The 72,089-nt window shown below is 34.4% G+C and overlaps 2 protein-coding genes across 4 annotated transcripts; both read left to right on the forward strand.

The window, feature by feature from the left end:
• The first annotated feature begins 2,577 nt into the window (after positions 1 to 2,577).
• LOC114312472 (SecY protein transport family protein) lies at positions 2,578 to 6,926 on the forward strand. Its single transcript, XM_028258707.2, has 7 exons — positions 2,578 to 2,872; positions 4,398 to 4,771; positions 4,926 to 5,153; positions 5,256 to 5,610; positions 5,800 to 5,924; positions 6,055 to 6,190; positions 6,383 to 6,926. Exons 2-7 carry the CDS (start codon positions 4,428 to 4,430, stop codon positions 6,620 to 6,622), a joined length of 1,428 nt encoding a protein of 475 aa, XP_028114508.2. The 5' UTR covers positions 2,578 to 2,872; positions 4,398 to 4,427; the 3' UTR covers positions 6,623 to 6,926.
• Positions 6,927 to 31,059: 24,133 nt separating this feature from the next.
• Positions 31,060 to 39,873, forward strand: LOC114312473 (protein GRAVITROPIC IN THE LIGHT 1). Of its 3 annotated transcripts, XM_028258710.2 has the most exons (4): positions 31,124 to 31,366; positions 31,524 to 31,583; positions 31,761 to 31,870; positions 38,102 to 39,873. In XM_028258710.2, the coding sequence occupies exon 4, from the start codon at positions 38,102 to 38,104 to the stop codon at positions 39,482 to 39,484; it is 1,383 nt and encodes a 460-aa protein (XP_028114511.2). In that variant the 5' UTR covers positions 31,124 to 31,366; positions 31,524 to 31,583; positions 31,761 to 31,870; the 3' UTR covers positions 39,485 to 39,873. The 3 variants fall into 3 exon arrangements, with proteins under 3 accessions (XP_028114510.2, XP_028114511.2, XP_082740297.1); XM_028258709.2 differs by lacking the exon at positions 31,524 to 31,583 and having other exon boundaries at positions 31,060 to 31,366; XM_082884171.1 differs by lacking the exons at positions 31,124 to 31,366; positions 31,524 to 31,583; positions 31,761 to 31,870 and adding an exon at positions 32,833 to 36,777 and having other exon boundaries at positions 36,818 to 39,873.
• The last annotated feature ends 32,216 nt before the right edge of the window (positions 39,874 to 72,089 follow it).

Here is a 72,089-nt window from a genome sequence, read left to right on the forward strand (position 1 = left end):
TAATTCCTTAAGTATCATGTACTCTCTCAAAAATTATAGAATAATCTATAATGGTTGTGAAATTGAAAACAAAACTATAAAATATTCAGTTAAATGGAGAGTGACTCAATAAGAATGGTTAACTTAGTAAAAATAAAAAGAAAATTCTTCCAAAATTTTAAAAATTAGAAAAAAACAAGAAAAAAAAGGCATTTATCAATGTGGGTTGATTCATCAATTGTAGATGTTATTGATTATTAATCTTTTTAGCATTGAACAAGACACATCATCTTGTTTTTAACTTTTTAGCCTTATTGTTTTATGGGAAAATGATTATTCTTATATTGTTTTGGTTCGAAAATGACATTAATTAATATGTGCCCCTAATAATTTGCATGAGAGCATCTTCAACGGTAAACTTTTTGTTTCACCAAATTTGAATAAAAAATACTCATTTCATCAAATTTGATATCACTACCTCCAACAGTATGCATCAAATCCTGTATCAAATCCCGTGGGTCAACCGGAACGCTATGTTTCTGAAATTATTTGAATTGATGGAAACCAACCAATTATATCAATTGATGAAAACTCACCAATTGTTTGGTTGCTGTCAATATCTTTGGCGTGAAAACCCACCAATTGAAATTGCCTTTCATTTTCATTGATTCATCCACCCGTTGCAGCTTTCATTCTCATAGATGCATCAATTGAAACAGTTTGGCGGTGGGTCGACCGGCCGGTCAACCGGTAAGGCAATTTTTTTTTTTTTTTGCCTGTTTGAATCTTTTTTGACCGGTTTGAACCTATCTATTTCAAAGGAATTCGGTCGACCGGTTGGTCAACCGGCCAGACAACCGGTTGGTCGACCAGGTCCTCCCTCCAACAGTCACTAACAGTGTTTTGGTGAAATCAGTATCTTGTCGTCGATTTGATGGATTATTTGATGAAATCTCAATCTGATATTGATTTGGTGCAACCGTTGGAGCTGTGAACAGTGACTTTTTCATCAAAATTTAAATTTGATATCAACTCTGATGAACAGTTGGAGAGGGTCTGACAAAGACAATAATTGAAAGGGATCCATCACACTTTTGTCCTTTGGCTCCTAAAACTCAAGTATAGAAGCAAAGTCACAATAGTTTTGGCCTATTTTGGGAATAATATTAAAAGTCAGTTTATTGATTTTTTGTAAATTTTTAAATCATATTGTTTGGTTTGTATTTGAGAAATATGTTTTGAGATAAAAAGTACGAAAATTTGTTTGGTTTAGTTTTTTTTCAAAAGATGTTTTGAAAAATTATTTTGAGAGAGAGTTTTGAAAAAAAATGATTGATTTGATGTGTATGACAGAGAGATTTGTTTGGAAAACTTGTAAACCAAACAAGTTTTAGAAAAAAATTTGGAAAAAATTTGTTTAGTTTGATTACTTTTGAAAACTTATTTGTAGAGAATTTTTTTCAAAATTTTTTGAAAAACACAAACCAAACAAGGCCATTATTATTTTATTTTTATTTTTATTTTTATTTTTTTGCACGGTTTTTTCTTATAAAAAAAGTCAGAAAAAATCAAAAAATTAATTTTTAATTACTTTCTAAAATAAGCTTTTATAACTAAACTCGTCATTCTTCAAAGTTCCAATTTTTTGGGACTGACTATTTTAATATTGGTAGGATTAGTACCGCTTCATTAATTTTGACTGTAATTTATATAAAATTATAATAAAAATGTTGTGACAATAATATTTTTATAATTAAGTATATTTGTGCATGTTTGTTTTAAATTGAAAGACTCTAAGTCATTCATATTATTTGGTACATAAATTTTATGTATTTTTTCAGTTTTAAATAACATTATTTTATGCACTAATATATGTTTTTAGTATTTTTTATTTATGATGCTCTTTTGTTTTTTTTGTTTTTCTTTTTTATAGCCTCTGAATGTTAGAAATATAAATTTGAACGTACCAATAAAAATTTAAATTTATAAATTAATTTAAAATCAAATAATTATCAAGCAATTATGTTAAAATTTCTTTTATTTAAATGAACAAGACTTAAAATATTACATGTTAAGCAATAACCAATCTCAAAGAGAAACATTCAAGGTAAAGGATAATAAAAAATAAAGAGAAAATAATTGATCGATTGAACAATTCATCAATTACTAATATAAAAGTATATTGTCTTATCTTAACACTACTCCTTACAAGTAAAATTTTGCTAAAAAGAGACAAATAAAAAAAATTATAAAATAAATAGTATAAATTATTAAAAGTGGAATGCACCAATAAATCTCAAATTAATAACTTATACACTGTTTAGTCTTAAAAGTTTTCTTATAAACTGAAAGGTCCCATTACAATGTTTCAAACATCAGATTAATGTTTCGAACATTAGATTTCGAACATCAGATTAATGTTTCAAACATTAGATTGATGTGCAAATGGGACTAAATGGAACATAAGAAAATTTTTAAGACTAAATAGTTCAACTTTTCAAAAACTAAGACTTATAGGTAAATTTTCCTTATTAAAATAAGATTTACGATGGATCACACGCCTCTCAAATTTAAATGAGCCCAATCCAAATTTGAATAAATGAAGACAGACCTATGATTGGGTACATAAACCCAACAGCACCAGTGGACTTGGTCCCAACCGGGGAGAGAGTCCGTAGTAATATAATAATAACCTGATCCAAGCGGACTATTCAAAGAATCAAAAGTCTTGGTCAAATTTGACGGCAATTTTTGTTAGCGCGTGACAAGTAATACCATCGAGATCCCTTTTTTTTAATGCCAATCATATCTTCGTAGTTCTCAGATCGAAGTCTCTGAACCCCCGTTTCGCAAATTCACAAGCATCAGAAGAATCAATCTTCGAACTCCAAGGGTTAGCATCCGATTGCTCTCTTCCTAGTTCTCGTTTGATTCGATAATTTTTACAGATCTGTAATTCTGCAATCTGTTTTGTACATAGATGCGTATTTAATTGTTGATGATTATGGTCTTAATGTTTTTGTATTTGATCAATTCACGTTTTTGTACAATCTGATTGGAGTGTATGATTATTTGATTTGAGAATCTGAAAATGGAAAATTCAGATCACTATTTGCGTCTCCTTGAAACGGAATTTTGAATTTAGGTTTCTATTTATTCAACGATATCCATTGAATCGTAGATATGTTTATGTGAAGCTGCGGTCTTAAATCTGAATTCTCCGTTTTTGTTGGAGGTGTATGTTTGTTTGTGCATGTATTTCATGATGTTTTCGATTTATTCAGTATCTACATGATGTCTTCCAACAATAGTTAGGGCCATCTGGAATCCTGCCTATGAATTTGTTGCAAACTAACTAAGATTGTTCAAGCTTAAGCTCGTCCTGATATGATGTCAGCCTTTATTAGTCAGAATTTGAAATGAAAAAACATGACCCCAAAGAGCTGGAATTAATGCTCTATTTGGTTCATTGGAATGAAATGAAATGGAATGGTCATTCCTTGGACTCACTTGGGGAATGTGAATGATGATTCGATTTGCAATGTATTTTTCATTGTTTTGTTAGTCAACCAAACTTGGGAATGGATACTTTCATGGAATGACCGCTCTATTTCACTTCTTCCAATCAACCAAACACTACCTAAGTTTTCATGATGTTGCTTAAATTTTTTTTTTTCTTTTCCCTTTTACCTATTTGAACCATAGACTGTTATATAGGTATATGTTGTATTTTTTGTTTCATTTTCTGGGGGGGTGGGGATGGGGGTAGGGGAAACAAGCCTACCATTTTACTATTACTTCCCTGTTATAAGTTTTTTTTTCCTCCTATTATAAGTGGCATTGCCCTCTGTGACGGTTGACTATTAAGACAGAAACCACTGCTAATTACTAATTGGAAAGGTTAATGATTATATATTTGGATAGGGGGATCAAAACCTTAGAACACAAAGAAATTTTTTTTTTCTCCTGCCATTGGAATGGGTTCTGATTGATGACACCCTTTGCATTTATGTTTTCTTTATAATTCAATTTGACTTAATCTTTTAGTGCATGAGCGCACTGGTGTACATGGCTATTACTTTGTGTTGATATAGGTGTTTTCCTCTTTAATCATAGCCATTCTGAGGATTTGTTTCTTTAATGTAACATTGATTATATTATTTGCTGGGTTTTGTGGATTCAGTCACAATTGTTAAGTATTGAGATTCGTGGTTTGAAATTTGTCTGGTTATAAAAAGTATTAAAAGATTGATTTTTTTACTTATCAAAATTTAAAAGAAAAATTAATATTTCACACTATTCCCTTATCAAAAGCTTTTTAAAAACATTTGAAGAATTGAGTTCAATCAATTGATGCAATTGTTCATGGGATGTACTTAGTTGTTGATACCTAGTATTACTATGAATTCTTGATGCAGGTTGGATTGGTTTAGTTCGTACAAAACAAGATGGGAGGTGGGTTTAGGGTGCTTCATCTTGTCCGACCATTCCTTTCATTTCTACCTGAAGTTCAGAGTGCCGACAGGAAGATTCCATTTAGAGAGAAGGTTATATACACTGTGATCTCTCTTTTCATTTTCCTGGTGTGCAGTCAACTCCCTCTGTATGGCATACACTCTACAACTGGTGCAGATCCATTCTATTGGATGCGTGTTATTCTTGCCTCAAGCCGTGGGACTGTCATGGAGCTTGGGATCACTCCCATTGTGACATCTGGACTAGTGATGCAACTCTTGGCTGGATCCAAGATCATTGAAGTCGACAACAATGTACGCGAGGATCGTGCCCTCTTGTAAGTATTTTATGATTCTCATCTGTCTTTAGCTTTATGATCAGATATGACTAATTCCTGTTATAATTTTTCCATGAACATGAGTTAGTCATTCCTGTTATAACAGGATAGCATTCCCTGTTATAATTTTATGATGATTCCTTTTCTCTCTCAGAAATGGTGCACAGAAGTTGTTGGGCATTCTGATAGCTGTTGGTGAGGCAGTTGCATATGTTCTCTCAGGGATGTATGGAAGTGTTGGCCAACTTGGAGTTGGAAATGCCATTCTTATTATCGTTCAGCTATGCTTTGCTGGTATCATTGTGATATGTTTGGATGAACTTCTCCAGAAAGGATATGGTCTGGGCTCGGGAATATCCCTTTTCATAGCAACCAACATCTGGTGAGCTACCTTCCTTATTTATTTATTATACTAGGAATTTCAGTTTGGAACATTTATAATTTATAATTGTTTTGCTGAAGACTTTTGTGATTTCTCTTGTAGCGAGAACATTATTTGGAAAGCATTTAGTCCGACCACAATAAATAGTGGGCGTGGAGCTGAATTTGAAGGTGCCGTTATTGCTTTGTTCCATTTGCTGATAACTCGAACAGACAAGGTTCGTGCACTCCGTGAGGCATTCTATCGGCAGAACCTTCCAAACGTAACAAACTTGCTTGCCACCGTCTTGATCTTCCTTATTGTTATCTACTTCCAAGGGTTCCGCGTGGTCTTGCCTGTGAGGTCAAAGAATGCCCGTGGACAACAGGGTTCATATCCAATCAAACTGTTCTACACCTCCAATATGCCCATCATACTACAGTCTGCCCTTGTCACCAATCTTTACTTCATTTCCCAGGTAAATGGAACTTTTTTGCTGGTGTATGCAAAAGATTCATTTTTGTTCTGTTCAAACCCACCTTGTAGTGCAAATATAGGATAATTTCTTTAAGTACAAAGCTTTAAATCCACCCCTCGGCACATAGAACAATTAATATCTTTCTAAGAAGTAGATTCTGATGTGATCTGACTTTAATTCTCTCTGCAGTTGCTCCACAGGAAGTACAGTGGAAATTTCCTCGTAAACCTGTTGGGCAAGTGGAAGGAATCTGAATATTCTGGTCAATCGATCCCTGTTGGTGGCATTGCATATTATATAACTGCTCCATCAAGGTCGATACAGAATCTCTCTCTCTCTCTCTCTGTTATCTGTTGCTATATGATAGCTTGCTTATATGTCAATGTAATTATTAGTTACATTAGTTCATGTTACCTACTACTAATGCTAATCACTGATTTGCAGCTTGGCAGACATGGCAGCCAATCCTTTCCACGCACTATTTTATCTTGTGTTTATGTTGTCGGCATGTGCTCTGTTCTCAAAAACTTGGATTGAAGTGTCTGGATCATCTGCTAAGGACGTGGCTAAGCAGCTCAAGGTATGGCTTATATGTGATTAATGTTTTCGTGTTTATCTAATTGGAGTAATCGCAGAAATCATTATGAATTTATATCTTATTCAAACTGTTTTCACAAATTCCGGTGTGGTAATCTTCGACTATATGTTACTCGATATGATCACCTAAAAAGTTTAGTTAAATTATTTACTTACGAACACTGCTGATTCTCAGGAACAACAAATGGTGATGCCTGGCCATAGGGAATCAAATTTACAGAAGGAACTGAACCGCTACATACCCACGGCAGCAGCTTTCGGGGGCATGTGTATTGGTGCACTGACAGTTTTGGCCGATTTCATGGGAGCAATTGGTTCTGGGACGGGGATTCTGCTTGCAGTCACCATCATATATCAGTACTTTGAGACATTCGAGAAGGAGAGGGCCAGTGAGCTTGGTTTCTTTGGTTTCTAAGCGCGTTTGCCCATGAACTACCCTTCAATTTTGGTGAGCTTAGGGATGTAAGTAGATCCTTACTTCAAAACTTGAGGATTCAAATTTGAGATTGTAGGGTAGTTTGTCATTAATCTAATATGCACTTCTTCTTGGGAAAGTGATACACCATGGAACAGTAGTGACGGAACTGCTTCACGTTAAGGACCAATGTTTGTTTTGTAGTAATTTTTCTTCTAAGATTTTTTTGTAACGATTCCAATTCATCCTAAAAATATAGAGCTTATATTCTTGGCAGAAAAAAACAAAAAACAAAAAATAAAAAGAAGCTATGATGAAGTTCGTGTAATCACGTCAGTCATCTCCAACTTCAATCAAATTCCCAAAAAGCGGGATTAGCATGAATGCCATATCTTGTCTTGTCTGTTGAGATAGTGAGGTGGTGTCGTCGATTCATCCCTGAACCTGTCACGTGGTCACGGAGTGAAATTGGGGGATGCTGCTGTGAGCAGCTTTCTGTGGTGCTCGAGGTCTTTCCAGAGTTTTTTTTTTTTTAATTTATATATAATTTGAACGGATTACTTGATTAAATTATTTAGGTTGAAAATTAAATTAATTGGATATTTATAACTCTGTAATAAGAGTACATTTATTTTTTACAAAATAAATGATTAACTTTGTCTTTATAATTTTTTTTAAAATAATTAGTATTTGATCATGGGGTTATAAATTTTTTATTAATTTATTTTTTTACATAAATAATATACACAATAAATTTTACAATATATATAGTTCAAATTATTAAAAAAAAAAAAAAGACTCCTCGTTTGGGAACAAGATATTTTAGTAATTTTTTGATTATTTATGAAAAGATGTGCAGAAAAATAAAGAGGGTAATGTGATTTATAGTGACTTTTTGACTAAAATAGTTACTCTCCAAACAAGGCCTTAACAAAAACTTTTACCGGAGCACTACTGAAGCCTGCTATAATTTGCTCATAATAGCATCCCAAGTCTGGTATCTGGTAAAATTATAATTTTATTTTTTTTTACCAATCACAGTCCGTGTGGATAGGGTGTGTTTGATTGGGGGATTATTCATTATTTAGATTGTTTATCCGAAGGAGTAAGTAGTCTATCGTTTGTTTTTTTTTTAGTCCGGCTGGACTCCTTATCCTCCATATGGGGGATTATATTATCTTGGGGGGTGTGGGACAATTTTGGAGGGGCTATTTATTGTTGGGATTAGATGGTAAAATGACAATTTTGATCCTCTACTATTTAATTATTTATTATATTTAATAAAATTTAAATGTTTCAATTTAAAAATAAAATAATTTTATTTAAATTTTTATTGATGTTATATTTATTTAATTTTTTTAAAAATAATTTTTTATAGATATTTTATTGATGTTTTATTTTAAATTTTTTTATATTTTATTTAAATTTTAATAGATGTTTTATTTAATTTCATTGTTTAATTATTATTATTTTTAAAAACAAATTTATTTAAAATTTTAATTAAAAAAATAATATATATTTTTATTGATATTTATTTATTTTATTTTAAAAAAATAAATTTATTTAACGGCGATGATTCGTAGCTCGAATTCGAGGCTCGAATTTGGCTCGAATTCGTCGGAGGAGGAGGAGGAGGAGGAGGAGGGAGGAGGAGGAGGAGGAAGGGGGAGGGAGGGGAGGGGGCCATAAAAATGGCTGGAGGAGGAGTCGGGACCGGAGGCGGGCTGCGCGGAGCTGCGGCGTGCTGCGACCATCGGAGCTTCTGCGACGATCGGCGGGGTGCTGCGACGGGGACGGCGGGCGGAGGCGGCGGAGGCGACGAGCTCCTCGCGACGAGGACGGCGGGCGGAGGCGGGGGAGCTCCCTCTCTCCTCTTCCCCTCTGTTCCTGGTTTCAACGAAGAAGACGAAGAAGAAAAGAAGAAAAGAAAGAAAGAAAAGGAAGAAAAAGAAAGGGAAAAAAAAAAAAAAAAAAAAAATGTAAAACGACGTCGTTTTACAGATTCGAGCCAAAAGTCGAGCCATTTACTCGAGCTACCAGGAATTATCCTTTATTTAATTGTGTAAAAAATAAAATAAAATAAATTTTTATTTAATCTAGCTAAAATTAATTAAAATATTAAAGATATGTTTAATATTGCTATTACTTAATAAACTATTAAAAAATTGTAAAATAGTCTTTTGTTCATTTATCATATTCAGTTCATCCAACCAAACATTGGATTCACTGAAAATATTCATTTTTAAATATCTAATCTCGTGAGAAAACAAACACATGGTACATATTCAATCCAACCAAATAGTCAAGGGGATTCACAGTCTCATGATTCAAGTCCGATGTATTCACACCCTAAGGGTGTATTTGTTTAGGCGGACTGAATAAAGAGATATTGGAATTTATCGAACTGTTAATCCTAGATTATATTATCTTTGAATTATTTGGTTGTACTGGATTTGGTTGGCTTAAATCAGTTAACTTCTCAATTCTTTCAACAATGATTCATACCACTAAAAAAAAGACCACTAATAGTACTAATGCATTAGGAATGCCAAAAAAAAAAAACATGGCATAACCCACTACTACATCATTCGTAGTGTTATTAGAGCATCACTTTTAGTGCTCTCAATCATTTTTTCAATTCTTTTGCCTGCTTAAATCAGTTAAAAAAAAAGGCGTACGTGGCAGAAGTTTATTGGTCACACCATTAAGTGAAGAATAGGGGTGTCTACGGTTCGGTTTGGGACTGTTTGTAGTTCGGTTTGGACCCGCCCGCATCTATGCAGTTTGGGAAAAAGTCAACCCGCAACCGCCCTCAATGCGGTTTGCGGTTTGTGCAGATAGGGTTCGCGGATGTAGGGGCGGTTGCGGGCGGTTTTCGGATTGAATTTTTTTTTTTTAAGTTTATTTTTAAACCTTTTTTTTTTTCTCTCATTTTGTCAATCTTTATTTTGGACATTTTTTCTCATATTTTCTAAAATGCTCCAACATTAATAATTAATGAATTAAAACTTATAAAAAAAAAACACAACAAATTCAATTCGTAACCTAAACAAATCATTTAAAAGTTACATTCATCATTAACTTGCATTCATACTACATTCATCATTCATAACCCAAATAAAAAAAATCCTTCATTGAAAATTCTACATTCATCATTCCTAACCCAAATACAAAAAAAAAAAAAAAAAAAAGGATTCGTTTGAGAATTAGAGGATTCTGGAGGTACAAGATTGATTGCGAGAGATTGAACACTATCCTCCATTTAAACTGGATTACAAAAATTACAAATTCAATTTCAATAACATAACAGATTACCAAGAAACACACAGATTCAATTTCTTTCCTCTTCTCACAGATTCAACAACAGATGAGATTGCATAAAATAAACAGAGACCGAGACCAGAGAGTGAGACTAATGAGATGAGAGATCAGGGAGAGACAGAGAGAGAGACAGAAAGAGGCTTACCTGTGAGTCGATCGGTGCAGATGCAAAACCAGAGAGTAAGACTGATGAGATGAGAGAGTGAGGGAGACAGATCAAAGAGATATCTGATATATATATATATATATATGTTGTAAAAAAAATCAAATATTGAGGCGAGAGAGACTGAGACTGAGACTGAGAGAGAGAGAGAGAGAGGCTTACCTGTGAGTCGATCAGTGCGATGAGAGAGTAAGTCGATCGGTGCGATGAGAGAGTAAGTCGATCGGTGCGAAGAGAGAGTGAGACGATCGGTGCAGAAGATGAACAACGAGAGTGAGAGAGACAGTGATGAGATGAGATGAGATGAGAGAATAAGGGAGACAGATTCGTGTTTTTGAGTTAGAGAGTTAGATAGATCATTAGGGTTTTTTTTTGTTTTGTTTGTTATAGATGAGGTGCGTAAGATGGTGAGATGAACGGTTCGATTTGAAAGATGGGGGGAAAAAAAATGTATTAATGCGGGCGGATTGGGCGGGTGCGGTTCAAACCCGCAACCCAAAATTTATATAAAATCCAAACCGCTCCCTATCCTAATGTGTTTGTGAAACCACTCACATACGTGCGGTTCGAATCGAGTAGGACGGTTTGGGCAGATCAGATAACTCTACGCCCAGCCTTAGTGAAGAACCAAGTCATGATCTCTTTTTGTGTTTTGACTGAACTAATGGACAATTATTTAATAATTTTTGAGAACCACATTATATCAATGTGTGTTGTGATTTGTGATAGAAAGTATCACATACAGTATTACATAATATTTTGAGAAAATTAAATTCTTTTATAAAAATATATACCAAAAAAAATTATAGAGTGATGATTTGTGTTTTTTTTGGAATACATTGTTAATAGGTCTTACTTTTGGAATTATTATTTATTAAGTCATATTTATTGGTTTTTTTTTGTTTTTATGAATAAATTTACAGTAATAAATTTATCAATGGGGACTTAAAAGTAAATAATTCTAATTAATAAAACTAATTAATAAGTTTTTTATTATTTTATTGACTAATTTAGTGTGGGATTAACTATTTAGCTCCTCTCATACACTCCCAAGTAAGTTATCCAACCACTTAAGGGTTGTTTTGCAATAAGTTAATTTAGTTAAAAAAATTATTGAAAAAATTAAGAAGTCAAAAGTAGAGCCATAAAAAAAATTAAAGATTTATTTTTATTTTTCTTTATTTTTTTTTTTTGGGTACATTTTTGGTAAGATGTCAAAAAAATTATTATTCTCCAATAATTTTTTTTTTAATTTTATATTTTAACAAAAAAAATCACTTCCTGAAGGATTTATGAGGCAACTAGATAAACTAACCAAATTTAGCCCCGGTTTAACATTTGTTGTGGGGCTAAATAATCATATATGGGCAAAAAAAAGTTATAAAATCATAAAATACCAAAACACTTGAGTTGTGATGCAAAATTACCAAATTGATCCATATACAAACAAAAAGTCGAAAAAACATCATTTCCAAGTGGTGGGCAATTTTGTCATTTCACTTTGGGAATATCATTTTCAATGCAAAAAAGTTAAAAAAGCAAAACAAGAAAACCAAATAAACAAAAAAGTTTCAGATTAAAAAAGTCAAAAAATCAATTAAAAAAGTCATTGTCAAATGAAATCAAAGTTCTTTCCAACCATTTAACAACCAACACAAATGTATTAACACTTTATGTTATGAATTGACTCTTCTTATTTAATATTTATGAGTAATGATTGAGACCCCACAAATCTGGATTACTCATGGTGTGAATTTCACACATACATAAGTAGATTCCACACATATATAGAGAACCAGAATCACTTTGAAAGTATGGGGGTCATCCCCAAAGACAGTTCCAAACATTTTTCTTTAATTTAGTCATCGAAGTTCTCTCCAACCATCTAACAACCAACTCGAAAGCATTTAACAATTCGTTCATCTTGCAAAATCCATTTTGCATTGTAGATGCTAATCAAGCTATTCTTTTCTTTTCTTTTCTTTTCTTTTCTTTTGGGGGAGGGGAGGGGAGGGGAGGGGAGGAACTATTCATGTGGATGATTTATTTCTTTTTCAATTTGTTTTTCATAATTGTTATAGTATTAAAATGTTATAAATGGATAATGAAGTTCCAATATTTCTAATTTCTCCAGAATGCCACACGCAAATGTCATTTTTAGATCTCATCGTAAGAGATGTAGATAAAGAACTTTTGAAAAAAAAGTTTTTATCCTTCCATTAGGCCTCGTTTGAAACCTTACTTTTTAGTCAAAAAATCAAGAAATTAATAAATTAACTAAAAAAGGCAACAATTCATACCAAAAAAACAAAAAATTCTCTTTTCTTTCTACTTTTTATACATCTTTTCATAAAAAGTCAAAAAGTCATCCCAAACATACTAGTTTTTTTTAGCTCATTTTTAGCCAAATAGCCAAAAAGTTACTAAATTAGCCTATTCCCAAACGAGGCCTTAGTATCAAAACTAGCGAAAGCACACATATTAAGAGGTGGTTTGAAATGATCTAAATAAATGTACTTTTTGACATTTTATGAAATATGAGTTGGGTATGAGTTGGGCTTGAAATGATGTGGTAGAGAGGTGATGTGACTTAAATAAGATGATGTAATTTAAATAGGATAGTGACTTTTTGACTTTTTAACATTTTTAAGTTATGACAAATAAGGCCTAAATATTTTAATTTTTGAATGGGACAAATTTCTCAAGAGAAAATGTGAATATTAATTTCTAACCTAACAATCAAGCAGATCTTTCTGTCAAGATCTAGGGAACTTAGCTGTAGACCACACGGAATAATAGATTAAACTAGCATCTACGCACAAGAAAACAAGAAATACCGCGATGATTCGTCCACCCGAGAGTACTCTAACAATCAAGTCTGTAACTTATCTTGGGAGAGCTCTTGATTTGAGTTGATATCTTGTGAGACAAGTTTCTAACTTGATCGTCGGAGTATCTCGGGTGGATAACCATTGTGGTATTCTTTGTCTTATTGTGCGCAGGTGAATCTATTATTTCGTATATTCTACAGTTAAGTTCCCTAGATCTCGACAGAAAAATTTGTTTAATTATGAAATCAAAAATTAACACTCACAAAAAAATAAAAGAAATTGATATTTTCACAACACATCAATTCTTCCGCAATCTCCTCGCACATGAAAATGACTAGAGGAGAAATAACAATGAAAATGACAATGGCGTGAAAGAGGAGAAATAACTATGAAAATGACAATTTCTAAAATTAGATTAATACCCCACAAATTAAATTTTAAAAAAACTTTAGAAAGTCAATTCCACTAATATCGTCTGTGTGTTTCATTGGATTATAGGTCAATTTCACAGGATTTATCAAGGATTAATATCTTGCTCTGTTGGTTAAACTTGATTGGCAAAACATTGGGCCGGACTTTCGGCTAACACGTATTGGGGCCCAATTGGCGTGAAAGAGTTTATTTATCAAAAATGTTTGGACTCCCAAAGTTGGACACTCTCATGATCTTAAAATGATGTGAATTAATTATGTTTTTTTATTTTTTTATTTTTTTTCCTAAACCAATCATAAGTGAGTAGGAATTGTAATTGTATTTTTTTGAGAGTATATAAACATTGTTATTCCAACCCCCCCTCCAAATATTGCATTCAGGGATGATAATTTACTTAAGCTATATTTGGTTTTGACTTTTTTGTTAAAAAAAGTACAAAAGACAAAGGCCAAGTTTGGCTACAAAGAAAAAAATGCACTTATTTCATCTTTTTATTTTTTTTGGGTCACATCAATCAACATCTTCTCTCTACTTTTTCTACACATAATACAAAAAAAGTCAAAAAGTGCACTTATTTAGGCTAAGTTTGGGAAGTCCCAAATAAGCCAAAAAGTTACTCAAAAAGTTAAAAAGTTAACACTATTCACCAAAAGTCAACAATTACGGCTGCACAACTCCCAATTCAAATTTTCCTCTACAAACCAATTTTTATAATTTTTTATTACACATTTTTCCATAAAAAGTCAAAAAATTAACCCAAACATCCATATTTTCAATCTCAATTTTTTAGTCCAAAAAGACAAAAAGTGCACTTATTTAGTCTTCCCAAACTTGGTCTTAGTCTTCCCAAACTAGGCCAAAATTAGCTATATAAACCAATAAAACAAAATATCACATTCAAATTATAATGATTATACTTTTTCTCTCACGAAAGTAAAAAAGATCAAAAACAAAAATCAAACGAGACTAAAAAAATAAAACTAAAATAATCAAAAAAATTAAAAAATCAGACTATTTTAACTCTTCTCAAACGAAGACTTCCGCCTTTATATGTCCTCTTGTTCTACACAAATTTTATTCATCCCAATAAGAAAACAAGGAAGAGACGAAAAATAAAATATCAAATCATTTTGACCTTTTCATTTATTTTAAATTTTTTAAACTCTCATAGTAAATTTTTATCTTTCATATGCTATATCATTTATCTCATTGGCCAATCTCCTTCCTAAAAATGAAAAATTGTCTTTGCATCCTGCTCTCCCACTTTTTTACTCGCCATTCGATATTGGCTTTTTTAATTTATTTTTTTGAATTGAGATTTTTTAATTTGAGATTAAAAAGTTCGTTTGGTTTGATTTTTTTAATTTTTACAAAAAAAATAAAATGATTATGATGTAAATATAACATTTTATGTTATTAACTTATTTATTTTTTATGCTTTTTTTAACACAACTAAATTAGCCAAACAAAGGCTTAATTTTCTTTGATTATCCCCATTACTTTTCTAATTTTCTCTGACTCGTCCCTACCCTTTGTCTTGACAAAGAACGAGACACCACCATTCCTAATAGCAACCACATACCTTTCTTGTGGTGTTTGCTTGACGAAACACTAGTGATCAAAGTTTGGGGGTGTTGGGCAAGTTAATTTTTTTTAAAAAATTTTTTATTTTAAATTCACAAAAAGATAAAATAAATTTAAAAAATTAATATGACAAAATGTCACATTAAATCCATAATCATTTTATTTTTTCTCTTACAAACATCGTATGCAAATATAAAAAAATTCAACTATCATCTTAAATATAAAAAGTTTAACTTACTAGCCTCCGTTTGGGAAGTGGGTTGGCTTTTTGGTTTTTTGACTTTTTTGGCTATTTTAACCTGGGTTTAAAAGCTTGGTTTGGGAAGAGCTTTTTGGCTTTTTGGCTTTTTTGAGTTTTTTTGTGAGAGAAGAATGTAATGATTATGGATTAGATGTGATATTTTGTTTGTTATGACTAAAATAGTCTATTTTGTCTTTTGTGGCTAAAATAGCCAAAAAAGCCTAAGAACTAACTTGCCAAACAGAGGCAAAATAGCAAAAAAACTAAAATAACCTATTAAAATAATAACTTTTCAAAGATGTGTTTGAATTTTGAGTTGTGTTGCACTTCTCCAAACGGCAATTGAATGAGATTACTGTGATAATGACTAATTACCTAACCTAAAACAACTCTAATTATAATGCTGAGTCATCCATTACGTGGAATTTTAATGTGTCTACTTCAACTTCAAATTGACATTGTCTCATATGTGACAAGTTTCTAGCCATGTTGCATGTCATAATTGACCAATATAAGCTGTGGGTTCACAATTGCATTTAAGCATGCTTTTCAATTTCATTTATTATTTTCTACTTGTTTGTCATTTTATGTATTTATTTAATGTTTAAAATATTTTTTTGATATTCTAAAAAATAAAACAGTGATGTAATTCTAAAAGATAACAAAAATATCCAAAAAAACAAAAAACTGACAATTTTCAAACTATGTCTGAGAAAGTGTAGAAGTTTATATATAAATCAATTATTGAGAGAGAAAATTTTAAATACGAATAAAACTGTTACCGATACTAATAAATATAAGAGATTTTGCTTGTTTTCTCTTTTTAGAAAACACTTTTCAGAAAATTCTACTTTTTTATTTTTCGCGTTTTTTTGTTTTTACTGAATTTTTTAAATATTTTTAGTAATTTTTTTACTTTTTAGACACACTTAACATAAATATACCTAAAAAGTAAAAAAGTTGCAAAAAAAATCTTTTAAAAATTCAGTAAATACCAAAAATACAAAAAAATACAAGAATTCAGTACATTTTTTGTATTTCTATGTATTTATTAATTATTTAAAATATTTTTTCAAAATTTTTTTACTTTTTAGATACATCTAACTATAGTACATCTAAAAAAGTAAAAAAAATGTTTAAAATTTAAAAAATATACACTAAAAACAAAAGAATACGAAAACCATAAAACTCAGTTTTCAAAAAACTTAATTCAGAAAACTCAAACCAAACATACTGATTATTTTTTTTATACATAAATCTTATTATTTAGTATGTGATTACTTAACACTCTGTTTGGTTAATGCATTTGTTAATATTATTATGAGTAATGTTAGAGATATCAAATTTTCTATTAAATAAATGACCAAATGTCTCATATGGATGTAAGGTCTATACTTTTATGGACTCCACACCCATGTAAGAAATTTAATCATTCATTTGATAGAAAATTCGAGGCTTATATAGGGCTAGCCTTGAGATTTATAGGGTCTTAGGCGGGCTTTGAAAGTGGTGTCCTCCTATATATAATTTTTTTTATTATTTAGTAATTACAAAAAAATTTCTTTATACATATAATCTTTAAAATTTATTTTCATATATTAAGATATAAAAAAAATTGTTACAAAGGCTCAAAAAAGGTAAAATAAGGTCTTATTGTTTCATAGTTTAGAAATAATCAATGCAAACAACATAATTCACTGATATCTGATAACGAAATAATTATGTTATTGTAATATGATATCTAATAACACAAATCACAATCCACTAATTATTTGATAACAAAACACAAATTATTAGGGAAAAAAAAGGAAGAAAAAATTAAGGCAAAATTATTCAATTAAATTATGATAAAGAGAGATGGCAAAAAAATTAAGATAAAGTTATTTATTCTATTAAATTCTTGACATTAGACTCTATTTGGATTCATCATATCATATATATTTGTTTAGACTAATTATACAAATTTGTAATTGAGTCTAACAATGATTATATATATATATATATATACTAGCGTATGCCTGTGCCTGAAGGCACGGTACAATTAATGATGCGATTAAAATATAAATCAAAATTAAAGAGGACTGTATTCAAATTTTTGCTTTTTATTTTTTGTTTTTTTTTTCTTTCTTTTCTTTTCAAAGAATAGGTAATGAATTCATAGGAAGGAGAAAAATTCCTAAATGAAGACATGAAACTTGAATGAAACACCAATTTATCAGTAACCCAAATAAATTTCAAGAACCCCCAAAATTAAGAACCTCTATGAATCCCAAAATGATGTAAACCAATCATATATTTTTATTTTTTTTCTTTCCTTTCTTGACCAATCACAGGTGAGTGAAAGTTAAGAAAAATCTTGCCAAGATAAATTGCACTTCCCTCAAATTGCAATCTCTCAATTTTCTCACCCACTCTATCTCCTCTTCTCTATTACCATAGTCTCTCTCCCCCAAAGACTGTAAAATATTAATCTTCTCAACTGTCTCTCTCTCTTACCGACTGATATCCTCCCCGTTCCTCTCTCTTCTCAAACGAAGACTCTCTGTTTCCTTAAGTCATAAATGATAATATTAAATTTAAATAAAAAAAAATTCTAAACTAAAAATAGATTGAACAATTTAACTCCCAATAGAACCCAAGCATTTGGTTTGCTCAGATGAAAAATTAAAAAAAAAAAAATCAAATAACTCTTAACTATCCATTGGTTTGCTCAAATGAACACACCATGAAATTAGATCAAGGGACTGGAACAATAATGCAAGGACCACAAAAACATCCATCCAGCAATGTAACTGAAGAGAGTGAATATCCTCTGTCCAAAAAAAAAAAAAAAAAAAACAATACAGCTATGTAAAAATAAAAAATAAAATAAAATAATTTAAAAAGTTGAGTACCTTCGCAGAATCCACCCCTCCTTTAGTCCCATGGGTTTGTGAGCTTTGGATCTAATGAATAAATGGAGAAGATGACCATGGAACTTTTAGGATATTCTCTACGCTATTTCAACCATTGTTGTGGGTCAAGAAATTTATCAAAAAAGGGAAAAATAGAACTTGAAAGATAAAATACATATTCTCATGCACATAAATAAACACAAACTTAGAGATTACAAACTTTCTGCCAAGTTTTTGAATTAATTTTTATGAACACACACAAATGCAATAGAAATGACAAAATTGGAGCTGATATGCACAAACAAAACCGGTAATCTTATCACACTTCAAACAACTCAAATCCAGATTAATAAAGCTTAACATATAAATTGCAAAATAAATTCCACCAACATAAATGATGATCAAGACCTTAATTCCACCAACAAACTTGAAGATATATCACTCTTGGGCCAAACAAAAATTTGGCTATCGTTAGAATTAGAATACAACCCGTGTCTTAAGATATATCACCTGGGCCGAACAAAAAAAAATTGAATAGAAAAAAAAAAAGCTGAAAAATACCAAACAGATAAAACTACATAATCATTCTGTTTTGGAGAGGTTGTTTTCGAATTAGGTAAGAGAGAGAGTAGTAGAATCTCAAATAAGCTCATTATTTAATTTTTTATTTTTTAGAGAAACAAAAAAAGAGATTAGTTTTTGGATATAGAAATGGTAGAAACTAAGAAATTGACTACAGAAAATATAACACATACACATCTATTCTGGAGAGGTTGATAATGTGGGTAGTTGTTGTTGTTGCACCACAATTCATGAAAGAATGGATGGATACACATACGAATATAACACATTCTGGTTTTATCATCCATGGACATGTTGATGGATACACATACGAATATAACACATTCTGGTTTTATCATCCATGGACATGTTGCACCACAAATCATGAAAGAATGGATGGATATCTTATGCGGCAGAATGGTAATGTCATAGCGATCTGATATGACCAGAGATGAAAGATTAGAATAGGCTACTTCCATGAAAAGTAGAGCATGAACAGGGATTTTCATTACAAAGAATACTAAGTCATGATTATAAAATTGATCTAATTTTTCTTATAAAAAATGGTCACCAAATTTTTTTATATAATAAAATATTCAAATTATAAAACCAGACTCATAATAGATCGGCCATATAAAGGTCTTAATATTTTCTTAAATTCATATTTGAATAAGATTGAAACAACTGTATTTCCTCGTGTATGAGTATGACTACTACCTCTCTTCTAGTTCAAAAGGGAAATAAATGAAAATAATGCTTCTAACAATGATTAAGCAGTTAAAAATGAGATATTAACTTCCCGGGAACAGCTATTATATGACTACTACATTTTTTTAGTCACGAAAAGTTCATATTTGGCAACGAAATTCTTTGGTCGGCAAAGAATAACCTAAAAAATATGCATAGTCTTTGACAACTAAACTTTCTTTCGTCGGCAAATAATTGTATACGACAATCAAATTAAATTTTTCATAGCCTAAAATATAGACTATCACCGACTAATAGGTTTTTAGTCGCCTATTACTTAATATTTAGCGACTAAATTTTTTTTAGTCGCCAATAAATAGCATATCTTGACTAAATTAATATAGTAGCTAAACTTCGAACCAACGCCGACTAACATATTTTTTAGTTGCCAAAAATGACACTTTTGGCGACCAAATTTATTTTGGTCACCAAATTTAGTCGCCAAAAGTGTAATTTCTTATAGTGAAGGAAACACAAACCCATATTGGTTTCTTGAACATATAGAAAAACACAAATGATACAAATGATAGAGAATCAAAATGATTGAGAATCACCTAGAATACCTACAAAACTCCATAGCAAATATTACCACCAAATGATACAAATGCAAATATTAGATGAATAAAAGAAAGAGAGAACCAAAGTGTTAACCACAATCCACAGAACAGCAGCTACTACTCATTCCATAGTAGACTTGCGGGTGTTTCCAAGTCAGCCATTTTAAAACATTTGGCTCAATGTGTTATGTATAAACTGTACAACAACATGATTCCAATATCACACCCAAATAGGTTATGTATAAACTGTACAACAACATGATATTGGCTAAAATTGGACCAATAGATATATAAATTCCTTTATAATCCCCCTGCTTTATCACATGTGAGTTGCAAAATTCCTTTCTAATCCCCCTGCTTTTTCTTTTCTTTTCTTTTCTTTTCTTTTGCTAGGCTAAGAAAATGCAAATTCAGGGAGGCCAAAGCTAACAGTAAATATCATATCTCTAGCAATGTTAAACATAGGGATGAGATCAAAATCCAATTTGAACCATAAAACTTCCTCAATCTGTGATTTAGTAGAAACACCAAATTCAACACTTAAACTGAACATGTTTCACTGTTTAATGAATCCTACCAAACACAACTTTCCTTTCCTAAAATGCAGCAACAAAATTCACAAATTCTGAACCACAAAACACCACCCAAAATATTTAAAAGCAAAAAATATCAAAACTTTCTTCTGGGTATTGTTGTAACCAATTGTTAAAACAAAACCCTCTACTGGGTTGCTGAGATTTCAATGTAACATTAAACTGTACTGTTTCTGTGATTGTTCATATGCATATATATGCGTGAATCCAACGAAACATAACTTTCCTAGTATGCAGCAACAAAATTCACAAATTCTGAACTACAACTGTTTGTGTGTGTGTCCGTGAGTGAGTGAATCAATTGGGGATATTATTGAATTGGATTACTATTAGGATCTGGTTCAGGTGAGCTGATCAAAGGGGCGTGAAGAGAAGGAGGGTAATATTGATCAGAAGAAGCAGTAGCAAATCGAATTTCGTCGACGCTGACTTCAGTTCTAGCCAAGGAAGCTGTTGGAATTATAAAACCAGCCCCTTCCACGTACTGATACGAACTCCATCTCTTGAAGCTCTGTTTTTCTTCTACTACATCGCTCTTCTCTGTCAATCAGAACCCAAATTTACAAATCAAAACATTGGGAAAAACCAAAATTGAAAGCCTATGAAACTGGAATTTTACCTGAGAGCAATGCCTTCTCCATTGTAGTTTCTTGTTCCATATTTCTTCGGAGAGAAAGAGAGATTGAGATTCAATTATGCAATGAAATCGTCATATAGGAGTGTATATATACTTAGTGGAGTCTGTAAGCCACTTCTGCAAACCAAATTTCATATCAAAAGTGACTTCAACTATCTAGTTTTGAGATAATCATTAACCATGCTCAAGTCCACCAGGTATTCTTAAATTGCATCAATTTTTTCACACCATAATATCTAATATTGCATAACATAAACAAAAATGCCAGATAAAACTTTTTTAAGTTTTGATTGGGTAGTCTTCGGTCTATAGAAGATTCTATCATTTGTGCTTTTAGAAAAAGAAATATAAACATCATGATTTTTGCATGTGAGGGAATAGTTCCTTACCTATGTCTTTATGGGAGCTCCAATTGTATGAAGACCCTATGATATATTGATTTTCAATATAAATGAAATGCCGAGCAGCGCGAATAACCTTTACATATGCATGGCTACTAATAGAATTTTTATTTTATTTTTTTTTAAAATTATAGAAAAAAAAAAGAAGCAAAAAATCATATGTATAAGGTAACCATTCCCTTTGGAATTATACCACCGGGATTTTTATTAACCCAAGAAAGACAAATTTAGTGATGTACTAAATTTGTTGTTAAAGTTGCAGATAATATCAAATTTTATTGCTAAAAATATAATTGAAACTACAAATATCTTCTGTTTGTTCTCTACTACAAAAGTTTCTCTTTCTTTCTCCGATTCAAATATTAGGAAAGTAAATGCAACATATCAGCCTATACCCATTTTTTATATAATAGGGATATGAAAACAGAACAGTTAATTTCATGAAACAAAATACCCATGAATGGCACCTTAAACTTCACAAAAACATCAAACACAAACAAAACCCAGTAGAAATTATAACCCGATAGATATATATGAAATGAGAGGAGGTGAAATATGGGGTTTCATGAAACTGAGAAGAAAACAATTTGTACACTGGACTATACATGAACCTGCTAAATGACACAGAATATACTGTCAATAAATTCAATATAACTGCATCCGTTACCAGCTAATGAAAGTTAAGTAAACATAAAGGATAACCTGATAATCAAGAAAGAAAGAAAGAAAACAAATAAATAAAGGAAAGAATAGGTTCAGCTCTTGTATAAAATAAGGGATGATTTTCACCCAACGAAACTAAAATATGTTGAGTTGAGTCACAGGGGTAAAGGGAAGAAGAAAAAAAAAATTTGACTTTAACCCATCCAATCAAAATTTTATTTATTATAATCATATTTGTTTGTCACCAGCCAGTGCCTAAAGGCACGGTGTAAATAATAATCTAGCGTATGCCCGTATCTAAAGGCACGGTGTAAATAATATTAAGATTAAAATACAGTTATAAAAATATATTTAACAGATTGTACTCTACAATTCCAAACAAATCAAATATAAAAAAAAATTAAATATCAAATAATGCACACCAGTCAGTGCTCTGCAATTTAAAAGAAATTAAAACTAAAATGCACACCAGTTAGTGCTATTGCTGCCAATCAAATTGGTATCTTATATATATACATATATACATATATACATATATCTAATTGAAACAGGCCTAACTAAAGTTTTCATAATTGGTATCTTATATATATACATATATACCTGTGGGATTGCAAGGCTTGCAATGGTGAGACCAGCGATGACATCAGACCTTAGAAGATTTAGACTATAATTGGGTCCCCACTGAAAAACAGGGAAGAAAAATTGAAGACCCAGAAGCAATTTTTGACAGCATGCTTGGTTCTTGAACCTGTGAAGAGGATCATCTGGGAAGAAAATCTCAGACAGTTTGTCTCTGAGTTTCTCAATGGTGGTTTTGTGGGGTGGCAATCACACTGTGCAATTCCCAAAGATGATATGAATAAAATTTATTGATACAAAGAAATTTTGTTTGATAAAATTTGATATGTATTAGCAGATTTTATTTTATAACATATCAAATGTTGATCAGAAATGATGATAAATAGAAATGAACCCAAGTCAAGGATTTCAAAGCAAACTCAATATGTTCGCAATTAGAATCTCACCTGAAAACTTTCTGCTTTCTTCGCAAGCCTTTCAAGCCAAAATCTGAAATTTCAAGCGGGAACTGAAATCATTAGATTTTATTTTTTAACATATCAAATGTTGATCAACAGATTTATACTATATAGCACAAAGAATCCCAATTGATGTGAATTCTCTATGGTTATTTGCATTGAGATTGTTTGTTCATCCTATTGTTGCTTTAATTGCTAAAAATTTAGTTAATTGTTTGTGGTTTTGACGATTTCTGATTGTGATGCGAAGTTCGGTGATTCTCTGTAAATTCATGTACACTATGTCTATAAATTCATGTACACTATGTTTGTAAAAATATTTTGAATATCGTTTAATTAAAATCGGCTGCTATGAAGAATGAATAATGCTTCTGCTGTCATGAGTCATACCCCCAGTTTAAGGTGAGTACACAATGAAATCTATTGAAAATTTTATTACGCATGTATAGATTGACTATGTATTTTTGTGGGGGAGTATTTGAAAAAAAATGTGACAATTGTTGCTTTTGTTTTCATTTTTATATTTATTTTTTCTAAACTCGAACAATGATCCTTAGGTGAATCATTTAGTGATTTAAAATTTGAGTAATGAGAAAGACTCAAAAACTGTGATCTAAGACTCAAATGTTGATTAAAAAATGAACAATTCAAATCTTAATATTATTTTAGTCCGTTATTATGATAATTTGAATTGTTCATTTTTTCAAATCCTATGTACAAATTAGTTATGAGAAAAATTAGATTGATAAGATAATTATAACTACATTATTTCATCATATATATTTATCTTAAAAAAATAAACGATAAGTATAATTTTAAAAATAATCCACAATTTTTTTAATATATAAAATCACATAATTATAATTACTAAATTAATATAATTCTGCTTATGAATAATTTACAAATAACAAATAAAAAAATTAAATAATTTTATGGTATATCTACACCCCCACAAAGCCTCCAACTCACACAGTGGATTGGGAAGAATTCTCCCCTTACTATAAATAAGACAATAAAAGACTAATAAGGAGATTCAAACCGAAAAGCAAGTCCATTAAAATTATACTCACACCATACTAATAGATGCCGTTATTGTGTATCCAATTGTAACACCTATGAGATTACCATATTGAGCTATTCCACATAGCTTCACCTGGATGCTCCTGAGAAAAACAGAAATGACCCAAATCCATGAATATTTGAAATTTCTACCTTTACCAATATCATAGTTTCAACAACAATAAAACTAATCATAAAATTAATCACAAAAGATACACGGGAAAAAAATATAACTACAGATATTAAACATTGGAGCTTGTCATTGAATAATTATAAACTACTACACTTAAATTTTGCCCCCATAATTCTAAATTGTAACTTTATTTTAGTGGTCAATTTTGTATATAAATAAAACAGTACTTCTCTTTCCATAGAAACCAATCTAAAAATCAGAGGCAATCGTTATATGATTAGTTTCTGTGTTTCTAAAAATCGGACATAATTTTCATATGATCAGTATATGTGTTTCTAGACTTTTTCATTAATAAAATTATGGAATTGAAAATTGAGAGGTGGGGCTACCCCTCTATTACAGCCCATCCCATTCTATTTGCTTTTGTGTTGGAAAAATGTGAGGTGCCTTCAGATGGTGTTCCGATGTGGGTTCATGACAGACCTGTCACTGGCTAACTGATTGTCTAATTGATCCAAACACCCATGTCTTCATCCCAGATGCTTCCTCTGTGTGGTATTGCCAACGAATTTGATTTACTGTCAATCTGGATTATGTAGTTCTGAAAGTAGTTTGGGATAACACTAAAAACATACCTATAAAACCCATAAAGAAAAACACCTTTACGGAGTGTTCTTTCTTTGGCCATCACATCATTCACCAAACTTTAAATTTTCCCTCAGTCACCAAGTTATATTAAATCATAATTGAAAATGGCAAAAATGAACAGCAACAGAACCAAATGTTGATCAACAGATTTTTTGCCCCTCAATCAATGATATTTTTTCAATCAATGACATTTTAATGGTCCTGATTTATTATGATATTTTTAGGCAAAATGGCAAGAGAAGACAACGAAGGGGAACAGAGAGAGAAAGGGAATAGAGACAGAAATCTTACCTTGCACAGATGATATAAATAAACCGTGAACCAGAAATGATGATAAATAGAAATGAACCCAAGTCAAGGATTTCAAAGCAAACTCAACATGGCATTTTGTAACATTCTTGTTATGGCAGTTTGTGTGTTGTTGTTGTGTTGATGCATAATCTATAATGTCTATAATGGCCATAAGTTATGGCAGTTTGTGTGTTCCTGTTAAACTACAAAATGCCATTACAGACAGGGGCCATAAGTTGATGCAGAATCTTCATAAACAGGGGCCACATAACAGGAACACAAAAAATGTGAGCCATTATAGATTTGCAGCATACCCCTAGCAGCCCAATACTCCAACACCTGCAAATAATTGATTGAAATCAATCCAAGATAATGTGAGCTTTGTGATAAACCAAAGGGTTTCCAAGCTAAGGCTTTACCCAAAACTTGGCATGCAAAACCAATAACTACAGCGTAAGCTATGACGATATGTTTCATGTAACTAGGTAGCAAGTGAATAGGTTTTATGAAATTTGTAAAATTTCCACTATAATCTCATGTAACCAACCAAGATCACCTTCTGAAGGATAGTATGAAGAAAGTGAAATCTGAAATTGATCCAGAATCCAGATACATAAATGCTTTAACACTCGAATCTCTAACATTTTGTATTATATGGACATTCAAATTTCGTAGAACAAATTAAAATCCAAAATTGGAAGGTAAACCTTCCAAAACTTGATGATGAATCCCCATTCTGTCTCGGCAACGACCACGAACATTGCAATCACAACCGCATAGCACCGAAATATGCCATCAAATATCTACAAATATCCACAAAACAATAAATTTACATACAAATCCAGAGGCATATATCTAGAGAGAGAGAGAGAGAGAGAGAGAGAGACAAAGAGGGAGAGGGGGATTACATACATAAGATCCATCTTTGAAGGAACGAATGACAGAGAGAATGTTGACAAAGATGCAGAGAATGGCAGCCGCAGAGGTTACGATGCTGAAGCAGCAGAGTGTTGTTTCTCGCCATTTTCTAGGACTTTCTCAGCCCCGAGAAAATTTCTGTGTAGCTCTCCCAAACACACACAGTAAAAGAAACCCTAAGCTTGAATCGAAGCCATCACATACTGTCAAAACACACACTCACACACAGCTAGAGATAGGAGGAAGAGAGAGACGTATCTGTGAAAGAGAGATGTAGAAGGAGAGGGAGAGGGAGAGAGAGAGAGAGAGAGAGATAGAAATGGAAGGTGGGGAGGCAGACGTGGGTAGGTGGAGAGAAGTCACGGGCGGGAGATCTAACATTGGAATTAATCTGAGCCATATATTTTAAATTTGGAATTAATCTCAGCCATTGGATCAAAATGTATCTCTCATACATTTTATACATTTTCAAAAACTCTTTCCCTTATTATATAGATATATTAATTTGGCTCAATAGATTTTTTTGAGGAACCTTTTAGACTGGGTCTCAAACAATAAAAAAAAAGATTAAGCTTTTCACTTTTAGTCTAATATAAAACTAATAGAACTTATTTTGAGCCAAAATTTGAAAGCCTTAAGCACAGGATTTAGTGGCCTTAATCCAAAGCTGGCCTCGGCCTGTAGCATTTTCCTATTATTATTTAGGAAAATTTAGCTATAAACCTCTTTTACCTTCCTTTCATTGTTAAAAGGATTAAGAAAAAAATTATACTTTCTAAACCCCCTCATAATTATAAAATCTTGCATAAAGAACAAAATTTATTATTTAAATATTTTATAGGACTATTATACCCTCAACTTCTGCATATATAATCAGCTTCGTCATCAACTGTATCATAATCACCATAGTTGCATCTTTCAAGCTTCAGCAGAAGGTCGTCGACAAGCCGCCGCCATAGTAGCGTCTTTCAAGCTTCAGCAGAAGGTCCTCTCTTCATCTTCATAATCAGCAACGATGAGGCTTTGAGTATGTTGAAATTGAATGAGGATGTCGTTGGAGATTCGAAAGCTAGGGTTTCGGAGCAGATGGAGATTCGGAGTGCGGTGGAGATGGCTCAATTGGAAGCGGAGAAGAAACATGATGAGGTTGTTGATGAGATGCTGGCGATGTTGAATGCGAAGGCTGAAGCTTCGAGATTGAAAGAAGTTGAATAGGAGGTTGGGAAGGATGTGGATGAGGAACAGTAGAATATATGTATATATATATTTGTGTGTATGAGTGCTGTTGAACACATGTATTCTTTTTCATTGAGATGTGTGATTGTTGATCGAGTTTTAGAAGTTTTTCGTTTCAATTAGATATGTGGATTTGTTAATTAATTTGTTTTGTTTTTGTTGTTTGTGTTTTTTGAAGTTTTTTTTTTTCAATTAGAGATGTTGATTTGTTGATTAATTTGTTTTGTTTTTGATTTATTTTTGTTGTTTTTTATCTAATTTCATTTGACTACTCTGGTTCTATTGCTCTGTTTTTTTTATTTGACAGAATCAGAGTAAAATTTTACTTTTATACAGAGTAAAATTTTAATTTTGTGTAGAGTCTAACATTTTACTAGTTTTTCAGAGTAAAATTTTATTTTTAGTTTCAGAGTGTAACATTTTACTCTTATTCAGAGTAAAATTTTACTTTTATATAGAGTAAAATTTTACTCTGAAATATATAGTGAAGATGGCTTAATAGGAGAGCTAATAGATATGAGGGTAATATAGTAAAAAAAAATAAGTTTTAAAATATTAGGGGGTTTTAAAAGTACTTATATAATTTTTGTCCTTTTGAAAGACAAATTAAATAGTGAGGAGACTATCACCAAATCCCCTACTATTTATTATTGGTGCAAATGTACAATGTTAGGTAAGCGAAAAGTTTTACGAACCGAAGAAAATACATATTTAATTATATAATGGAGGAAAATCATTCCAAATAACAAAAATATACAAATGAAGAAGAGATGACGTATATTTGATTATAACACGTTACTAAGGAACTCAAACTCATGATCTCAACAATTAAGATAATGAAATGAAAATTCAGACACTTGGAAGTTGGTTGTTGTATTATTGTATATGCCATATGGGGACACAAATATGACTTATTTCCCTTTTTTTCATCATAAAAAAGGTACCGTTATTTGTGCTGCTTGGTATGGGAAGGCAAATGAAAATGAGAATATAGATGCTAATATGAAATCAACATTTTGGACAATAGTTGTGATAATATAATAACCCAATTATAATCAGGATTAATTACATCCAAATAAACTGCTTTTTGATTAAAAAATAAAAATAAAAAATTGTTTTGTTTAACTAAATAAGTAATTCTTATAAAAAATTATTTTTTCTAGAATTTCAATTGTGCAAAATAATTAGGGATTGTTCAGGGATAATCTAATTAAGTGTCAAATTCGCAGCATCTGTCCTCTCGCTTCTTGCCACGATATTGTTCACTTTGGACAGCCCTTTGGGGTCGGCCTTCACAGCTTTATTTTTCCTCTGGGATCAAGGTCTCGTAACAAGTGGAGGGAGCCAACACACTTATAAGGTGGAAGTGAGAGTCCCTCACAGGGGATGTGGGACATTGTGCCTGTTTGGCAGAGCTTAATTACAGTTTATTTCAGCTTTCAGCTTAATTTAAGCTATTTTGATGTGTTTAGTTTAACTTATAGCTTATAACTTATAGCTTTTTGAAAGTCAGAAATCAGCTTATTCTTTGAGTGGGGCATGAGATGCTTTAAGAATAAGCTGGAAATCAGCTTAAGCTGAAAGTTATAAACTATAAGCTGTTGAGGCATAAGCTATAAGTACTTTTCCACAGCTCTACCAAACAGGGCCATTGTCCTTTTCAAGTGTACTTATTTGATAAGTGTATTTATTTAAGTCATATTTTTTTTATCAATATGTAAGTCATATCATTTCTCTGTTTTTACACGTATCTTTTCAGAAAAAAAAAAAAAAAAACTACATAAAAAACTCCAAACAACTCCCGAGTTAGATTAGAGTTCAACCATTTTATTATAAAAGTAATATAATAAGTTTTATAAAAATATAAAATTTTAAAAAGACTCAAAAAGCTTTTTTAAATATCAATCAGCTTGTTTGGTTTGAATTTTTAGGATTTACTTTTCAAAAAATTAATTTTTTTGTTTTTCGTTTTTTTTTTTGTTTTGTTTTTATTGAACTTTTTTTAATATTTTAAGCATTTTTTTTAAAAAAACTTAGATACACCTAACATCAATACACTTTAAAAGTATATTTGTAATTTTTTTTTTAGAGAAAATTCACTAAATACCAAAAATACAAAAAAAAAAAAAAAAAGAATTTAGTACATTTTTCTTAATCTTATGTATTTATTGATTTTTAAAAATATTATTTTATAAATATTTTATTTTTTTGATACATCTAAATAAGGTACAATTAAAAAAGTAAAAAAAATCTTAAAATTTTAAAAATATTTCCTATAATATATATATATATATATATATATGAAAAATAAAAAATTAAATTTCTAGAAATTGAAACCAGACATACTGAATTTTTTTAAAAAAAATAAAATAAAAAAATTAGACCGGGTTTGTTTGTGATTCGGTTGGGCAAGAGAACTTTCAATCCCCCATCCGCCATTTAGATTAGTAGATTGGAAAAAATCAATCTGCATCTGTCCGTCGAATTGACGGATGCGGATTGTTATTAATGCATGGATGCAAATCGGTTTGATAGTTTGAACTTTTACAAATTTTGAACATAATAAACAATTTGTCAACAAATTTTTTTTTTGGATAACAATCAAACTCAGCATAATCAAAAGATTATCAAGTAAATTATCAAATACTAATAATAAATGCATACAAAAAAACTATGCATTATCAAAACTATTTCATTATTTTTTTCATTCAAAAACTATTTAATTTGATTTTTTTTTAAATGACAAAATTAAGTCTTATATTTTTTACACAAAAATATCAAATATCAACACTTATCATTTGATAAAAGAATTTCAAATTGAAAATACAACAGAATATCTAAATTTTTTTCAATTAAAAACACAAATAAAATATCTAAATAAATTAAAAAAATAAAATTTTATACTCACAATTTAGTGACTCGGCTGTGGATAAAGAAATTTTAAATCTACCATCTATCTAAAAATAGATAAATTAAAAAAAAATCAATTTATAATCATTTACTCATCACCATATATCTGTTCAAAATACCACAAATCAAATCAATTCAATTCAATTGAATCAATTTGAATGAATCAAAATATCCGATCGGCACCAAGGTTAGACCCATGAATTTCATTTTAAAGGCCAATTACCCACAAGTAAAATCTAAAAAATTTGCATGTACTGGTTTAACCAATTTGACCCCTACCTACAATTGATCAACCCAACCACTGAGAAGGTGACAGATAAGACCTAAAAGTCTACAGGTGTCCTTCAAACCGTGTTATTCACCACTTGTCAATCAAATACATTACACAATCTTGTATCTATGGTGTGAGCTAGTACACACAAGTAAACCCTTTACTCAGAGAATTGTGGACCGTCCATTCCTCCAACACACGTACTTCTGAACCAGTCCTCTCCTGAATGACTAAACGACCCCTACCGACTTTGAACTGTCCATGATGCCCGCAAATCTTAAGCCGTAAAATGTCTCACTCTTAGGGGTCAAATAGGAAATGCAAAAATAAGAAATTGACTGTACGTTTTTAATTCCCAATGCTTCTGGTTCTATTTTTTTCTTCTCTTTTTTTCCCAATTGTTTTGGTCTCTCTCTCTCTCTCCCCTATTTTTCTCTGTCTGAACTTTAATCTCTTTGTCCTTCGTCAACAGCTCAGCCTTATCATTCTCTGCTTCAAGTATACCAATTTCAAGCTCATTCCATCTCTGTTTCGGTCTATACACCGCCATGGAAGAGCTCAATCGAGCTTGGCCACGTCAAAAACGAATGCTTTCAGTGTCACCGTGATCCAAAAGGTAAGTTAAGATATGTCAAGCACATTTATGCAAGCTTGATCAAAATCACATATTTTTTCATTAATTAAAAATTCGATTTCCGTTTTCGGATTATCTTCTTCACAAAAAGCAAAACCAGTTCTTTATTAGCTTTTGATTTTATACTTTGTTTTTGGAGATTTTGCTCGAAAATCAAGATTTTAAAGCTCCAAGCTGTGGTCTGTGCTCTGTTTTACAGGTTTTTCTCTTTTTTGTTTTTGGCTTCAATGTTCGTTTCTTCGTTTTTCCAAACAGAGCACAAGATATTGCTTTTTACTAGTATTTTAAATTTGTTCATTCAACTCTAAGATGTGTCTTTCAAGTGTATTGTATGTATGTATGTATATATGAAGCTTGTTGCTTGTTGTGGTCGCAGAGTTCGCAGAGGGGTCGCCATTAGAGGTAGTTTCATTTTTGCACTATTTTCTTGAGATTCACGCCATGATGACCAAAAGCTGAGTTGCAATTTCGCGGGGTATTTTCGAGGTACGTGGATTTATCGCGTTTTGCGAAACAAACTTTTGATTTTTGTTTAGCGTTTTTCTCGCTCGCTCTCTTGTGACCGTCCGATTATCGATGATGTCGTCAGAGTAAAACAGAGAGAGAGGGTGGGATTCGGTGTGGATTGTGAAAGTCCCCACCATAGGGATCTTGCCACGTACGATTGGTCACATGACCTACATCATGCGATCTTCTTTATTGATTCCGTGATATTGTGTGGACTCCACTTCGGAATCATATGGACTTCTGAAGAATGTTTTATGTCCGTTGGATTATGTCAGAGACTTTGCTCGAATTTCGATATTATCCAACGGGTATGAACGGCTAGTGATGGAAAATCATTAAAAATAGTACATTCTTTTAATTTGTGAGCTTAAAAGAATATTGATGATGTGAAAATATATATAAAAAAAAAATTAAAATTAAAACATCACATCATAAGATATACACACCAATTAAAATTTTTAATTTAAAGCTGTCAATTTTTTTTCGGAAAATCATAAGAGTAATGATTCATTCCCTTCTTCCCCCACCCCTTTGACCCCCTCTCTCTCATTGGTCACCTTTTTTTTTTTTTTTTTCTTTTTTTTCCTGCTCCACCAATCACCCCCTGCCACGTGGCAAAAGGGGGGTGAGGGGTGACCCCCAAAAGGGGGTCCCAAGCATTATTCTCGGTGATAAATGTGCGTGTAATCATGGGACCCACGTGATTTTTTTTTTGTTTAGTGCATGGGTTACGTGCACGAAGATGTAAAACACAAGATAAATTTTTATTTTTATTTTTTTATAAATAATAATAATGACAAACCATACATCACGAGGCTAAGACCATCTCCAATGGTAAACTAAGCTTGGCATCAGATTTAAATTTTAGTAAAAAAAGTATTTTTTGGTGCTTCAACCGTTTTCACCAAATTGATATCAAAATGAAAATTCAACAATAAAATCATCAAACTGAGAACAAGGTACTGATTTTACTAAATTACTGTTCCTGACTGTTAAACCAGAAAAGCTTGAGAATTTTACACATGGTGGTCGACCACCTGGATGACCACCTGGTCGCGGATGACCACCTGGTCGCGGTTGACCAACCGGTCGACCAGTGCATGCAAATATTGGCCTGTGAATTGGTTCAAATAGATAGGTTCAAACAGTTAAAAAAGTAAAAAAAAAAAAAAAATTGGCTTTACCGGTCGACCAGCTGGTTGACCCACGGAATTTTGATGCACCGTTGGAGTAACTGATATCAAATTCAAAAATGAGTCATTTTTTTACTCAAATTTGGTGAAAAAAGAAGTTCACCGTTAGAGATGCTCTAAGCAAAACAATCAATTGAGGGTTTGTTTGAGAGGTAGGTTTTTAGTTTTTTAATTTTTTGACTATTTTAGTTTGGGATTAAAAAAACTTAATTTGAGATAAATTTTTTTGATTTTTATAAAAAAAATAAATTAATTATAATTTTGATGTGATATCTTATTAAATTAAAAATTTTATTTTGTTATTTTATGACTGTTTTAACCAAAAAAATTTCATTTTAACTTATGCTAATTGAAGGTAAAATGGGTTTTATTTTTATGTTTATGCCACGTGTACGTATAAGTGTTATTAGGCTGGACGTGAGGTTATTCGAAGTGTACAATTTATCTAATTTGAATCGATCCGTATATAAATAAGTAGTTTCGCAGAGATAATGCGGGTCGACACAGTTTGAAATATAGTATTATTGTAGGTTTTACCCGCACTCGTAAGAATCTGCCCATACTTAGACTTTTTAATTTTTAATTTTTTTTAACTTGGACTGTTAATTTCATTTATTCTATCTTAGATATTTTTGCCTAACATTTTGGATGAATGAAAATGTTAACGAATAATTATTTTTAGGTAAGTTTAGGATTTTAAATGATTTTACTTTAATTGTATTGTTGGGTAGTGAATGATTTTGATGATTTAATTTAGGATTTTGAAAGACGTATTTGTGTTAGTTTATGATTTTATTTAGAAATTTAGAATTTTGAATGATTTGCTTGTATTAGGAATTGATTTTGTTGTATTTTTAATTTTACAAGTTTTAATTCATTAATTATTAATGTTGAGCATTTTAGAAAATGGGGGAAAAGGACCCAAAATAAATATTTACGAAACAGGAAAAAAAAGGCCCAAAAATAATATTTTTTTAAAAAAATTCAATCCGCAAACCGCTTGCAACCGCTTCCACATCCGTAAACGCTATCTGCACAAACTGCAACCCACACTGCGGACGGTTGCGGATTTAATTTTTTCCAAATTGCATATATGTAGGTGGGTCTAAACCGCAAACCGAACCATTCAAAATCGAACCGCGAGCAATCTTAATATTAGCATAGGTCAATTTAACGTGTAAATTTTTTATTTGATATGTTAAATTTATTATTATATTATTTTTAAAATTTAAACCCTTTTGAGGTCATCACTAGAGGACCATTTGGATGTTGTTTGAGAAGTTAGTTAAAAATTAGTTGTTTTTGCTTTTGATTATTATTATTTTTTTTAAAAAAATGTGTAAAAAAAAAAAAAAAGATAAATGTTGTGATTTAAATAAGTTAAAAGCTAAATTTGACTTTTAGCCATCTTTTGAAAAGAGCTCTTAATTATTTTAGAGAGTTGATTAAAAGTTAATTTTTTTTTTTTTTTTTTTGGAGACACATCACTTCTCTATTTTTTTAATATATCTTTTCAATAAAAATCAATAAGTCAATTTTTAACGTATTTTTTTTTTTTTAAAATATGATCAATGGTTTTCATGTCAAAATTAACATAAAGGAGTGATGTTAAAAAAAGACATCTAGGATTTTCATGTCAAAATTGACAGTGAAGAGGTAACCTTAAATGTTACATCAGTTTTTTTGCAGGTCGGGTGGAGTTGGTATTTGAGTGTCTTCTCGCAAAACAACCCTTGACAAACGAAATTAGAGATAAAGCTGTGAAATCCACAGCCAAGTTTGGAATTGACATTTTAATAATTCTTTTATGAGAAATTGTAAATCAATGGCATTTTGACAAAATATTTATAAATTGATGATCAATTTTATAAGTATAAAATTGATACAGTTTGTCCCTAATTTGTAAATTTTTTTTTTTTGAAAATTTATGCTGAAATGCAATTCTTTCATTCTTTTTATTGAGTTTTTTTTTTTAATTGAGTTTTCTTTTTATAAAAAAAAATCATTTTTATTGAATTTTTAATTTTTTAAAATACTTTACACTTTTAGGTTTTAATTTGACTAATCAGAAAAATTATAAAATAAAAAACAAATTATTAAAGACAAATAATTCAAGAAGAATTTTTTTTTTTTTTTTGGGGGGGTAGTTTTTTTTAATATAGTTTTTATATATTCAACACTAAATGGCTTGGAAAAGTAAAACTATTTTGATATAAATTTTAAAAAAAAATCACTAAAAAAAAAATTTGTGATTTTTTAGCCAACGCACTTTTTTGTCTTACATATATGTTTTATTTGTCAATTTTTTTGGAAATTAACTTTTGAAGAAGTTATTTGATGATTTTAATGCAATAATTCGCACTATTAATTTTGGACACTTATGCTATTAGCTCTCAAAAATTACATATTGTACCAAAGTAGAAATTAATTTAGAACAACATAGATGGCAACACCATAAATAAGTTATTTATTGACTTGTTTTTATTATATCACTTTTGTATTTTTTTACACGTGTCTTTCGTAATAAGTAAAAAAATCAACTTATAATTCATATCTAAAATAATCCACACTAATTTTTCTTACTTTTGGGTGTGGACACAATTGAAACCATTGGTATGTGTGAAACCGCTAAAGCGGCTCCTGCGGTTTGACCCTGTCCAGCTATATTTGTGCGGTATCATCCCTTTACATATCGTAACAAGTGTGTAAAGTACAACCAAACCCTCTCCTATTTTATTACAGACTAATAAATCAAGTTGACTCTTTTGGTGCATATATTTTTGTCTCCCATCCTCTTGATTTTCAAGGCATTAAATTGGATTGTCTTGTCCAAAATTGCGCAAATTGTCTGGGCTTCACTTTTGTTACTAAATAAATATATAGGGTAAATTACATAGATTTATTGAGATTTGAAAAAAATATAGTAAGTTTACAATTTTGACTTTAGGTACGTTGGACTCGTTTAAGATTTTTTAATTTTTATAACACTGTCTTATTAATAGCTCTTTAGTAGTATGAATCGAAAAATTATGTTGTCATCTATTTCTTACTGAAATATATATTTTATCAAATTTTTATTTGTTGTCACACGTTTCAGTTTATTTAGCCTTACTAAAAAAAATTTGGTGTAGTTATGTAAAAAATATGGGATTTGTTGTATTATCTCAAATTCTGAAGAGAGAGGTCACTGTAATTTACTCAAATGTATAAGACCTTCAATCGTAACAGTTTAATTCTAAGCAAAATAATTTTTTTGTACACAATTTCTATATGAAATGATGTGGTTTAACATTTTATTTTAAATTAAAACATCATCCATTCTAATTGAATTTATAAAATATCATTGTATTATCATTTTTTTATGATTTTCTTTACAAAATTATTTTTGGGAATGATTCTTCTATTTGTGTTTTGAAAAGTGCTGCTTTGTGATGCATTGATGCCTGCATTTTGTTGGTTTGTTTTTGTTCTTTTGGCATTGGGGATGGGGAATGGGATTGGACCTGGGTACTGTGACCGGCTTGACCTAAAGGTCCAATGCTTTTACCACGTACACTAGTCACTTGCTCGCATTGTGGATTTAAAATAAAGTAATGCTATGTAACACCATTCTAACTCAATTTCACTTGCACTAACACCAGCACCACAAAAATGTCGAAATGATTGAAGTTTTTCTATTTGGATTCATGTTAGGTCTAATTCATATTACTTTGGCTATTTGGATTCATGTTAGGTCTAATTCATATTACTTTGGCTAGATTATTCGTGACTGCATATTTACAATATAGATGCGGTGATCAGTTATACATTTGTTTAATTAATATTTTTCTTTTTACTTCCTCCCTTTTTCTTTTTCTTTCATTTTGGGCTACCAACAATCACTTGCTTTGTTCTGCCAACTCAATCACGTTTGCACTAATACCAGCACATTTAAATTTAGGTAAAGTATATAGTGATTTAGTTGCACAGGGTGAGAAGGGTGAAAAATATAGATAATTTACATGGATGAGAAGGGAATTGGAGTATGAGCTCTAATAAATTTATGCATAATATTTTGGTGACAAAATTTGGATTCTCAATTTTCTATATATGATCTTATTTGTCATCAATGTGAATACTCATTAAACCAATATATTGGTATCCAAAATTTGTATTCATATTTAGGAGTCATTTGGCAATGACTTTTTTAAGTTGGCTTTTTGATTTTTTTTTTTTTTTGACTATTTTAGTAATAAATTTTTTTGATTGTTTGGTTTTCTTGTTTGGATTTTTTGGCTTTTTGACTTTGGAATGGCAAGATTTTTTTTGTCCTTTTGTAATTTTTTAGCCAAAGATGATAACCAAACGAGCACTAAGTCATTGTTGTGTTTTTGGATTTCTTAGGTGACTTTTATTATTTTTTAGTCAAACTTGTGAGGTAGGTGTAGTTGAATATTTAGGGAGATATAGTGGGTATACTTTCATAATTTTATTTTTTTGGTACATGGGCATACTTTCATAAGTTAATTCCTCCAGTTACACATTTCTCCACTCAATTCCCACAGCCCATAATACTCATTTATGCATCCATGCATCACTGCGAAGACAAGTTCTATTTAATACAGTGGTTAATGTTCAGAATATTGAACTTTATACATTTCTTTTGAGCATTTCCTTGATCAAATATTTTCCACCCTCTTCTTTTTCTTCTTCTTCTTCTTATTATCCCTCTATTCATGCTTTGATTTTAGTTTTAAATCCACTTTTTTGCACTTTGAAAGGAAAGCAAATTGGAAACTCTCAAAGGTAAAAGAAAAAGAAATTCCATATTCCCTTCATGTCCTCGGTCTAAGAGTTAAAGCGTGCTCTGCTTTTTTTTCTTTTGCTGGAACACACTCATTATTGTCTTCATCCTCATCATCACCAAAATATTCCTGCTATTGTTTAGATTTGTTTTGTTATTTGAAATCACTCAGAAACTCTTGATCAATCTCCTCCTATCATCACCATCATCATTTTTTTGGGTCTTTTGCTTCAGATGGATTCGGTTGACCGCAAGTCCGTGACTCCAAGTAAGAGCAGATTGGCACGCACGTTTGCTAAGGTTTTGCACATACGAGCTGTGACTGGTGTTGCCCCTGTTGATGGAATCCAGAAGACTAAGTCTCATGAAAAGGTCAAGCATGATCATCGCTCTGAAAAGGTCAAGCATGATCGTCACATGAGCGATTGGTCCGAGTCCTTTGATTACGATGATGAAAAGCTCCGGCACAGAGCGGCCGTCGAAGCTTTTCTGGCCAAATTGTTTGCCAGCATTTCAACTGTTAAAGCAGCGTATGCCCAGTTGCAGTTTGCTCAGTCTCCTTATGATGCTGTTGGGATTCAAGCTGCTGATCAGGTGGTGGTCTCGGAATTGAAGAATTTATCTGAATTGAAGCAGTGCTATCTGAAGAAACAGCTTGATGAGTCTTCTCCTGAAAAAACACATCTGTTGGCTGATCTCCAGGAGCAGAAGAGTCTTCTGAAGACCTATGAAATTATGGGCAAGAAGCTGGACTCTCAGCTTAAGCTCAAGAACTCTGAAATCACTTTTCTTCAGGAGAAGTTGGAGGAAGCCAACAGAGAGAATAAGTTGCTTGAAAAGAGATTGAACTCAAGTGGGTTGATATCCGTTCCCGACAATCTTCACCTGTCAGGCTTGAGCCCCAACCATTTCATTGTCGTTCTTCAGCAGACAACCAAATCTATTCGGAATTTTGTCAGGTTGATGATCAATGAGATGGAACTGGCCGGGTGGGATTTAGATGCAGCAGCCAACACAATTGAACCGGGTGTTCGTTACTGCAACGCAAACCACAAATGTTATGCATTCGAGTCATTTGTTTGCCGTGAAATGTTTGATGGTTTCAATTACCCTTACTTCTCTCTCCTGAACGAGTCTTTGTCTGAGCAGCAGAAGTGGCAACGCCTCTTCTTCGACAGATTCACAAAACTGAAATCCATGAAAACAAGGGAGTACCTTGTCCGAAAGCCCAAATCAACATTTGCAAAATTTTGCTCCGGCAAGTACCTCCGACTTGTGCATCCCAAGATGGAATCATCTCTCTTTGGCAACTTAAATCAGAGAAATCTAGTGAAATCCGGTGAACACCCGGAGACTACTTTCTTTGCCATATTCACTGAAATGGCAAAGCGGGTTTGGCTCTTGCACTGTTTGGCCTTTTCATTTGAGCCTGAAGCATCGGTCTTTCAAGTGGGCAAGAAGTGTCGATTTTCAGAAGTGTACATGGAAAGTGTGAGCGAAGAATCGTTCTTGTCAACTGGTGGCACAATGGAAACTGACCCACTAGTGGCGTTCACGGTGGTTCCGGGATTCAAGATCGGTAAAACTGTAATACAGTGTCAGGTATACCTCTCTTGACCTCAGACTTCGGTAAACCAATGATAGACAGGGTGGAATCGTTGTCGATGTGGGCCCACAACATCATGAATTGAACTGGAAGCCACTCTTGGTATTATTTTAGCTAATCATAGAAAAATGGGATACATGGATTGTCTACTTTCTGTGTCCCTAGTTGTTGAGGTTTGAACATCGTCACCTGGGCTTTGTCTCTCTTGTTTTGTGTCCATTTTTAAAAAAAGCAAAGCGCGTCGACCGTTGTTTGGGAACAATCTCTAAAACTTTAAATTTAAATTTCTTGAAGAATCCCCAAAATTTTGTTAATATCAGGGCAAGTGATAGAGGGTCTGATTAGCTGTATTATATATGATTCCTCTATATAAAAATAGAAAATAGTGTTTTAAATATTATTTCGAATCTTGTAATATGCACTTTTTGTACCATGGGATTTTCTATGCCTTTCTCTGGTGTTTTCTTGCTTGGTATTTTCCAGGAAAATCACATATTCCTCTGGCTCAGGTGAGATTAAATTGTGGGTCTCACTGTTAGGGCTTGTTGGTGATTGAATAGGACAGTGAGTGTTGGTGATGAAGAACGTGGTCTGCTACCTTACTGTCAATACAAAATGTTTGGTTCTTACTCAATGCAGAGATGCTTTTCGGCTTAACAACTTGAAGTTTGTCGCTTCCATTAATAATAGCTATTTATGGATTAGGGATACATGTAATTTAATTTTAAAAAAATATATAATAAGACTAAAACACTATAATATTATTGTTACTATTGAATAGCAATAAGTTGTAAAATTAACCTGTTTTTATTTCATGATTTTCTTGAATTATCTTGCTTTTGATATGAGTGTTGGGTTTTTACTCCAATAGTATTTGAGATTATTATATGTTTTTTATTTATTTTTTGTTTTGACAGTAGATAAAAAAGTTTAAATTGTACTTGTAACACTAAAATTTGTATTGAATCGTCTCATTCACTGATCAAATCACACACAGTTGTGTGATATTATTAAGATAACAAAAATGCTTTAGACCACTAATTAGTGATGGTTCTAATGATGTGATAGTGGGTCCCACCCACTGCCACATGTGTTTTGTGCGTTTTTTTTTTTTTTTTTTTTTTCTTTTCAGTTGCCACCTCACTAGTGGTGGTATTAGTGATGGTAAATTAGTGGTCTATAGCATTGCTCAATGCTCACAACAAATGTGTGGTATGGAGGCAATGGCGACAACAAAAAAAACTCATACAAATATAGAGATGGATCCCACACATTTCCTACACATTTATGTTGAGGCAACAATGGTGAGTAAAAATAGTTCGAGGGTTTATAGGTGATGATGCCTTCTTTATTGAGGGTGGGGATGACAATTATTGTCTTTTCTCTTTTTTTTTGAAAAAAAATTTCCGTTTGATAAATTACTGTGTTATTCTTATAGTATTGTGGGACACTCTTGAATATTTGAAAATAAGGTAAAATTGTCTTTTTCACAAATTTGTTTTTTTAAAAAAATTCTTTTTTATGATTTAGCCTACCACAAACAAGGTTTGAATCTTGACTTTGTTACCAAGAAATTACTTATTTAAGAAATTTCAACTATTTTGCACACATCTGTAGCATCTGCGACTTTGATACCGTGTTTAAATTATAGATTTATTAAATTTACTTTTGAATCTTGAATTTGCGAAAGATTTTTTTTATTTGTTTATTTCTCTTCACAAATTTTTGGTCTCAAATTGAAGATTTAAGCATAATCTAAAAATAAAAATAAAAGAATAAAATTAATTTCTTTAATTTTGTTTTTTATTCTTTCTTTGAAAATTTTTTTGCCTAAAATTATTAGGACTAACAAGAAATTCGTATAATCTGTAATCCGATCCGGTCCATTTTAAACCGGTAGGTTTGGATTGATTTTTTTAATCCGTGATTTGATTTCAGATTGAAAATTTCAAATTTTGTAGGTCACGGATCGGTTCTGGATTGAACCCCACTGTTTCGAATTGAAACCCATTCGGACCATATACAAATAATTTATATTTATACAATAGTCTATGTTTCTTGCTCTTCCTCTATTGAACTTGAATTCCCATAGATTTCTTACCTTTTCTCCTTTAGATTTTTAGTTTTGCTGAGGTGTTTTTTTTCCCCAACTATGATGCTCGGCCATGTATCAAGTTGTTTTCCGAACTTGAATCCCCATAGTTTTCGGTAAAGGGAGTTTTCTAGCTATGGAGCTTTCGGCCATGGGAGGTGTGTTGGTGTTGTCTTGGAAATGAAGAGTGCAGCATTGGGTGAAGTTGTTTTGGGAATGCGGCACTTGGCAATTTGTTTTGGTTAGTGTGGGTTGTTTTGTGGGTTTCAATTATTTTATTTTTAGAGTTAAGTGCTGTAACTTTTGGTGGAAATAATAGTATGGGTTGGTGGGGAAAAAAAATGATTTGGGTTCAATTATGTTTATGTTTTTATGAAATTAAAATGTTTTATATTTTTTTTATTATTTAATTATGTAAATTTGTAATCTTAAACCAATCAAATCCGTATTTAAACGGATTGGTTCTACGATTTAAACGGATTGGATTGATTTCAATTTTTTAAGAATCATAGATAACGGATTAGTATTAATTTTCCTCAATGCAGACTAATCTGAATCATACTCACCCTTAAAAATTATAAACCAAACATAATTTGAGAGGAAGGGATTGTGTCGTGGGTCTGCATGCATCACCTAATACGGGGCCTCTTTTGGCAATTAGCTTTTTTTAGTTAAAAAGTCAAAAAATTATTAAAAAAATAAAAAAGTCAATAACTTATATCAAAAAGTTAAAAATTTAATTTTCTCTATATTTTTTGCATATTTTTTTGTAAAAATTCAAAAAGTTATCCCAAATATATTAATTTTTTTACATTATATTTTAACTAAAAAGTTAAAAGTAATTCAAAAAACCTGTTCCCAAACGAAACCAGTCGAGGAAAAATCTATTTTCATGAAATAATCTGCCACTTTAGCATTTATTGTGCACAGAGCAAAAAAAAAAAAAAAAAAAAAAGTGAAATTACAAATTAGAGGTCATTTGAAAAAATAATTACCAATGAATGAAAAGATTTATGATTTTAATTATCAATGTTTATATAAGTTATCATTGTTTGGTAATTAATTTTTGCAAATATCACTGACGTGATATTTCCCCCCAAAAAAATGGAGAAATTACAAATCAATTATACCTTTTCAAAATAGTTACATATTCATGAATAGTTTATGACTTTAATAATTAAAGTTTATAAAATTTACCATTAATTTTAATTTTTTTACCCAAGCATACACTAATTCTTATTTCTCCAAAAATAAATGTTTGCTGAGAATGTTAACGAGGAGAAAAATATATTGATCAATGTTAGAGATTTCAAATATATTATCAAATATTTTACATAATAGTTACGTGGGTGTGGGGCCTATACCACATACGTGGGTCTCATGAGCATTTGATAAAATATTTAATAATTTATTTTGGATATGTAGTATTTTTGAAATATATTTTATGCAATTAATTTGGCATTCAAGTATAGTATTCCCAAAAAAAAAAAAGAAAAAAAAAAAGAGAAGCATTTATTAATACAAGAAATGGATTGTTGTGAGCTTGAAAAATATTGGGGGTCCAAGGATAGGAATGGCAAAGGTAGAGTCTCATCAAAAGGCCGGCCCATCCTTAAAATATACGAGTTGGGTTGGCCTTGGCTTTGGCAAAAGAGTAGTATCCATGGGTCGGCCCATGGTTTGACGTGATGAGCTTTTTAAGGCCGGGCTTATGTATTTTTAATAAGGGCAAATTACATTAACCGTTCGTATAGTTTGTGACTTGTGTCACTTTGATCTCCGACTTTTCAATTGTGACACATTTGATCATGAATTTTGAATCTTATTCTAAATAAGGACAATTAAAGATACCATTGTTTAATTTTAAGAGCAAAATCGTCAATTTAATAAAATATAAACTAATTTGACAAAAATAAATGTCAAAAAAAATATTTTTAATGTTTTAAAAATTATTTTTATTCACCAATGATAAAATTATGTAAAATTGATAAAAATTAATAAATATTACATGATTAATTTTTAAAAATTAATTTTATATGATCATCATCCAAACACATAATAAAAATTAATTTGGTAAAAAAAAAAATAAATGTAAAATATTTATCAATTTTATATAATTTTATTTTTAGTGGGTAGAAATAATTTTTAAAAATTCAAAAATATTTGTTTGACATTTATTTTTGTCAAATTAGTTTAAATTTTAGAAAATTGATGATTTTATCCTTGAAAAATCTAATGATATCTTCAATTATCCTTATTTGGAACAAGATTCAAAATTCAAGGTCAAATGTGTCACAATTGAAAAGTTAGGGACCAAAGTGACACAAGACCCAAACTATAGGGACTATTAGTGTAATTCACCCTTTTAATAAAATAGTAGGATTAAAATTGAGAAACTAAAAAGTTGTTTGTGATCTTCTAAATAAGTATACTTTTTGAGTTTTTTAGAAATATGAGTTCAGTTTGAAGTGATGTGGTAGAGAGGTAATACGATTTAAATAAGATGATGTGATTAATAGGATAGTGACATTTTAATTTTTTAAGGGATAACAAACAAGGCCTAAATGAATAGTATGCCAACCATGAGATTAATAATTATAATTTCACGAGATTAAAAATGGATTCAATCATCATATCATCTATATATATTATTAAAAATAATATTTATTTTCAATTTTTCTCTATCTTATGTAGAACATCTCTTTATTTATTAAAATGTCACATCAATATTTATTCTTTTATCAAAATTACTTCTAAAATTTTATATTTAAAAGACTTCTACTTCTTCTAAATTATTCATAAACAAAACCTAATTGAATTATACATACTAAAAGTACTTTACTAATTAATTTTATTATAATTTTTTCACTTTTTTAAAATAAAATATTAAAATTATTTTTTATTTTTTATCTATCTTATTTATAATATTAATTATATTAAATTTCTTAAATAATTAGAATTATTTTTAATTTTACAGCAATTATTTTTAATATAAAGTTATAATTTAATAAATATAAATTTATTATATATTTATTTAAGTTACATTTTTGTAAGCATTGAGAAAATGACCCATAAATTCCAAAACTTGAAATGGCAGTCCTATTAGTCCCAGCCTTTTTTTGACTAATGCATAAGTCCTACTTTATGTTAATAGACATAATTGCCACTATTTAATGAATCTTAAAATGGAAACATTCCAGCTAATGTGGACCAGGGAACATCCCACCATAGTTTTAGATGTTTTCATCCGCGTCATATTTGAAAAAAGTTTATTGTAGGGTTTTTGTACTTTTCTGTCGTTTTGTCCAAACACACATTGGAAAAAGTATACCATAGGATATTTTGGTTTACCACATTAAGCTGGGTGGCCCACATTTGAATCTGAAACACAGACGCACAAACTCAAGGATATTGATTGGAGTTCTCAAAGTTGAGGAATCCACCACCAGGGGTGATGACTTGGCGAAAAAAGGTATTATTTTTTACGGCGTGACTTAGGTTTGATTTTTAAGGAGAGTAAAATGTTGGGTAATTTCAATGACTCGTTATGGTGATCTTATTTTGTACTTCGATTGAATTTTGAGTTCGTTTGTGACGTATGGTTGAGTTTTGCTTGTGTTTTAGTGGTGAATCCCTTTTTATGGATTGGATTAAATTAGGCTCGCAACCGGCTATCTCGGGGCCTGGGTCTACGGATGTAGTGATGACATTGACACCTCAGAATATCCTTTTTCTTGTTCAAAAAAAAAAAACAAAAAAGTTGAGAAATCCTACCAACATCCCAAATTTGGTGTGTCTGTCAGCTAAGTTTTCGTCGGAGCAACGAATCATCGTTCTTATTTTGGTAATCCACAATCGTTTGGGTTTCCGTTTCACTAACTCCGATTATGGATTCCATTTTGCGAAAGTTCATCCTGATTTGGCAACCACATCGTTAACATTTTAAAATCAGCTTCGCATGTTTGTAGGGTTTTATGTAATCTATTTGTACCGCAATTTTGTCATCATCAGATCCCGCATTGTGCAACGTAGTTAAGGAAATAAATTGAAACCACATCAACAAAATACACAATCCCCTCCCCATGTCCAAGAAAATTTGTTACAGCCAAAAATACACAAATTTGCTGGAATGGGTTTTGTCATGATTAGTGTGGTTGACACATTGGGTTCCTTGCGAAGATTTGGATGTCACATTCAAATGCAACGTTGACACAAACCATGTGAACTGAGCATCAACCATGACGGCGTTGACAACGTTGTTGCCACACGAAGACAATAACATAATGTTGTCCCTCATTCCTACACCGAAACATAACATCATTTAATTGAATATGAAAAATAAGTATGCTGAATCCTCATTGGATGTACCTAACTGAACAATGTGTTAGTGCTACGTGGCAGCATATGTTCCAAGCAAATGTACCAATTACGGTAGACGTTAAAATCCAACAGAATACCACAACATATTTACTCGTACATGGGGTGTGAACTTTGCAATATGAATGTGTTTGGTTTAACACACTTCAAATGTGATGCACCGGCATTACAGTGCCACTCACACAGCACACAACGGCCAATTACACGAACCACATGCTAACGTTCACATCCCAACCCCAACAACCAAAACACAATAAATAAATAAATAAATAAATAAATAAATAAATAAACGAAGAGAACACAACCAACACATTATCGTCGATAAAATCCAACAACTACTCCACAGACCATACAACTTCTCAAGCCGATGACGTTACACACCACCAACCAGACGATTAAAAATAATTGACCCATTTTGTTAGTTTGATGTATGGACAATCTATTATGAATGTACAACCGTGACAGTTATTTAGTAATTGGAATAATATGATTAAGTATTTCTTTTTTTAAAGTCCTTTATTTTGTCCTTAAAAATATAGGTTTTATAGACAAAAAATTTTTGTTCCTAAAATTTTGTCTTTAAAACCTTGATTTCTTGTAGTGTAGCTTGGCAATTGTGCAAAACTTTAATTTAAAATTTATGAATGTTCCACATGAATTTTTTTGAACTTAAGTTTCTCAAAACATGATCAAATGCTGCAAAACAATATGAAACTTGGTGATTTCCCAAAATTAAGGTGAATTCAAGACATGCATGGGGAAATTCTTGGGAATTAAACTTAGAATATGAGAAAATATGCATGCATACATGGTATGGCTTAATACTCTACATTTCTAACTCAATTCTTACATTAATCAACTCAGTTCTCTAGAATTCATGTCTTACACTTCATAGTTGCTCAATCAAAGGGTTGGATTCTTACCTAAACTTGTCAAGATGAGAGTTAGAAGTTTGATCCTTGAGTTCCTAAGTCCAAATTCACAAGTTCTCTAGAAATCCCTATAATTTGAGCTCAACTTCTTTTCTTTCTCCCTTTCTCACGTTTTGATGATCAAGCAAGAGGAAATGGAAGTGTAAAAATGTGTAAAAGTCAATGGGATGGCCTTATATAGGCTTGACTAATAAATTCATTAATTTGGGCTTAATTGAGCATTAATCATTCTAATTATTTCGTTCTGAATCGAATTTTAATTAAACCTATCATAAAATTCTAAAAATTCTAATTAACACATAAATCAAGTCAATTTCTGAATCGAATGCCGATAAGGTCTTCAATTTGCAGAACAGATCGGAAACATGAACAGATCATTCTACGTTAAACAGATAAGGCAACACAAATAAGGCAACACACATGCAATTTAATTCAGGTTTTGATCTCAAGAACTTATTAGGCATATTAAAGCATGGATTAACGTTAATCATGGGTCAGGGTTGTTACAGTAAGGCCTGATTTCCATATTCAGGATACGTAGGCAACTTCATCATGAAGTTTGGCTGTAAACACCTCCAATTCAACTGTCCTGTCCATGTGTTGATTAGGTCATCTTTGTCTGCTCTTCATTTGAAAGTTCGGTTGTGATCCTTACTCTAAGAAGAGAGCTGGTTACAGTGCTAAACAGTGTTATTCAGTCAAGGGGCAATTTGTTATCTTTGGATTCAGGGTTGTACATATTGAGGATTGATTTTGTGTGTGTCAAGTGGTGATCTTTATTGAAAATGGTTTTCAAAAGTTTTAATAAAAGTTGACTTTTGTTCAAATTTTACCTTTTACAACTTAGACCATTTTTGGATCAAAAGTAAAACTTTCAGTGCTCACAACTTTAATTTCATTGATTTCAATACAAAGTTCTCCAACTCTCGATACAAATCAAAGTTGCTTTTATTACATTCATAAAATTTGAAAAGTAAAGATTAAAGCAATAAACTAGGGGCACAGATGAGTCAGGCGCTCCTGCATCCCCCACTTGAGCGCGTGGAAGCTTCTGATGCTAAAGTGGGCTCGGTTTGTGCTTCATCCTCGAGTCAAGTCAAACATTCGCCAGAAAGGGTGTAACTGAAACTAGGGGCAGGAGCCAGAAGTTCTCTCGTCGTCTAAGCAGTGAGGTACCTTGCCCAATGTGAACCTCGGACGGGAAATGAAACCGAGTACTCTACCCCCTTCTTTAGGCAAGTCTGATCATGTCCAAACTGATATCTGAATCGGAACGGAAAGTAGAATACACAGTGTGTTAGGCCAATCAGCTGAATACTAGGTTGCCAAGTCATGCTGTAGATAATTTTGATCAGATTAAGCCAGGGGCAACACCAAGCAATGTCAGCAGCAGACCTGTTGCACATCCAGTGGGACTACCATCCTTCATTCGGGAAATCTACTAGCTATTGGCCGAAAAATTATGCCCGAGCTGAGTATGTAGGGCAAAAGTCATGTTGAGAGAAAAATAAGAAAAGGGCTTTGAGAGAAAAATAGAGCATGAATGCCGAGTGATGTGAGAAACAAATATTAGAAAGGGTGGGAAACATTACCTGCAGAAGTAGTGGACTCCCTGTGAATTTGTTTGTTTCTCCCCAATGGAAGGCGTCTAAGCCCATCAACGTCTCGGCCAACACCAAACCAATGCAACTCTTGCCCTTTTTCAAACCTTGGGCCACTTGAATTAGCCGAATGCTAGACCCTCTAAAACTAGGGGCAAGAAGGAAATGAGCCAACATGCACAAACAAAAGGCGTGTTGCCGAAAGCCCTGCCAAAGAAGATTACCTCGGTCGCCAACTTTAGAAAATTGATGGATCAGGCTAGGAATATCCATCTCTCCGTTGTGAACTAAGGATTGAGCTTCGTGTAAAGTAAGCCCGCACATCCATCCCAAAGTTTGGATGTGGCCAAAACGGGGTTGAGGTATGATTTCTTCATCGCGCTGGAATTCCATTAGCACTTGAAATTCTTCGATTGTCAGGCATATCCCCAAAGCTAAAGATGTGTGTAATCGGGTTCCAACATCTAGCTGCGGCATGAAGGAACGAAAAACAAAGTGGAGAACGACTCAGCAGGAAAAGTGCATTTATGCCGAAACCCCGGAAATTCACCTTTTCCGAGCCATCCAAAGTCGCAATCCAATTCGAGAGTTTTTCGGCGAAAAATGGTGTCACGCCCTAAAATTTGGACAATTAAATATTAAATTAGGACTAAACTCCAATCAATATTCTATCATCCAAATCCTAGGGTTGAAACAAAATCTAAACGTTCTCGTCTCCATAAGGTTTAAGTAAATTTCCATCCTCAAAAGATTATAAGGGATAAAAAGAAAAACTAACAAAACGAAAACCAAACCATCCACCATAATTTCATAACTAACCAATACCTTCAATATTAAAGTAACAATAAATAGTCAAAATAACTTAAATAATATAAGGTTACAAACCATACCAAATTATCCAAATACTTAAGTCATAAAAAAATAATAAATACATAAACTAATATCAACCCTAAGCTCAAAAAAATAAAAGAAGTTCAAACGACATGTCCAACAATAATAGTTATTCCACGTCACCACCGTAGCCCCAACTAATCCTACAAAGGAAGCTCGGCTACGCTCAAACAGAACACACCCAAGTTGCCAAGAGACAAAACGGGTCAGTATACAGGTACACTAGTATGAGTACAAGATTTAACACCCACATGTCCACCAGGCACAAACAAAAATACATTTAATTCTTGTTATGGGACAAGACAAGTAGTTTCATCCGCACTGAGACGAATGGGTAGTTTCCCGAGATACGATGGCATTTAATTTATTGCCTGTGCATAACGAAATATAAATTGAGTATAAAATAAACAAAATAAAAATAAAAATATAATGGGTCAACCTTGCATAAAAAATTTAGTAAAACCCACCATTCTGCAAAAAAAATAAAGTTAGTATAATTTAATTTTAAGTAACTTGCTGAAGAAGTATAAAAATGCACTGTTTCATATTTAAATAATGCAAATTGACCAAAACTCAAAGAACAAAATTGTACAGAATCAAATTTCCTAAAAGGTATTGGACGAATTTAGTAGAAACTGAACAGGTTGAGAAAAAAACTTAATAGAAAATCCTAAACGAAATTCAATCGAAAAATCTGAAATTGAAAATGAAAAGAAACTGCTGTAGGATGAATTTTTTTCAAAAAAGTTCAAAACACGAAAAGTGTTCAGAATAATGTTTTACTTTAGTTTACGTGAAACCAATAAAAATGAGCTCGTTTCGTGGGTTAAAACAACCTCTAAAATCTGCATTGCTAAAATGAATCAAAACTACTATAACCAAGATCAAACTTGCACAGGGATATCATCTCGAATTTGACCCACACTTCCTGGATGGTTAGCATATACGTACGTGCGTAAATCAAAGCACTCGCCTATTCATGAGAATGAGGCAACAATATATATACACACAATATCTCATCTACTCATGAGAACAAACATAATAATGCCAAGCCTAAGGCATTTAAATAAATCTCATAATCATCACTTTTGTTTTATACACTCTTTTTTACCAACACTCAAATAAAACAACAATCCATGGAGTCATGGTGGAGTATAAGGAATTTATCTATGGGTTCCTAATTTATTTTAATTCCATATATTCATGAGTGTGATTACAACCATAAATAAATCCATATAAAAACCCTAAACATGGCATACCCAACTAATCAAAATAATTAAAATCAATTAATCATCTAAAAACCCTAAACCTTCTATCTACAACTAATCAAAATAATTAAAACCGATCAATCATTTACATACAAATACGAAATTAATTCAACATCAAATAAATAAATAAAAAACAACAAATTAAACATAAATCGAGGGAAGTGGGTTTTGTACTCACAATATTTTTTTTGAAGATCAAATAATCACTTAGAGAATTAATGGAGCCACCAAAATAAAACTCTAACCCTTTTTCTCCCTTTTTCTCCACCTTCTGCCGTCTCTCTCTCTCTCACACACACACCCAGCCAAGAGCACTCTCTCTTTTTTTCTTTGATTACTCTCTCTCTCTCTCTCTCTCTCTCTTCTCGTGGCTCTCTCTTTGTTGCCGCACCCCATAACCCTCTTTTTCTTTCTTTGTTTTCTTATTAACTTCTAAACCTAATTGACTTCTTATATTATACTATATTATAAACCTAAGTCTAAATATGTAATAACCTAATTTCCTATTATATTATATTGTACAAATAAATCACAAATATAACATATATAAATATAAATATCTTATATCAAATCTATATCAGTAATTTCTTTATATATATATATATAATATATATAAATATAAATATTTAGATTAATTATTTATAATTAACTAACACATTAAATTAATTAAATACCACATTAAATTCTTATATAACTACATAATTAATAAAGCCAAAAATAAAATCAAGTAATAATAAATAAATAAAGACTTACGAAAAATCAAGGTCGTTACAAACGGCTCCATTTGTGAAGAATTTGCAGCTAAAATGAAGAAATTACGAAGCTCAACATTTTGTAGAAGATAAGGCAGTGAGTGGAAGCCAGATGTCAACAATTTAGAGGTCTTGCACATTGATGGTCGGCAGGTAGCATTGATGGCCGACAAGAGGCATTGATGGCCGGCAAGCCACCTCTCATGGCCGGCATGTGGCCGGTAACCTTTGTTTGTGGCCTGTAGTCTCTCACTTTGACCTGTTGTCCCTTTTTGTGCTGAACAATGCTGAAAGCATGTGTTTTGTTTTGCTTTTAGTCTATTTTAAGGTCTTGTTTTTAGTCCTTTCGGCTTTAGCAAGCTTGTTATTTTTGTATGTCATTTGTTGTTGCGTTGTTTTGCTTATCGAGTTGTATGTTGTTCTGTTTATCGAGTTGTCGTCGTTTTGTTTATCAAGTTGTTGTTGTGTTGTTTATCGAGTTATATATTGCTTTTTATTTCAGTTGTTGGTTGGTTCATTACCCGATTAAGAACGTTGTGCCAATACAAGTGTTCAGTTTTCATTATCAAATTCAATCTCATTTCCATGCTAAGTGGTGCTCATGATGCAAAATACAACTATAGACACCTCATTTTTGACTGACCTTAAGACTCAGACGTCATCGATTGAGCGCTTGGTGATTGCGTATGTTGTGCTCGTTCTGAGGTTTCGGAGTTTCAGCTGAGGTCCTTACCCCCGGACCTCGAGACCCTTTTATGTTTTGCCTCAGTTTGCGGACCAGGTCCTGCTTTCTCTTCCCGGAGGGAGGGAGAGGTCTTGTAGACCATCTTTCAGTGGCCATAGGCTACTTTTCGTGGTCGCAGGCCACTGTTCCTATTTGGAGACCAGTTTTCGATTTTCGGAGCTGTCAGTCGCACGCCTCGGTTCGGGACTGCTTAACATTCTCCGTTTGGCACGATTTTTGGCACACACCTTGTTTCCTCTGTCTAGAGGGACACTGCGGAATGGGAGACCACCTTTGTGGTCGCACACCATTTTTGGTGCTTAATAGCCTGTTTTCGGGGCACCTGGCCGCGTGTTTTGCCCCCCGAACCCTCGTTTTGCATCAGTGTTGGTTCATTTTTGGCATGAACCTTGTTTTCATTGTTTGGAAGGTGGTACAAGGGTGGGAGACCACCTTTTCTCTTGGAGACCACTTCTCTCTCCGTCAGCCGATTTTCTTGTCGGGAAACTGGTCTCTTTGATTTTTGAGCCACATTTGCTGGTCTCCCACCATACCACTAGCTTGCATTCAGTTGGGAGACCATCAAATGGGCTGGCCGACCACTTTTCCTTGAGGGAGACCACTCACCCTGGTCGACCGACTAGGGGAAGTGGTCGGCCTGCTCCCTCTAGTTTTGTCTCTGTGAGTTGTTGCTAGCTGTGCCAACTGGAAGGCACAGACTGTATCCTCCATACACGTGTATGGAGGATTTGCACCCTTGCTTAAGCTTCTTGAGGAAGCTTGAACCTTTGCTCTAGCTTCTTGAGGAAGCTTGAACCTTTGCTCCTCTATAAGAGAGGGCCTCCCTTTCCTTATACCAGGTTCCAAAAAATTTGTTTAAGGTAAAATATATATCCCTCTCTATATCTCTACTTTTTGAGTTCAAAAAGTGCATTGTTCTTGGCCTATTGCACCACACCTCATAGCCACATACCTCCACCATTGATTTGAGGTTCTTGGAGGGTATTTTCAGAGGTTAAAGAATTGGTTTTGGGCTGGAGAAGTTGCTGGTTTTGCTGAGCTTCAAGGGTAATCTCTTTTCCCTCTTTTAAAGCTTTGTCTTGATCACTCTCTTAGCCAAACTTGCATGCTTATTTGAGCTTTGTTGTCAACTGAAAAAATTCTTGTTTTGAGGTCCTTTTGATGTTTGTTTAAGACCATTTTGGTGTTGAAGGTCATCTACCCTTTTTGCATGCTTTAAATAGCCTTGTTTTGTGCCATGCCATAAGGCATTCGAGCTATTATTTTCTTGGCCTTCCTACCACTGAAATCCAATGGATTTTTAGTGGTGAGAATGTGGTTTTGAGTGCCTAGATCAGAGAGGGGTGACCCTCTCTCTTGTTGTCTTGTTTACTAGCATTTTTGGCCTACCAAAGGAGCATATGTTTATACCATTTGGAGGCCTAGTTCAGGCACTTTTTGGTGATGTCTAGGACCTGCCTAGGCTCTGACCATGGTTGGTTTAGTCCCCTTTTGCTTGCTTCTTGCATGTGTAGAGTAATCCCTTTCATGGCTTATCAAAGGAGCATGTCATTCTTGCATATATTGGTCTTGTTTCAGTGAATTTTTGGCCATCATTTAGCATGCCATGACTCTATTTTTGCTTGGTTTGGTAGTCCTTCACATGCCTCATATGCTTGTAGTGTAACTCATGTTCACTGGCTCACAATACATGTTGTTTTGGCCCTCTATTCTAGCATATTTTGGCCATGCTTCAAACTGATTTTATTCATATTTTGGGCTGCCTTAGCTCTGTTTTGAGGTCCCTTGGTCGAAAAATGCTTGCCATGCATACTTGTAGTGTAATATCCTTGCCTAGTCTTGAGTTTTAGAGCCCCTTGCATGCTTAACTTGAGATGTTTCCATGTCTTGGCATCATTGAGCATGTTATTTCAAAGCCTATACTTGTGCCATGTTCCCATGTTTTCCACTCTTTAAATGCGTTTGAGAGTTGTGCTTGTATACCTCATTTATGGGCTATCGCATGAGCTTCATTTTTGTGCATTTCAAGCCATCATCTTAGTCCATTTTGCCACTGTTTTGGGCCTGCATAGGGACTTTTAGGGGTTGGTTTGTTCATTTGGGCATTGCTTTGCATACCTCTAATGTAATGCACTTCACTAGTTTCAGTGTTTGAGCTATTCAACATGCATAACATGAGTTGTTTGCATGATTTGGGATCATTTTGTTTGTCATTTCAGAGATGGAACGTGTGTTGTTGTATGCCATATTTCATCATTTCCATGCTTTCATACAGTTGTATCTTGTGCCCTAGGTTTTGGGCCCTTGCATCTTGCATGTTTGCATGTGTTTTGGTTGCCTCATTTTCATCATGTATGGCCACTTATTTGGGTGTGGCTGAGGCCCATTCATTTTGGTTTAAGTCCATTTTGCATCGGGTATGCCATTGTAGTTCATAGCATTGAGTATGCCATATTGTCACATGATTGATCATTGCATTGTGCATGCCTTGTTCATCTCATTGTGTATGTTAGTTTCTACGTGCATTGTGTATGCTAAGTGTCATGTGCTTTGAGTATGCCATTGTTTGTTCATAGCATTGTGTATGCTAGTTATATGTTTTCATGTTCATCCCTTGCATGTTTGCATGTCTAAGTTGTGTTGCATTAGGTTGCATACTTGAAGTCGTATTGTGCATGCCATGTTTGTTGCATCATGTTTGGAATAGGAGTTAGTCTAAACACAGGGAATGAGGGACATTTCGTACTCAAAGTGACGAAACGTGCCTCGATTCCCGGTCGCCGACATTTTTGACTACCCATGATGGAGTTGTTGGCTTTAGGTGTTAATATGTACATTCATTTCACATTGAGTCGTGCAATTCAGCTCCTCGACCATCATGCATCGAAATGCGTGATTGGTGGCCCAAGAGTCGATGACTACATTCCCTTGAGCTTATGCAAGGATGGGAAGTGTGGTCGTGCACATATGTGTTGCAAATACTTCGCCGTGCATCTCTCTTTCTTTTTGTTGCAGAAAACTAGAAACCAGGAGAGGAAACTGGTCGGCCGACCAAATTTACTGGTAGGCTGACCACTTTTTTTGGTTTTCACCACAAAAGGTGGTCGGCCATTGGTCTCCCATGCCTATAAGCTGGTCTGCAGCCTTTCCACAGATTCCCAGGGTGGAGTTTCATCTCTCTGGAGCTTTGTGCAAGTTTCTGAAATCAATTGCAAACAAAGGCAAGCCGGGGCATCGCGATGGATTTCCCGACAAGGTGACTCGAGCATGCATGCATCCTTTATCATTCAAGGCAGAGCTGAAGCAGTTCACATTCATGTAGTTTGCATGCTAGTTTAATTGCTTACTTAGTTAGTTTGTTAATTAATTAGAGTTGTGTAATAATTAGCTGTAATTTATTATTCATTTTGGTTGTGTAATAACTAGCTTAATTAGATTGGCTTAGATTAGCTAGTTGGTGTTGTATTATTTATTCGGACCCTTCGTTGAGAGGGTGAATTTTGTAATAAGTGTGCGTGTGTGTGATGCATGTCTTCCAACCCCACGTCTTTCTCCCTTTTATTTACCAGCTTACGATGGTTAGTTTTAGGGCATGTTTCAATTAGCATCCTTATGCTTCGCATGTTTGCATTCATTCATCTGTCTTGCATGCACCAGGCTCGGCGCATCATACTAACTGCATTGTATTTCAATTTCGAGTTGAATACATGTTATCTGTAGCATCTCATACGCCATCTTAGAATAGCTGAGTCTATCTTAGTTGCATTTCACACGTGTTGCATTAGCCATCTTAACATGAACTAGGATCGTGCATTGATTACTAACTAGTTTCTATTTTAGCTTGGAGTACTCGGTGAGTGTTTATGCTTTAGCATCCTTGCATGTGTGTGAGTGACTGCCATGATAGCATGCTCGCCATGAGGCTAACTGCTTATATGATATAACTGCCTGATTGCCTATGGGTGAAGGTTGGATTACTTGAATTGGAACAATTCATTGATTGTAAGTTTTAAGCCCACTTGAGAGTGGCAAATCACCATATTTTCTAAGCCCACTTGAGGGTGGTAAAATCCACATTTTAGCCTACTTACAAGTAGCAAACCTCTTTCAAAAACAAACATGAGATGTTTTGTTTCAAATTAGGCGATCCAGTCTATACTAGTATGCTGTGCGCATCACATAAACGCATGTGTTTTAAAAAACAAGATATTATGTTTAGTAGTGGCAATCTTTGATCGGGCGAGCGGGGGTGCTCATTGCATGACCTTCCCTAATCGTACCCAAGTTCCCATGCCGAGGCAATTTTGGTGATGACGGACATGTGACCTTAGGCACGAGTCAAGGTTTCCTAAATTCCCCAAAAATAATTCCCCAAAAATAAAATATTTAGGTGGTGACTCTGTATCTGGCAAAGCAGTCCATGTTTGACACTTCTTTCTAAAAATTAGTTTTTCAAAACGATTTGCCAGATTTGGACTCTTTGGTGATTTATCGATCTCGCATTGCACTTTGTGAGATTAGATTCAGAACCGTGACTGGAGTTCGAACTGTAGTGAGCCCAATGAACAAAACGAAATTTTTTCGGGACGTTCGAGCGCGTCTACAACAACACTTTTTCAAAAAAGAAAAGTTGGTTTTCATTTCGATCATGGTTGTTTTTACAAAAGTGCAGTACAAGTTTTTAAAGAAAATAAAACCTATCTGAAGCTGTACAATGTGCTAAAACTATAAACAAAAAGAAACTAAGCAAAAATACAAAAAATCAGCACTGGTCGCCTCAGGCTCGAGAAGTCCTTTTCCTCAAAGGAGAGGACTCTGGGGCACTGTCTCCGTCAGCGCCACTATCTGAACCTAGACCAAAACCCCGAGCTGGTGTCATCATCGCTCTTCGCCTCAGAGCTCGCCTTAGCATCGCTTTCACTCTCGGAACCCGAGCCTGCGTCATCATCTCCACTCTCAGATGACTTTGAATGCTGACTCACTACCTCCTTAAAGTCGCTCGTCTCAGCATCATCATCACTCAGAATAGGCTCTAAAGGACCACTCTCAGCTCGGGTGCCCCTAGCTCTACCTCGGCCGCGTGCCAGCTGGAGGAGGTACTATTGGTACAGGTGCTGTAACTGTCGCTGGTGCTATCGGTATGGGTGGAATCTGAAAAGACAGTTGTTACGTTTCAGTTATAGCATGTGTATCAAATGCAAGCATAGTATGCATAATGAGTATATGCAGAAGTCAGACACAGTGTGTGAATACAGTATGCAAGCGCAGTGTGTCAGATGCGGTCTATCGATGCAATGTATCAGTGCAGTTTAGGAAATTTTCAGTTGAAATGTCAGTGTCAGTGTGTCAGTGGAAATTTGATACTTGGAATGTAAAATTGAAGAAACTACCTGAACACCGTAGAGGTTGAACAACGCCTCTCTCCTCTGTACCATCCCCATCAGTGAGGCTATCAGCTCGAGGGCACCTCATGTGTACTCTATCGGTTCCTACAAATGCAGTTTGAATGATTAGTATTTACAAATGAATATATCTGAAATGAAGCATGAAGTGCAAGTGCTAAAGTGCGGTTCATACCGGGGTCGGGCCTCAGATCTTGACAAGTTCATAACCAGCCGCTGCGGGCTCAATTGGGACTTGGTAGGCATCCTCGGTGTGTTGCCAGTAAGTCAACGTGATAGGAAGCTCTGGCCAATCAGCCCTCTGCCCCGCTCAGGAAGCCTCTCTACCACGGGCCCTGCTCATTCGGGTCACTTTGGGCCTCACTCACGCGGCAGGAGCTCTCGCCTCCTCAGCTCCATGAACACCGGTCAGGGGCAACATCAAGTGTGTCTGGATGAAAGTTGTATTGCTGCTCTCCGTTCGAAAAAAGTCAACATCTAGGCCCACCATGAATTGGATGACCTCCTCAACAGATAGGCTCTCTGTGGACTGCATGGACTCTGGTGGAGCCATCAGGACGATCGGGTCAGATAGGCCCATAATCTGGAGCACGCAGCACTCGCCTAAGAACGAAGCCCGGCAGACTGGGCATTCGAATAGAATGCGGTAGCGGGAGGTGGCCTAGGTGCTGGCGAACTGGTTCCGAACCCCTCTAGCATCAAGGCCCATGGCTGCCATATTATCTATAAACAGAAGTTGTACAGATTATTAGTTGCTATTAGTTTCTAAACGAACAGTTTCAAAGCAAAAATGATAGTGTTTCGGATTACCTCATGGGTAGCTACTGTGTCGAAGTACTGCTTGAAGAATGTGAAAGACTCATGGGTCCTACGGCGAAGTTGACCGTCATATATCTGCGAATAGGGAACTATCAACGAAAGCTCCTCAACAGGCTCCAGGGCGAGAGTCGGAAAGTATGTGTATACCCATAGCTGCAGGGAAAATGTAGTGGTATGTGATTAGTATGGTTTTTGAGCAGATGCAGAAAGTGAAAAATAGAAAGTACAGTGTATGAACAGTTTTTGAGCAGATGGAAAAATGTAAAGCAGAAAGCATATAGTATCTAAGCAGATACAGAAATGCGAAGCATAAAGCATGTGTTGAAATAGATGTAAAGCAGAAATTATAAAGAAAATATAAAGTGCAAAGAGAGAACTTACATGTATACCTCCCATGATAGCGAGTAGCCTCTAATCAAGTCTCCCCACAGACAGGAGGTAGAGCTCATATATCCGTACAACGTGGTGAGGCCAGCTCCGCCCCAGTCGTAGAAACGAACCAGAGGAAGGGTCACCAGGGCACTCAGCAAATGCAGGCCTACGGTGTTCTACCTGTTCGAAAACAAGGTGATACCGAAAACGAACATTAGGAAGCCCCTGGCATATTGCTCAATCTCCTATATCGTCTCAGGCCCGGTTCCCCTGAATCACTCAGCGAACTAAGTGTATCTGACCATCCCTGTTTGGTATATGGGTGGGTATGCCTCCAGCAGCTCAAACCAAGCCGCCTCCCATTCCTCCATATCTGTATCAAAAGGGATCAGATCGCCCTCTACGTCTAAGTTGATGATCAGGGCAAAGTCGTAAGGAGTCATCGTCATCTCCCCCGCGGTGGAAAAGTGAAAGGAGTTGGTGGTATCCCACCACCTCTCCACAAGTGCTCCTAGGAGGGGACAACTCGTGGTGACCCGAGTCAAGCTAGAGCAGAAAAGGTCGAAGCCCACCTTGTCAATGATGTCACGAACTCCAGCTGGGAGCTTGTCATACCAGTCTTGAGCAATCGTAGCACTGTAACCTCTAAAGGCGAGAAACTCGGGCTGCGGTAGAAGACAAATGCAATCAGATATAGGACAGTGCATGAAATGCAATCAGATATAGGACAGTGCATGAAATGCAATCAGATGAAGGCAGTGCATGGTCAAATACAGGGCAATGTATGAAATGCAGTCAAGTAAATCCGATACAAGTCAATGCAGGAATTGAAAATAATGAAAGGTAAAATAAATGAAAAATAGAGGTCCTACCTCAACGGCAATGGCTGACAAGTGAGAATCTAGCTCCCTCAGCAAAAGGTCCTCCGGTGCACTGCGGGCAAACTCGGTGAAACGTCTGATGCCTCCAAAAGTGGGCAATATATGTGTCTTTGGGTGATATCTCACTGGATCGAAAGGCCGTACCCTCAGTGGTAGTGGCTCTGGCTCGAACTCTGTCTCCAGGTCGGCCTCAAGGTCATCTATCGGCTCCTCTACCTTTGGCACAAGTGGAACTACTGGGGGAATCTCGAGAGGAACCTCATCGTGAGGAATCTCAATTGCCATCTGAAATAGGTGCTAGATGGGTGAAAAGTGAAGAAAAATGAAGAAAAAGGGTAAACTTGGAAAAAGTCAAACCCTAGGAGAGAGAAAATGGAGGAAAATGTCAAAGACGGGAAAAGTGTACAAAACTCGAAAGAAACTCGAGGGGAATAATTCTAGAATGGTGGAAGTGAGGAAGGAAGCACCGAAATCCAGTTTTAATCGGTTCAAAGTGAAGGAAATAAAGAGAATTTAGCAAATCAACTTCGCGTGGGGTGTTGAAAACGCATAAAAAGTATAAATCTAGAGAGAATGAGTGTCTAAAGAGAGAGGGAGGAAGATTTCGGACTTGGGTGAGTAAGAATATGAGCCCTAGTGGCTCATATTTAAAGACCCGAACTGAAATGACCAAAAACCCCTCGATCTAACATCGATGGCCGGCGAGGCTTATTAGTGGTCGACACTTGGCTGGCGGCCTTCCTTTGTGGCCGACAGGTGGCTGGCGACTTCCCTTGGGGTCTAGATGATGTTTTGTGTCCTTGGTTTTCAAGAATTAAAGGGATTGTTCACTGTTGGGTTCAGAATGTTTCTACGGAAGCTCAAAACTGTGTTTTCAGTGTGCGATGTTCGTCACTTGTCAACATGAACAAGGTGTATCCTTTAAATACATTGTAATTCTTCCGAGAGGTAAATTGGAAGTTGTTTATCAAATCATGCTTTTGTACGTGCATTTCACATTGTTGCATGAATATGCATTTCGCTTCCTTGTGTAAGATGTGCATTTCACGGGAATTGCATATGCGTCTTGCATTCGTTATATTTCACACATAGAATATGCTCCTGTTACAAATTATGCATAGAATATGATTATGCTATTGTTTCTTGCATAGAACATGCCATTAACATTGTATCTCAGTTGTTTATATTGCATGCATTCTTACTAAATTGCACTTGTTAGGTTTCTTTCTTGGAAATGTACGATATTGTATGTACGGTTTATTCGGAGTAGTTCCAGGTAAAATCATTCGTGCCCTTCGACCCCCTTCAGTTAAAAACATTCAGGTACGTCCCGGTGTTCATAACACCCCTTTCGGTTAAAAGCATTCGGGTGCGTCCCGGTGTTCACACCACCCCCTTCCGTTAAAAACATCCGGGCGTGTCCCGGTGTTCACACCACCCTTTTTGGTTAAAAACATTCGGGTGCGTCCCGATGTTCACACCACCCCTTTCGATTAAAAACATTCGGGTGCGTCCCGGTGTTCACACTACCCCTCCGGTTAAAATCATTCTGGTGCGTCTCGGTGTTCACACCACCCTTTGAGTTAAAAACATTCTGGTGCGTCCCGGTGTTCACACCCCCCTCTCTTCAGAAAAAAAAACATTTGGGTGCGCCCGGTGTTCACACCATCCTTTTTCTCCTTCCGCGTGCAACACATTAGAATCTCGGTTGAGACCACAAGTGTGCCCGACGATTACGTCGCCCTTTGCCTTTCCTTCGCGTCACGTAGTTAAGCCTTAATTTTCTTACATCCTTTCTGCATGAAATGTAGTTTGGGCTCGTGTTTCTCGTGCATGGCGTGTGGTTTTCTTTTTGTGATTGAAATTGATGTGCCTTGTTTCAGTTTGTTTAACTGTGGCATTTCTTTGCATAGCATTTGCATTTAAGTATTTCATTATACAACCTCATTACATGATCATACGTTATGTTTTTGCATCATGCATATCATTTGCATTTTACTCCAAAACTACGCTGGTTTGATTCCTTGTAAAAGGATACGTAGGTAGCCTACAGGTGCAACCATTTTGTTTTCTGTCTTGATTGTTTGTCCAAGTCTTACGACCTTGTTAAAATGGGTCATCTTTGGGCTTTGACATTCACTCACGTCATTTCATGACTCTGAGTTCAGTTAAAGAGGGCAACTGTAGACACCTCATTTTTGATGGCCTTTCAAGACTTGGATGTTCTTGTAGGTACATCTGACGATAAGTCTGTTTGCTCGCCATGCGCTCGAAGTCCTCAGCGGAATGCCATAACTTTGAGCCTTTCAAACCCTGTATCAATTTTGTCTCATTTTTGGACCATGCCTTGGTCTTTCCCTCTTGCAATCTCTGGTGGCCCGTCGGCCATCCCTAGAGGCTGCCTGCCAGCACTTCTTGTCTATCGGCCATTGATGTGCCTTGTCGGCCACCAGTGTTTTCTGCAGATATTTTATGTCAGCTGTGCCAGCTGTTTGTATAGATGCTAGCATCTATCCACACGTGGAGGGCTGGATCTCCTTGTATAGATTTCATGTTTTTTATATATAAGGACCCCCTCTCTCATGTTTTGGGGTTAGAAAATTTTAGACTCAAAATTTTCCTCTCTCTCTCTACAAATTTTCTACACTTTTGCCTACAATTTCTACACTCTTGCCTATACACCCTTAACCAAATCCCCTAATCTCTGAGCTAAGGTGTTCTTGGGCTTGGTTTGAGCTCTAGAAGGTGGTATTTTCTTGGAATTGTTGCTTGGAATCACTATTCTCTTCAAAAGCTATAATACTAGCTTTGTAGGCTTGCTTTACATACTTGTATTCCTATCTTTTTTTCATTGTTTTGGACTATTTTTGAGCTGTAAAAAAACCTATTTTTATGGGCTGAAATTGGTGTTTTTGGCCATTTGAGGTTAGGGGGTGGTTCATCCTTCTTTATTCCTCGTTTAAAAAGCCTTTGCACCTTTGTTTCCCATTTTCAAACCATTTTTTTTTTTGGGCCTTTAAACACTGATTTTCAGAGGTAAAAATTAGGTTTTGAAGTCCAAATTTGAAGGGGTTAGCCTCCCATTCTTGTGTCTTATTTGCTAGCCTAGTTGGTGCCTTAGCTTAATTTTCTAGCTTGTGGTAGATTTATTCCAGTATGTTTTAGGCTCTATTTTGGACTGTTTTAACTCTGTTTTGGGTTGGTTGTTGCATTTGAGTCTTATTTTACATAGTTGTAGTGTAATAGTCCTCACAAGCTTGGTGACTTAGGCTTCTAGACATCACTTGTTTGAGTTGATTATATGTTTTTGGTGTTTTTCACACTTAATTTCAGCACTAATCACCTCTGCAATCTCCCTTTTTTCTTGGTTTTTCTTTTTGCTTTGAAAGTGGTTTCAAGTCACTTGTTTGCCTAAGTGTGAAATTGACGTTTCATACTTAATGGTTTAATTCCTTAGGGGGTTCATTACCAACGGTATGATACTTCTTTCATATCCAAAGCAACTTGTGTCTTGAGCTTTTCTTTTCGTTAGAGGACTTTAACTCACCTTTTAGACTTAATTGGATTGAGGAATGGTTGGTAAAGTAAAATGAGTAATTAAAACTTGGAACTAAAAGTAAGCCAAGATAAGAATTTGGTTGTGTTTTTGATGTGTTCAATCGGACGTTAATTGAACATATGAAACTTGGACCAGTTCATACTTGTTAGTGATGAAATGATCCAAGTTTCCAATGCCAACTTCTTTTCTTGATCTTTCATGAAAGGGAGGAGGTTTGTGTCTCATTTTGCATTTATTGAACTTGCACCTCTTGAGTCACAGGCCATCATGCAAAGAAATTGCATGAGTTGGTGGTTTGTGGCTTGAGTTCACAACTCCTCGGACGTTAATTGAACACATAAAACTTGGACCATTTCATACTTGTTAGTGATGAAATGATCCAAGTTTCCAATGTCAACTTCTTCCCTTAATCTTTCATGAAAGGGAGGAGGTTTGTGTCTCATTTTGCATTTATTGAACTTGCATCTCTTGAGTCACATGCCATCATGCAATGAAATTGCATGAGTTGGTGGTTTGTGGCTTGAGTTCACAACTCCTTGGATTTGTTCGTGAAAATGAGTGGTGAGTTGTGCAAACAATCTGTAGGAATACCCTTTTTTGCTTTGTTTGTCCTTTATTGCAGCAAGATGAACCAGTGCATCAGTGGCCGGTAGGCCATTATCCATGGCCGACAGGGCACCATTGATGGCCGGCAGGTGACTAGCAAGCTTTACCAGTGGCCAGCTAGCCATTGATGCAAACCTCAGCAGAATGTTGGTAAGGTGTACTAAAATTGTTCTGGAAGTGTTCAAATGTGCAAACAGAGGCTTTTGAGAGTGAAGCAAAGGTCTTTTCAGGCGGAAACCGAGCATGCGCATCCATATCTTTCATTTCCCGAGGCGGAGCAGTAATTAGTTTAGTCTCGTTACTTAATTAAATTATTAGTTGCCATTGTTTTATAATTATTTAATTAGTTAGTTAGCTAGTTAGTTAAATAAAAAAGTTGTTGTAATAATTAGTTAATTAGTTTAGCTAGTTATTCACTTGGTTTGTAATACTTAGCTTAATTAGCTTAGCCCTAAGTAGTTGCTAGTTAGTTTTGCTTTATTCATTCGGACTCTCCTTCGTGAAAGCAAAATGTAATAATGTGTATGTATTCCAAACCCATATATTTCTCCCTTTTATTTAATCATTTTGATGGTTATATTAGAGACATGTTTCAATTAGCATATCTTATGCTTCCATCCATTCATCTTATCTTGCATGTACCAAGGCTCGGCGCATTATTCAAATTGCATTGTCGTTTCAATTACTTCATTGAATATGTGCTTAGATCGCATGCTATTTAAATCAATTCATATGCCATATTAGTAGCCGAGCCTATTAATTGCATATTGCATGTGTTGCATTAGACATTTGACTAGTTAGGAATCATGCATATTTTTCTAACTCATATCTTCTTGGCTTGGAGTACTAGGTAAGTTTTTAGTACTTTAGCATACTTGCATGAGTGTGAGTGATTGCCATGACTAGTATGCTTGCTATGAGGCTAAATGCTTACTTGTTAAATTGCCTGAATGCCTATGGATGAAGGCTTGTTGTTTGGATTGGAACGATTCAACGAATGTGCATTTAAGCCCACTATGTCTAGTGGCAAATTCACAGTTTTAAGCCCACTTTTTTGAGTGGCAAATTCACAAACTTTAAGCCCACCTGAGGTGCCAAATTCAAACCCTTTTCACAAAACAAACATGAAATTGAGTTGTTCCAATTTGGGCAAACTAGTTTATACTTACTTGTGCACATCACATACTAAAGCTAGCTTAATAATCGGAACAAGAGCATATAATGTACATAAAAATCATATCATGATTAGTAGAGACCGATCTTTGATCGGGCGAGCGGGGGTGCTCAATTCATGACCTTCCCCTCTTGTACCTAAGTTCCCGAGCCGAGGCAACTTTGGTGATGACGGACACGTAGCCTTCGGCACGAGTCATGGGTTTCCTAAATTTCCCCATTAGGTGGCGATTCTGTATCTGGCAAAGCAGTCCAATTTTGACATTTTTTATTCAAAATTGATTTTCTAAAAGATTTGTCGGATTTGGACTCTTTGGTGTTTATCAATTTCACATTGCACTTGTGAGATTAGATTCAGAACCGCAGGAGTCCGAACTGTAGGGTTTATTTTCGAGTTTCCGAAAGTGGGCACGAAAAAGCCGAGCTACAATATTTTATAAATAGGTGGGCTGAACTACAAATTTTTTATCTCAAGCCCAATCCAAATATCAAGTGGACACAAAATCTCAATCCAATCTAGTCCTATGGACAAAATATTTTTCCAAACCTTAAAAATATCAAACTAGACTAGACGAATTGAAGAGGGCCGTCGAGCTAATAGTCACTCCTAAACTTCACACAAACTTTCAAAAACTTTTATGCAAGACCATTTTTGAAGGCTTAGAGCATTTTCACTTGAATTGTCAATTTTGAAGTGTCACGTGTGACAATAAAATTTGACAGCTAATTGTGCTCAATCTGAATCTTCCGCAGTTTGTTGTAAATTTAACTTGTCTTAGCAATTCCAAATTGGACATATCAAAAAGAAAATGTAAACTACTTTTATTTTTATTATTTTAATAGTGAAGATCAATAAAAGAATTTAAAAAATATTTAAAATAAATAATAAATTTGACACATTGAATGGAGTTTTTTTTGTTCAAAAAATAATAATAAATAAGCCTTCGACCATTCATCTTCATGTGCCACTGCTATCCAAAAATTGCTCGAATTGTGATGGTAGCTTCATTGTAAACATGACGGAATTTTTTTTGAAAAAAAGAGAGAGTAAATAAATAAAATAGAATTGCTGTGCAAAACTGCTGTTAATGTGCTTAAAATTAAACTTAACAAATATATAAATAAATAAATAAATCAAAAAAATTAAATTTGGAAATTTGAAATTTGAAACTGTTGGCTTTTTGGCTTTCAAAGGTTATTATTGTAATTGCGAGCGTGCCAGCAAGGATCAATTAGTCCTTACAGAAAATTAATTGCTAACCAATTATCAGACGATTGCGTTTTAGTTCTTTCAGCCTCAATGAAGAGGACTTTTACTGGTTGCTTGATTTAGGAGAATTAAGCAAAATAACAATTAAATGAAGAACAGTTAACATGAAAAAACTTACAATGATCCAAACTTAGCCTCGTAGAGGTTTACAGCAACAATCTACTTGAAACAACTCCTATGAACGAAGCGCAGTGCAGGAATTTAAAGTATAGAAAATGTAAGATTGGAAATGTAAAACTGGAAAGAAAAATAAGTATAATAAGACTGGTTTTTGGATCTGAGTCTGGGGGCTTTTTCTGCGATTTATACTTCTCGAGGATGACTATCGAACTGCATTTCCAATCGTCAAACTACTCCTCCATGACCGCTGATCATGTTGCCTTGTAATTAGCCCACTATGCCATCACTTACAATTAGACTTCCCTCATAAATTTGAATTTAAATGTGAGTAACCATTGAAGCCACATCACCTTGCATCTCTTTATTGATTCACTGCTGCTTAGATCTCGTAATAACCAATACTAACTGCCACGTGTACGATCAGGATCGAAGACTTGAATAGTCTTCCTGTATTACCCTTATTCTGCCACGCGTCAAATTGTAATTGGCTTGTACAAAATATGTAGCCAACATTACCTCCCGCACTAATATACCCAATACTTGGTGATATTAGTGGATCAAGGTCTTTTACCCACGTCTTGGAACGTGCATGGGCTTTGCATTCTTCTAGAAATGCAACTGTCATTCATCATCTGCATTAACTCCCCTTCAATGTTTTGAACACCCCCACCACCTTAGTATTTGAACAGACTGATACATTTTTATGGCCGAATCAATTTCTTCCTCCATTGATTGAGCACACGAAAAGTCATCTGATGATGTTGTCCCTCCTTGAAAGAACCTCAATGCATTAATTAGCCATCTTTACCCACCTTTCTATATTCAGGTCATGGATGCCTTTGCCAATTATCAACCCTTGGACTACGAACACATTGCCCTTAATCCTTTGATTCAGAAACTTACAAATATGGACATGGGAAATTCTTCTTCTGACTCACCCTTGGACTACGAACGAACTGCTCTTGATCCTTTGATTCAGAAAGTTGCAAATATGGACATGGGAAGTTCTTCTTCACAACCCTCTGCATGGGATAAGGCTGCAGCTTCTTCTTCCTCTAGGACTTCTAACTGGACACACTGGTCAAAACCTGAGGCCTGTGATTTAAGGGAGCGGATCAACCATCACTTTGTCGAGTTTATTGACCCTTTAGAATTCCCTTCGTATGCGCGGAGCTCGGTGGTCTATCCTTACGTACCCATCGATCATCGACGCACTTTGGAGGAAAATCTTCTTGTAGCATGGTATACATCCTCTATGCCTACAAGGATAGTGCATGCTGCCCGATGCCTCGAAGAGGTACAAGGGTAAATCCATCATTCTTAGCCCAGAAGGCGAATATTTGTTTTTCTGACTGGCTCGATTATATTAATGCCCTTGTGCCTTCTGTCCTTGCTCCATCTCTTGAAATAGAAGTATCCACACCTTCTTCTCTGCCAAATCCTTGCTGGACAGAGAGACTGAGGCTTGCTCTCTCCATGGATAAGGTCTTTCCATCTTACAAACCTCCACCTTCCCCTACTCCAACTGAGTGGAAGCAAGCTCAACTTCTGCTCATGACTTTCTCTTACTTGCCCTTCAATGTTCTTGAGGACGAAGTCCCTCTCAGGAACCTTTGATGGGCTTGTGATATTCTGACTCGGGGTCATGTCCTCAATCCCCTCGCCCAAGCAGAGCTTCACATGTTTTTGGACCAACTTCCATTGTTTCTCCACTGGCATTGGACCTCTATGGCCACCACACAATCTTTAGACCAACTCTCATCCCTTCGAGCTTATTCCCAGTACGAAGTAGAGAACTTCATTGAAGAATTCGATGATTTCAAGAATAAAGATTCTGCATACAGGGATGACTTGGATATAGATGAATTGGAACAAGGATTGAGAGAAACAACATTCGAAATAAAGGCTGAAGAGCTCTTTTACAAAGTGAGAGCACATCAACTCATGCTACCAATGTTAGAAGAAATAGAGGATAGAATAAAGAAAGAACAGAAATTCATTAATCATAGTTGGACCAAATTTCATGATCTTGTTATTTATTCTATTCCTTACTTTTATAAACTTGAATTTGTACCCAAAGAGGGCCATTCAATGTAATTGCTTTTGCTTTAATACAACTAAGACTTTTCTCTTTATTTGGCATTGTTTGATCTTGTCTCTATTTGTCTTTAAAAGCAAATTCAGGGCTTTGAACTGAACAATCTTATCCTTTGAATCTGGACTCAATTATTTAAAATGCAACACTAAAAACCAACATGAACTTTTTCAATTTATGGAATAATAGTTGACAATTTTTGCTGATTTTCATTTAGAATCAGTGCTTCAAATTCGACAGTCCTACCCCTTAAAGTTTATTTCGATCATAACCAACATATGGTCATGGTCAGTATGATCAATCAGTTTTAAATTGACCATTTTCCCCTAGAATAACAGTCCATACTTTCAAAAATATGAAAGTTCCTTTTTAGGGCTGCATTGTTTTAGTCTAGAAAGAGAGTCTTTCTTAAATACAAACCAATTATTGGTTTTGATGTTTCGAACAACAATTCCCATCCTTAAGGGATCTCAAGTCTTGCTTCGAAGGACATTACTTTCATTGAGAAACCTAAAACAGGTCTTCAATCCCTTCGAAGTAAAGGAATACTTGAGCATTCTTATATCCATAAGTATGAAATGTACTTCGAAGCTGGCTTCTTAGTTTCGAAGCCGTTTATTATTTGACTTTTGGTGCCAAAATCTGGTTTCGAAGCCAAATACTATACTTCGAAGCTGGATTCAACATCTGGGATGTGTTTTTCCCTCCAAAAGTATCAATGTTCAAGGAAGCTCTTCATATTTGTACTTTTAGTACTTAACGAACTACGCAATATATCTTCCAGACACAAAGGTTTTTTTAAAACCCTTTTTATTTCGTGCTCTGAAATCACTCGCTCGCTTAAAACACAAACCCTTTTCCTCTATTAACCCCCTCTTCCTTGCCTCTTCCTTGCTGCTTGCTACCAATGGACTCTTCTTCTTTGAAAGTGCTTACTAGTGATCGTATAAGCCCAACCATGGTTTTGAAAAGATGTATTGATGAAGAGATCGCCAAGTTAACATCTGATAAGTCAAGCGCCATAGATGCCCGCCTCTTCGTTCCTCGTCACAGCAACAAACAAGAATACGTCTTGGGTCCCATCTTTCGAGAGGCTCCTGCTTAACTTCCAGCTTTATACCCTCGTCTGGAGGACCATTTTCTTCTCTATGAAGGAGGGCTCGACTGGGGAAATTGGAGGGTGACCCGACCTCATCGCTGCTGGCCGACATTGAGAGCTGAATGGGAAGAATGGTATGACAGAGTTATACCTGCGCAAGAAGATGACCTGTAAGAGCTCTGTATTCTCGATGCCCTCCGTCTTTCCAGGTTTATCATTCCTGAAGGCCCTTTCTTGATTCCCGCTGCTCTTTGTTTTTAGAACATGGCTCCCACCGTTCTTGATATTTGCCATCTTTTAGGGCTTTCACCCCTTGGCTCTCCTTTCACTCCCGGCTATCCAGACCTTCCTGTTAAGTTCTCCCTTCCACCCTTAAACTCCTCTTACAGTGATTTTGTAAAGGTCAAAAATAAAAGGATAGGTCCCGTGAGAGATAGAGAACTTTTTTCCTTCATTTTATACTAGTTGTGCTAATTTCTCTTTTGTACATCATCTCAGAGGATTATGCCTGAGTTCGTTCCACTTGCGAAGGCACTTGTTTTGAAAAAACGCATAGCCTTGGCTCCTTATCTCTTAGGCCATGTTTATAGAGCATGTTCCCAATTTTGCGAGAAACCGCTTGATGTGAACCAAGGGGGTCCCCTTTAGGTGCTCCAACTCTGACTCTTTGTTTACTTCACTAATTTGTATCCTAAATGCTTAAGATTCCTTGTTTAGGACCCTAGCACTTATGGGAAAAAATATGCCAGAGTTGTTCTTTATCATGCTTTCTTTGCCTACTACTTCATCTTTTTCCATCAACTTTCTATTTCTTCATCTGCTACCTTCTTCTGCCCCGTTGATGCCAACAAAGGACCTGCTTGGCTACGAACATTCTTAACTGATAAAGAGTGCTCTACCCCACCCCATAAAGGCATGTGGGCTTTTATTTTGCTACCGAGGGAGCTGTTCATTGGCACTTTAAACCCTCGAGCTTATAAGTGTATAGCTGAGGTGTACTGTTCTTATCAATTTTCCAGGCAATTTGGGTTAACTCAGGGGATTCCCATTCCACTCTACAGTCTCTCGAATGTCCATCTTACAGCCAGAGACCTGAGAATACCCAAATCAAAACTGGAAGAAGCAACATTCAAACTGTTGAAAGAAATGAGCGAGTTCAAATTTGTCCCATTCCTTCCTTCTGGCCTGACTCTGAAAAGATTTCAAAATTGGTGGACAGCCAATATGGAAGTGCACCTATCTGTACACCCTCATGACTTACTGATAGGGTTAGGAGTTCCTTTGAAGGCCAAATCAACAACAGTTGAGAACATCCCCTCACTTTCCACAGCTGCCAAAACTGCTCCTGTAGCCTCATCCTTTCCTGCTAGAGTTACCAGAGCTGCTTCAAAGAGGGGTAAGCATTTTCAGGTTTCCCCTTAGACTCTTTTGTTTGTTTCCTTTACATTCATACCTCTTGGTGCAGGGTCTCCACAAGAAAAATCTCCTAAGAGGGCTGAAATCCTTGCTACTCTCAAGGACAAACAAAAGCAAAAAAAGAAAAGGAAGCTGATATTCACTCCTGAGGAATCCGAATCCCAGATTGAAGAAGAAGAGATTGAGAAAGAACAGGAAGTGCCATTACAGAGGAGAAAGAGGGAACAGATGACTGTCTCTCTTTCGATTGAAGATCTCACTCATGAGATAGCTTCCAGAGTAGTGGAAGAGGAACTCACTTCTGAAGAATCCGAATCCCAAATTGGAGAGAAAGAAATTGAGAAGGAACAGGCAACACTAGTACAAAGAAAAAAGAGAAAGAAGATGACTGTCTCTCATTCTGATTTGGTCGAAGACCCTATTCATGAAGCAGCTGCTAAGGCAGTAGAACAAGAGCATTCTAAGGCCATAATTGTCTTTGAGAGAGCTAAGAAGAGACGGTAGCAACAATTCTTAAGAGATGAAGCAACTGCTGCTGATGCAATCCAAAGAGAAACTGCAAGAAGGCAACATATTGCTGAGCACTATTCCCTTCGAAGCTCTCCTGTTGCTGCTATCACTTCTGAAACAAGTAATTTCTTTCATGTTTTTACTGTTTCTCCCTTATCAAAATTTTGGTATTGAAACTTGACATTACTTTACATCTCTTCTATTACAGCAACAACTACTGAGCATATTCTTCCAATAAGGACTCCCTCCGTTTCAATTGAAGTTGATTAGACGCAAAAAGTGAGGACTATTCAGATAATACTCCCACTTCCTAGGCCTACATTCAATGCACCCTCCTTGAGGCCAAGCATTCCTGCATCTCTTTCCTTTGGATTAAATCCGTATCTTCCTTACTTATCTTTGGATCTACCTCAATTTAGTTTTCTTTCGAGCCTTGCTCTTCTCCTTCCTCCTAAGGAAATTCCAACTGCTGCTCCATCTCTGATGGTAGCTGATTCCCCTACAGAGGGTGCTGGCAGCTCTCCAACCCATGGTTTATTACCTTTACCTACTTCTAGCCCTTCTTCCCTTGACCTATTGGTGGCTAGGACCATAGAGACTGCTGAAGATGTTCCACCCATTTCTCCTATCCCTATG

The sequence above is a fragment of the Camellia sinensis genome, chromosome 8 (assembly GCF_055761805.1).
Source record: "Camellia sinensis isolate YWXY chromosome 8, ASM5576180v1, whole genome shotgun sequence".
Classification (NCBI taxonomy): domain Eukaryota; kingdom Viridiplantae; phylum Streptophyta; class Magnoliopsida; order Ericales; family Theaceae; genus Camellia; species Camellia sinensis.

Excerpts from the sequence above, each read along its gene's own strand:
- LOC114312472 (XM_028258707.2), top strand. The coding sequence starts at position 4,428 with ATGGGAGGTGGGTTTAGGGTGCTTCATCTTGTCCGACCATTCCTTTCA. Across the intron at positions 5,611-5,799 it reads ATCTTTACTTCATTTCCCAG|TTGCTCCACAGGAAGTACAG; the intron begins GTAAATGGAACT and ends TTCTCTCTGCAG. Across the intron at positions 6,191-6,382 it reads ACGTGGCTAAGCAGCTCAAG|GAACAACAAATGGTGATGCC; the intron begins GTATGGCTTATA and ends GCTGATTCTCAG.
- LOC114312473 (XM_028258709.2), top strand. The coding sequence starts at position 38,102 with ATGGATTCGGTTGACCGCAAGTCCGTGACTCCAAGTAAGAGCAGATTG.